Source organism: Oculina patagonica, chromosome 14, assembly GCF_052425735.1.
Source record: "Oculina patagonica isolate OP01 chromosome 14, crgOcupat, whole genome shotgun sequence".
NCBI classification, from domain to species: domain Eukaryota; kingdom Metazoa; phylum Cnidaria; class Anthozoa; order Scleractinia; family Oculinidae; genus Oculina; species Oculina patagonica.
In genome coordinates, this window is record NC_135771.1 from 16230834 (window position 1) to 16302922 (window position 72089).

The 72089-nt window shown below is 36.8% G+C and overlaps 4 protein-coding genes and 1 long non-coding RNA gene across 8 annotated transcripts in view; 3 read left to right on the top strand and 2 right to left on the bottom strand.

The window, feature by feature from the left end:
• Positions 1 to 11750: 11750 nt before the first annotated feature.
• LOC144638994 (trace amine-associated receptor 2-like) lies at positions 11751 to 14153 on the bottom strand. The gene is made up of 2 exons (XM_078498263.1): positions 13539 to 14153; positions 11751 to 12461 (listed from the first exon to the last, which is right to left on the bottom strand). The coding sequence occupies exons 1-2, from the start codon at positions 14151 to 14153 to the stop codon at positions 11751 to 11753; spliced, it is 1326 nt and encodes a 441-aa protein (XP_078354389.1).
• Positions 14154 to 17330: 3177 nt separating this feature from the next.
• Positions 17331 to 18970, top strand: LOC144639150 (uncharacterized). Its single transcript, XM_078498394.1, has one exon. It carries the CDS (start codon positions 17332 to 17334, stop codon positions 18190 to 18192), a length of 861 nt encoding a protein of 286 aa, XP_078354520.1. The 5' UTR covers position 17331; the 3' UTR covers positions 18193 to 18970.
• An 8246-nt stretch (positions 18971 to 27216) lies between these two features.
• LOC144638657 (uncharacterized) lies at positions 27217 to 41978 on the bottom strand. Its single transcript, XM_078497875.1, has 7 exons — positions 41842 to 41978; positions 41384 to 41440; positions 32765 to 32841; positions 30238 to 30511; positions 28354 to 28466; positions 27787 to 27851; positions 27217 to 27498 (listed from the first exon to the last, which is right to left on the bottom strand). Exons 1-7 carry the CDS (start codon positions 41930 to 41932, stop codon positions 27345 to 27347), a joined length of 831 nt encoding a protein of 276 aa, XP_078354001.1. The 5' UTR covers positions 41933 to 41978; the 3' UTR covers positions 27217 to 27344.
• On the top strand, positions 32988 to 39787 carry LOC144638696 (uncharacterized). Its single transcript, XR_013567986.1, has 3 exons — positions 32988 to 33774; positions 34379 to 34568; positions 39304 to 39787. It is a non-coding gene; the product is annotated as an uncharacterized LOC144638696 (long non-coding RNA).
• Positions 41979 to 57054: 15076 nt separating the features above from the next.
• LOC144638622 (uncharacterized) overlaps positions 57055 to 72089 on the top strand; it is a 26885-nt gene continuing 11850 nt past the window's right edge. Inside the window, exons 1-3 of one of the 4 annotated variants that reach the window (XM_078497822.1) lie at positions 59915 to 59991; positions 60446 to 60566; positions 61847 to 61919. The gene's annotated coding sequence lies outside the window, so the exon portion shown is untranslated. Of the gene's footprint in view, positions 57079 to 59914; positions 59992 to 60445; positions 60567 to 61846; positions 61975 to 72089 lie in introns of those variants that run through there. The other 3 variants (XM_078497826.1, XM_078497825.1, XM_078497824.1) reach the window with 3 other exon arrangements.

The following is a 72089-nucleotide window of genomic DNA, read 5'->3' on the forward strand; positions in this document are numbered from 1 at the left end:
GACTGTAATGGTTTTAAGTTTGATTAAAGCGATGTATTGTAAGAAAACTAGAGGAAGCTCTCGTAGCGTTTAATTGTTAAGTAAACATTCTAGCGATTTTCTGTAACGGAAGTAAATTTCCACCAATCAGTGTTTGCAAGCTCAAACAAAAACGGGATGACTTGTCGTGTTTGCTAGCACGGGGAGCTGCTATCCAATCACAAGAACGGTCGTAACCACAAAGTAAATTCGTATGACCGATGGCAATTAATTTCGTAAAAACATGTTCTTCAAATATCGGAAATATATTCCTCAGCATGACCAAAAATATTGAGATTCGTTGCAAACAGAAATATCTAACGACTGCAATGGTTTTAAGTTTGATTAAAGCGATGTATTGTAAGAAAACTATAGAAAGCTCTCGTAGCGTTTAATATTATTCTGAAACGGAAGTAAATTTCGACCAACCAGTGTTTGCAAGCGCAAAGAAAAACGGGATGACTTGGCGTATCTCGTGTTTGCTCGCACGGTAGAGCTTAAGTGCGCTACAAAGAGAAGTGCATATTTGCAGGTGAGTTACAAAGCTAATTTCATTTCATGTAACAGAGGAATGTATAAATGTGGGAGATTGCCCTATTCTATTTGTACAGGAAGATTCACGGCATCTTCGACGTCACAAACAGCGCGAATACACGCAAAATTGCGTGCGTTCTCGCGTGGATGTACCCGGAATTGCGTAATCAGTGTCACGTGCGTCGCAAAAACATTCGAGTCTACACGGAAAGTTGAGAATGAAAAAGAAGACAGTCAAGTTCTGTTCAAAGTTTAAATTTTGTATGGACAGTATCGTATAGCAAGGTGTGCAACTGCCGTGTCGAACTAAATTTGTCTCCGTAGTTGATGTAACGCTCAACATTAACTACCGTTGCAACTGCTGGAGCAGATTTCTGAGATTAAATTAATGATATAAACATTATTTGGATTATTCAAAGCCATCGCGGTCTGATCGAAACTCCACAGTATCGCCAAAAATGCAAATCGTTATTATCAGTGTTACCAATGCAAGGCTGTTACACTGACAACAGAAGCAACTTGGCTGTGTCTTATTCTGTGGAGATAATTTTGTATTTGCCGGGAGAGCGTGCAGCGCGGATCGAGCAAAATACAATCCTGGTATGACTATATACATGTATAACATATAACATAAAACTTTCTCTAAACTTGAATTTTGCTTAATTAAAAATCCCGGTTAAAAATCTGTGTATGGTAGCTTTTTACATTAATTTGCCCTGGTTGTTTACGTGTCTTTGTAAAGTGACAACAGCCATTTGATTCGGGGGTGGAAGCAGAATCATGAATCATGAATCATAGCTGTAAAATTGGTAGGAATCATGAATCTTTGTGTTTAAAATATTGGAATCATGAATAACGGAGATGGCTAAAAGAATCATGAATAACAAATGAATGTTTCCATCAATATTGGAGGCTTGTGAATATAGAATATAACAACAATAAAACTGATGGCTCATTTTACTAAATTCTTAACAACTATACTCCAGAAATGGCCTGAAATCGTATTTCTGAGCATCTAATTTTCAAAATTTTCTGGGGGACCATGCTCCCAGACCCCCCTATAGGAAAGCAGTGAAATCACGAATGTGCCCTTGGCGTCACATCTTCATCCCTTACTAACTTTACAGTGATCGAGAATGTTACACACAGTGAATATTTAGAAATAATTTGACAACTAAAAATACTTTACAACCGGGTTTCCGGCATAATTCTGTACCAGAAGAATCTTCATTCGGGAAATTCTGCTAGCAGGGAACCGGCAACCAGCTTGTAAGCGAAAAACAACAGAAACTGGTAACACGTTATTTTGAAAACTGGATGAAAAAAATGAAAAATGAATCATGAATATCGAATAAAATTTATAAATGAATCATGAATCATTGAGGTAAAATAAGACAGGAATCATGAATATCCAAAGTCCAATGATTCCGCTTCCTCCCCCGAATTTGATTTTGAAGAAATGGCTTCGAAGCAGTGTGCTTATCTCTGTTCTTTTCGACCAGGGTTTTGGTTTGTTTTGAATTTGGCATTTATTTGATTTGAGCATGTGATCAACTCAGAGAAGTATATACCTCAAGCTTTTTGTCAAAAGGTAATAATTTCATCTACGATTAAAGTGTTGTTTTTCATTTTATCAGAGATCAGTAGTCACAAAACACTTTATTTATGGAACTGATTTATTTTGGATTGTTTGTTTCAAAAAATAAACCATTTAAATCAGTTGCATTACTCTGATCGTGCATTTTACTCTTGTGATTTGATGTTTCCTCACATTGATAGGAATATATTTAAATATTTTCTGTAAGTTATTTTTCCATTCATGTTACATTCAAAGTTATGCTAAAAGGTGCCATTTTAAGCAAAAAAGTGTTCTGCAGAAATAAAAAATCATTTTAATTTTCACTGGATGATTAAAAACGACAAAGGCAAGCTCCCTTCACTTAACTTAATTTGGAGAGAAAGACACATGCTATTTCTATAAAGAGAAATATTTATGTGTTACTTGAACTCTTGAAAGCCAAACTGCAGCAGGACGTAGTTTATGTCTCCTTTACATAAAATGGACAGTAGGTGTTAAATGGGAATTTAAATTTCTACTGAATATGAAGTTCTTCTTTTCATTCTTCACTCGTGCATAAATTCGGCAAATTCAACATACACTAGGACCTTCTCCAAATTAAAGTAAACCACAAACCCATCCGCAATCTGGAAACGAAACACTATTTCTTTTTGAAATAGCTGCTTGTTGTAAATGAAAAAGGTAACGTCATTGATGTCACGCAGTGTTTTTTTTTTTAGCAAACTAGATGGTTTGCTGGTTTCTGACTATGAATGGGGGTGTGATCTTGCGGTATATTTTTTGAGCCTGACTCCGCCGTAAAACTTTTTTTTTATTTAGCAAGAACTGTGTCGATTTTCATTTCTGAACAATTGGTCGTCAAGTCGTTTGTCACAAAGAGTAGAATGTTTGTACAGCATGTTTTGGAATTATTTTAGATTTGGTTAGTAAGACGCTTCTGAAGACCTGAGCAAAACATTGGGAATGTACAGTATTAATAGGAACTTGAATGGAATTTTTCACAAGTTGGATAAAGGTATCAACTGAAAAAAATGGAATTCAAAATGAGAACTTGGATTTTGTTGTAATTAAATTTTATCGCGGATTGGATGCATAATATCACGGCTTTGAAAGTCTTCAAATAATTAGAAAGGTTCCTTTCTTCCTTTTGATCTTATTGTTATTTTCATGTATTGATTATTCGAAAGTGGTTTTCGTTGATACGAAAAAAAAAAACGGGTTTTCACTGAATTGCTTGAAGTATTTTTAGACGTGATAATATTGGCTTAATCAAATTACATTGTGCACGAAATATTTGTTATTCTTTTGTCTTGAAACTTTGAGGAAATTGAAATTTTTGTTTGACAGTAGTGTATGAAAGGCATTTTATAGAACTGAATAAAAAATTAGAAACTTTGATAAAGGTTATTTCAAAGATTTATTTTGCCTGATTTTGAAGGGTTTCAGGAGTTTTAAAGAGTGCTGGTAAACGGCTGTATGTTGTTTGTGATTACGGATCTTATTTAGTTTCGAACGCTCTAATTTTTGAAAGGTTAAAACAGGTTAAAACCGGGCGGTTTCATGAGTTTTTTGGGTAGAAAGGTACGGTGGTGGTCAAAAAAAAAATGTTTAGAAAGGAATGACTGTAGTAGCACGTAAGTCGGAGGTTTGCGTGAGTCACGGGGTATAGTATGCGTGAGCTGGATTTCCGGCGTCACAACGGCATGTTTTGTTTACTGAAAGATACACTCGACGTTTAGTTAGCTTAGTCGGCTTGGGAAACTATTTTAAAAATGAATGTTGTAATAGTTAATTAATAGTAATCTAGAATTAACCCACTCTCGATTGGAGTCTGTTCTGGATTCGCGCTACCTTTTCGCCGCGAAGGAATTTTGTAAAATTTCGCTAGTGGAAAGAGGTACTGTAAGAACAGTATCAATAACTCAAAAGGAGGAACTTCTTTGTAGCTCTGAATAAGACGTATGATAAAATTTTAGAATAAGAAACTTTCGATATATGGTTTTCATATTGTTTTTGTCAATTTCCTTTTGTGGCAGATTTTTTGAGAATCAGCTTTTCTTTCGTGTGATGACAGACACAGGACAGAACGAGAGGTGGATGAGAAAGATGCCGAAGATGAATATATAGGCACCGAAAAACGACAAGAACCGTCAAGGACTTATCTTTAGAGGGCGGGGAGTTTTGGCATACTGTATTTTGAGGACTGGACTGGACTAGTAAAACGCGGACTAGTAAAACGCGGAATTGTAAGACGCGGACTAGTATAACGCGGACTAGTAAAACGCGGACTTGTAAAAGGCGGACTAGTAAAACGCGGACTCAGGTAAAACGCGGACTTGTAAAAGGCGGACTAGTAAAACGCGGACTAGTAAAACGCGGACTTGTAAAACGCGGACTTGTAAAACGAGGGCTTGTTAAGCACGGACTTGTAGAGCGCGGACTTGTAAAACAAGCGCTTGTAAATCGGATAAAACTAAACGGTTTAGCGAGCGAAACAATTTGTGTTTGAAGCTCTTGTGTGTTTCTTCCACGGCATATTTCTAGCTTTTTTGAGCACTCTATGGTCTGTTTTAGCGTGGAGATGTTTTTGCAGTATAGCACATGTTCGTTCTGCAAACCCCTACTAAAACAACGGGATTGATGCTATGAGTTGTGTGCATATGTTTCTTTCTTTCCACTACTTGACGTCTGTTGAGTGCAGTCGTTTTTATTGCTCGCACGAGGTAGAACGGGGCCCGTCCAGAAATCAACAGTCAATCGTAAATAAAGGTGACGGGCCTACACGACTCCTACGTTCGTGACATTAGAATATTTGCCGTTAAATGTTTAAATTCGGTCTTTCGACCTTATTTGCTTCTGACTTCTTTCTGAGGGTACTGTTTTAATTTGGGGGCAGTATGTGGTTAAAGGTGACGGGCCTACACGACTCCTACGTTCGTGACATTAGAACATTTGCCGTTATATGTTCAAATTCGGTCTTTCGACCTTATTTGCTTCTGACTTCTTTCTGAGGTTACTGTTTTTTTGAGACATTATGTATTGAAGAGAGCCGTAAGATGATTGTGGCCAAGGAATTCGAAGTGTCTAGAGGCGTTTTACAAGTCCGCGTTTTACTAGTCCGCGTTTTACTAGTCCAGTCCAGTCTACAAGTTAAAGACACATCAAGACCACCCCACTGTGAATTGCCATAGCACAGACAAAATTATAGTCAATATCTTATGTGTTTTTAAGAGAATTACATAAGAACCAAGGCATGTCTTGTCTTGCCTTACATTGACATGCAATAATTTGGAAATACTAAGCTCGTAACAGTTTAAGACAGAATCCATCAGGAATTTGAGTAACATTAATTTTAGTTACGCAAAAATTGAGCACCAGAATAATTTAGATCCTTGTGTTCTTTCATACCTTGTTAAAGGCTTGACATGTGATAACACCAACATAACACCAACAACAGTTCTTTATCAGTGGGGATTGAAGAAAAAAATGGAAACATCATCACACAGTTGACCCCCATGCAAAAACACTCCAGGATGTCACGGGGCTGTTTGGTGTCCGTCTGCCAATTTCTAACTTCAAATTCCAATGTTAAATTCACATTAAATTTTCAATATTTCTTAGTTGTCTAAATTTTACTAATTCTTTTAAAAAAACTATCACCTGCCAAACATCCCCAAAAATCACTCAAAAAATTACAAAATACCGCAATACATAGATACATGGGATGAGTGAAGTTTCCTTGGATTCCTTGAAACACCAACAAGATATTTCCGTTTAAGGTGGCTGATAATGGGTTTCAGTATTTCCCAGTCCTTATACTTTGGTTCAGGACTAAAAGCCTTCATCAATTGCTATTACAGTAATGGTATGAAACAAATGTTCAATCATTCATCAACAAGTTGTGATCATTTTCTTGACAATAGTAGTTCCCCGGTAAACAGTTGTAGTACTGTCCCATCAAAGTGCAATGCCTGGAAAATACCGAAAAGCACACGACCTTCAGGTGAAACCGCACCTTACAGTATTACCAATACACTGCACTTTGCTAAGTCTTAAAACTTTACATTGTCTATTCGTCTACTTCAATCGTTTATTTGTATTGTGTGAGATACATTTATAAATTGAAACCATCATGTCTTTAAGTAATAATGCAATCTCGACAACGTTCTAGATATTATATTATGCACACTAATACAGCTCATGCAAGCCCTGTGACTTACACAAACACAGTCGGACTGAGTGCTTAACTTAAGTAACTGCTTCGTGGTTTCTGCTGTACTGAACCCTGCCTTTCAAGGCAAAGCGCCCGATTTTAAGCTTCTCAAGCTTCTCAATGTTCTTGTTTCGTAATTGACTTATGTTGCGTTTCAGGCTACGTCATTTTCATGGCCTATAGTCTCATCTACCATAACTCTCGAACAATGTCAGCGCAAAGATTTTCTCAGTTGTTGCATAAATGTGTTGTAGTTTAACCTCAGGACGTACAAGCAAATTCATACCCCACCGTCGGACAAAGAAAGTACAAACGGCTTTAAATAATTTTGATCTAAAAATAGAAATGGTGAGGAATCATTTTGATCTGAAATTCATTTTGAAACGCAAAATCCCTTCAGAAAATAAGCCTTTCCCTGTAAATAAGCTGACCAGAAATCATTTCAAGAGAAAAATAAGCCTAGCAGTCTTATTATATGAATTTTAACACACTTTAAAGTTATACTTGAAATCTTGTCTCCAATTTCCAACATTACCGTTCGTTTTTACGCTAAGACATATTTTAAAAGCAAACAAGAACATTGAGAAGCTTGAGAAGCTTAAAATCGGGCGCTTTGCCTTGAAAGGCAGGGTTCAGTACAGCAGAAACCACGAAGCAGTTACTTAAGTAGCACTCAGTCCGACTGTGTTTGTGTAAGTCACAGGGCTTGCATGAGCTGTATTAGTGTGCATAATATAATATCTAGAACGTTGTCGAGATTGCATTATTACTTAATGACATGATGGTTTCAATTTATAAATGTATCTCACACAATACAAATAAACGATTGAAGTAGACGACTAGACAATGTAAAGTTTTAAGACTTAGCAAAGTGCAGTGTATTGGTAATACTGTAAGGTGCGGTTTCACCTGAAGGTCGTGTGCTTTTCGGTATTTTCCAGGCATTGCACTTTGATGGGACAGTACTACAACTGTTTACCGGGGAACTACTATTGTCAAGAAAATGATCACAACTTGTTGATGAATGATTGAACATTTGTTTCATACCATTACTGTAATAGCAATTGATGAAGGCTTTTAGTTCTGAATCAAAGTATAAGGACTGGGAAATACTGAAACCCATTATCAGCCACCTTAAACGGAAATATCTTGTTGGTGTTTCAAGGAATCCAAGGAAACTTCACTCATCCCATGTATCTATGTATTGCGGTATTTTGTAATTTTTTGAGTGATTTTTGGGGATGTTTGACAGGTGATAGTTTTTTTAAAAGAATTAGTAAAATTTAGACAACTAAGAAATATTGAAAATTTAATGTGAATTTAACATTGGAATTTGAAGTTAGAAATTGGCAGACGGACACCAAACAGTCCCGTGACATCCTGGAGTGTTTTTGCATGGGGGTCAACTGTGTGATGATGTTTCCATTTTTTTCTTCAATCCCCACTGATAAAGAACTGTTGTTGGTGTTATGTTGGTGTTATCACATGTCAAGCCTTTAACAAGGTATGAAAGAACACAAGGATTTAAATTATTCTGGTGCTCAATTTTTGCGTAACTAAAATTAATGTTACTCAAATTCCTGATGGATTCTGTCTTAAACTGTTACGAGCTTAGTATTTCCAAATTATTGCATGTCAATGTAAGGCAAGACAAGACATGCCTTGGTTCTTATGTAATTCTCTTAAAAACACATAAGATATTGACTATAATTTTGTCTGTGCTATGGCAATTCACAGTGGGGTGGTCTTGATGTGTCTTTAACTTGTAGACTGGACTGGACTAGTAAAACGCGGACTAGTAAAACGCGGACTTGTAAAACGCCTCTAGACACTTCGAATTCCTTGGCCACAATCATCTTACGGCTCTCTTCAATACATAATGTCTCAAAAAAACAGTAACCTCAGAAAGAAGTCAGAAGCAAATAAGGACGAAAGACCGAATTTGAACATATAACGGCAAATGTTCTAATGTCACGAACGTAGGAGTCGTGTAGGCCCGTCACCTTTATTTACCACATACTGCCCCCAAATTAAAACAGTACCCTCAGAAAGAAGTCAGAAGCAAATAAGGTCGAAAGACCGAATTTAAACATTTAACGGCAAATATTCTAATGTCACGAACGTAGGAGTCGTGTAGGCCCGTCACCTTTATTTACGATTGACTGTTGATTTCTGGACGGGCCCCGTTCTACCTCGTGCGAGCAATACAAACGACTGCACTCAACAGACGTCAAGTAGTGGAAAGAAAGAAACATATGCACACAACTCATAGCATCAATCCCGTTGTTTTAGTAGGGGTTTGCAGAACGAACATGTGCTATACTGCAAAAACATCTCCACGCTAAAACAGACCATAGAGTGCTCAAAAAAGCTAGAAATATGCCGTGGAAGAAACACACAAGAGCTTCAAACACAAATTGTTTCGCTCGCTAAACCGTTTAGTTTTATCCGATTTACAAGCGCTTGTTTTACAAGTCCGCGTTCTACAAGTCCGTGCTTAACAAGCCCTCGTTTTACTAGTCCGCGTTTTACAAGTCCGCGTTTTACTAGTCCGCGTTATACTAGTCCGCGTTTTACAAGTCCGCGTTTTACTAGTCCGCGTTTTACTAGTCCAGTCCAGTCCTCGAAATACAGTATGCCAAAACTCCCCGCCCTCTAAAGATAAGTCCTTGACGGTTCTGACAAAAACAATATGAAAACCATATATCGAAAGTTTCTTATTCTAAAATTTTATCATACGTCTTATTCAGAGCTACAAAGAAGTTCCTCCTTTTGAGTTATTGATACTGTTCTTACAGTACCTCTTTCCACTAGCGAAATTTTACAAAATTCCTTCGCGGCGAAAAGGTAGCGCGAATCCAGAACAGACTCCAATCGAGAGTGGGTTAATTCTAGATTACTATTAATTAACTATTACAACATTCATTTTTAAAATAGTTTCCCAAGCCGACTAAGCTAACTAAACGTCGAGTGTATCTTTCAGTAAACAAAACATGCCGTTGTGACGCCGGAAATCCAGCTCACGCATACTATACCCCGTGACTCACGCAAACCTCCGACTTACGTGCTACTACAGTCATTCCTTTCTAAACATTTTTTTTTTGACCACCACCGTACCTTTCTACCCAAAAAACTCATGAAACCGCCCGGTTTTAACCTGTTTTAACCTTTCAAAAATTAGAGCGTTCGAAACTAAATAAGATCCGTAATCACAAACAACATACAGCCGTTTACCAGCACTCTTTAAAACTCCTGAAACCCTTCAAAATCAGGCAAAATAAATCTTTGAAATAACCTTTATCAAAGTTTCTAATTTTTTATTCAGTTCTATAAAATGCCTTTCATACACTACTGTCAAACAAAAATTTCAATTTCCTCAAAGTTTCAAGACAAAAGAATAACAAATATTTCGTGCACAATGTAATTTGATTAAGCCAATATTATCACGTCTAAAAATACTTCAAGCAATTCAGTGAAAACCCGTTTTTTTTTTTCGTATCAACGAAAACCACTTTCGAATAATCAATACATGAAAATAACAATAAGATCAAAAGGAAGAAAGGAACCTTTCTAATTATTTGAAGACTTTCAAAGCCGTGATATTATGCATCCAATCCGCGATAAAATTTAATTACAACAAAATCCAAGTTCTCATTTTGAATTCCATTTTTTTCAGTTGATACCTTTATCCAACTTGTGAAAAATTCCATTCAAGTTCCTATTAATACTGTACATTCCCAATGTTTTGCTCAGGTCTTCAGAAGCGTCTTACTAACCAAATCTAAAATAATTCCAAAACATGCTGTACAAACATTCTACTCTTTGTGACAAACGACTTGACGACCAATTGTTCAGAAATGAAAATCGACACAGTTCTTGCTAAATAAAAAAAAAGTTTTACGGCGGAGTCAGGCTCAAAAAATATACCGCAAGATCACACCCCCATTCATAGTCAGAAACCAGCAAACCATCTAGTTTGCTAAAAAAACACTGCGTGACATCAATGACGTTACCTTTTTCATTTACAAAAATAACTTTAACTTGTCAAAGTAAGTGCAATTTCACAATGGTGAATATCAGTACAGTATGGGGCCCAGTTCTCGGCCGGGTCCAGTTCTCGGCCACTTTGTGTTTAACGCGTTTTTTCACACTCCAGTTGAATCAAAAGAAAAAGGTATTTCCTTCAAACGATAGACTGATTCATGTGCTTTAAGTATCTTGAGTTTGATCGTTCAATTCGATATAGAAAGCTCACACGTCGAGTTTACGCGGAGGTAGGTGAATTTGCATTCCCGAAAAAGTTGTTTGTTTACGGCTCCAAATTCATGGATGTAGTTAAATTCGTATTTTATCCAAAAGCCCCCACCATACGAGCTAATTTTTGGCATGTGAAACGTAGAATAATTCAGCTTTCTGCTTTAGTTAACTTTTCGTTGAAGCGTTGTATTTTTTGGTCTTAATTTACTTCGAAATTTTTTCTTGCGACGTTTGCGTATTTGCCAGTTCTCGGCCACCCTGCTCGCTATCACAGCTTAGCGCTTGGTTTTTAATATAATTTCATCTGCTGCTGCCAGAATGAAAGAAATAAATGTTTTAAAAATAAAGTTCAATCTTATTATCTCTAAGTTTTGAGCTGACTCTTGTCTTGTCTATTATTTCTACAACACCTAAATCTTTCAAGACCTTTTCACTGCAAAATAAACCATCTAAATGCACGGGTCACACAATGCGGTTTTGCCAGAACCTGCACATAGGCAACTAGGCGCGTTAAAATCCTTCTTTTCTAAAGTAAAACAAAGCATCATAAAAATAATTTGGGATCGATATAGTATAAATAGGTTTACAGAGTGATTTTATGACTGTGAAAATTAATTGAGCATTTTTTTACAGATAATTACGCACAAGCTTTTTAGTGGCCGAGAACTGGGCCAAGGTGGCCGAGAACTGGGCCCACAAATGGAGCTTTTATTTTTATTATTGCTCGGGCAAATTAATTTTTGACCGGTCGATAGCTTTACACCAAAAAGCTGAATAATGTAGCTAGCTCTGGGAGAAATTTCAAGTTCCTGCGGTTTTTCTGAGGTAAGAAATACAAGTTTACGTCAAAAGTGGCCGAGAACTGGGCCCCATACTGTACTTTGCCCCGTAAGCTTTTTTCTCTGTCCTTCCGCCGAAGCAAAAAAACACAACCTGATTACACATTAACCCAAAAGTCGACCAAGTGTGCCTGCAACGATTTCCTGTCAAAACTAAAATGAAAACCATTGCGGTATGCGTCACCCGTAGCGGTTTTGTAGCAACCCCAAGCTATCCCCGTCTTTTTGGCCGCGCCAGGAGACTACGCTCTAGGACGACCAAAGGGTAAACTATAAATCGGCCACGCCCGATTAATAATACTTATCGCCATCAAAGTACTGATGTACGTCGAGGTCTGGCCTTCACTCCAGAAGAAGTTCCTATTTCTTTTCCTCCTGCTGCATTCACAGTTTTGCTCCTTTCTTTCATGGAACCAGAAGACCTGACATCTTGATCTTGTACTTTCTCGCCATCCCGTCTGGGCTGCCCAGCAACGGCAACTTGTTCATCCAGCCTGCCACTGTCCTTTTCATTTTCCTCCCATGCTACTTTTACGACGCCGCGCGACTGGTAAATCTGGTGTTTGGCTGAAGTCGGTGGTCTTGTGTCGGTCCCAGGATTTGGGCCAGGTCTTTCAGATGCTGCGGAGTCTCTGCCATCCTTTAACTCTTCTCCCTCAATCTGCGGTTTCTTCTCTCGTTGCCTCGCTTCTTTTTTATTTCTGACAGGATCCTCTCGATATGCGCTCGTTCCACAAGGATCTTTAAGAAACTGTCTGAAGGCCGACCGAGTTCTTTGGTATCGTAATACATAGATGATTGGGTTGAGGGCGCTTGACAGAAACCCGAGAAAAGAAACCATGAAAACGAACCACGCGTTGATGATTTTTGTCTCGTTGTTGCGTCGCCAAATGGAGAAGACAATTGTTGGAATGTAGCAGATGTAGTACAGTCCAGTCGTCATGGCTACGGTTTTAGTTGCTTCGATATCCATCTTAAGCCTTGCCTCGGCACGAAGGGGAGGCAAATTGAGCAGCATTCTCTAAGAAAAAACAAAAGAATCACCTGGTTGGTTTTGACGTCAGCGTACGCCCTCTGTGTTTTCCTCCGTACAAACTCTGTGGGGGTGGGTGTGTGTGTGTGTGTGTGGGGGGGGGGGGTGCGGAGTGTTGAGAGGAGTCCCAAGACAAACTTTAATGCACGGTATTCACTCTGTGAGTCGAATGCATTGCGAAGAAAGCGAGCGAGAAAGAATTTCGCACAATCTCCTCTAAAGTCGTCTATTTTCTGCGAAGTTGTGACAAACAAGAAACGTTTAGAGGAATATCCGAAATCATTGCGCTGTTAAAAGTTGTATTCCTTATAATTATGCAAGCCAACGTAAGTAGCTAGGAGAATTTCTTCCCCCCCCCCCCTTTAACCCCCCGACGTACATGGGGTGTGTGTGTGTGTGTGTGTGTGGGAGGGGGGGGTGGGGGTTCGATGCCACCTGCCCATAAGGTTTTTTCGAAATTTTGAAAAGGGGTTTTAATCTGCAATGCTTAAACTTTCAGTAGCTGTTCATTCATCCCTTGCAGAAATTTTGATATGTCAACCATGCTCACATATGGGTTCATGTACACTCTTTCCAATATTCTGCGTTTCTAAGTAAGAATTTGTTTATAAGATATCGATGCGGAAATTTGTAAATTTTTAAGAATATTTAAAAAATAAGTTGCACGCTGAGAGTTTGAAACGAATATATTTTTTTGTGTCCTGAAAATTTGTAAATACAATACAATCACTTGTTTTTTTACTAAACCACCGTATGAAATTCTCTTTTTCTCTAAACGGCAAAACAAGCCAACAAAACGAAAAAAAACTGCCCAGCAAATTTTGCCTAGCAAATTTTGCCTAGCAAAATGTTCGATGCTAGTGACATTGGATGAACGGTACATGTAATACATATGTATGGTATACAGCACAAACGGAAATGTCATACGCTTTAATCTAAAAATATATTCACAAAAATATTTTCAGCCTAACATTAGCAGAAAAGAGGGAATATTCAGCTTGGGCTTGAAAAACATTATTTCTTTATAAAAAAGAGTGTAATAAATAGGATTTAAAGTCCTCTTACCTCTTTTTTCGTCTGGTAAATCGAATAGCTCGTCAAGATTCCAAGCACAGTTGAAGCAATCGTGAATAAAACTACAATTAGTCCCACAATCAGTTTCTCTTTCTCGAATATCACTTTTCGGGATATACCTACTGGCACACCGTCAAGGTCCATGTTAAACAAGGGAACAGCAAGTAACACCACCACTTTGGTACATACCAGCCACATAAGGAATACAGCTATTTTGGCTTTCTTGGTTGTCTTCCATGTGAAGTACTTCAAGGGAAGGCGCACTGCAAAGAACCTGTCTGCTATTAGCGCAGTCATGGACACCAGGTTGAGAAAACCAAATTCTAATCGTAGCGAATAAGATAGTATGGCCCAAGCTTTTCCTTTCAGCCAGCTTGGTTCTACGACAAAAAATAAGGTAAACAGCGGGACGTTGAAAAGTACATTGAGGCAATCGACCACAGCAAGACTGGCAATGAGTATGTTTGTGAAATTACGCCGAAACACTTTAAAGCGGGCAAAGATAGCGAGATAGAATCCGTTACCAAGAATTGTTACAAATGCTAACAGCACTGCGAGAAACACCATTACAACTTCGGTAGCAAAAGATTTTTCTTGAATTTTCATTTTGCCGTGTGAGTCGAAGAAAAGAGATTGCAGCGACGAGAAGGGATCTGACCATCTGCTTGTTCTCAAACAAATTTTGAATTTTAAATTCCAACCACGCTTATTTCCTGAAAGATTCAAGTTATGAAAAGAAAGAGCAACACCACAAGGCGCTCGAAGACCGTTTTCTTTGTGAGAAAAAATCTTCTTCTTTATTATCACAATTCTTGGGCAATTAGCAAAGGGAAACGACTATCAAGCAGAAGCTTAAAATTGTTTTGTTTTACTTTTTCGAACGCAAATGGAGCAGAATATCACAATGAGTTAACGAAAGTCATGAATCACCTCGTTACAAAACGGCCTCAACTAAAAAGCGTACGACTCATAAACAGCCTGCGTATTTTCCATAACAGTTACTGATAAAGTGTGTTTCATTTTTGCCTAAAATATTCTGTTAAAACATTAGCAAACTGTATCATATAGTTTTAGTCAATGTTTCTTTTGTTTTCATGAGATTTTGGAGCATGTTCAGTTTTTAGATTTGACACACACCGTGCTGTGAATGCGAAAGTACAAATTTGCATTTCGCGTCCGAAAGGTGTGAAGTAGGAGGCACAATCCGGCTTAATATATTTGAGCAGACCTTCTTGTTAAGATAATATATTTTTTCGATTCCTTTTGCAAATCACCTCAAGTTGTATACTCCACTTTACATGTCGTTAAGTTATACATGGTGTTGTTCGTCCGTGAACTTTACTTGGTACTCCGCCGCATTTATTGAGCCGATCCGTTCCTACAATGAAACCATAACTCGATAGTGCACAGCTAAAAGCATGAACCACTTGTTTTATAACATTGTCGGTGGAATTGTGCATCAAAACCGGCGCAAAACTGAAAAAAAAAATTAACTGGGTTTATCGTGTGCCGAGTGAGAAAATAAACATAGCGAGTAATCGATTACAGAGAGAACGGCGCCAACATCTTTGCCGGCAGTATGTCTGTAAACTTCAGGATGTAAATAGCCCTCTTCATTTTCTTTTGCCTCTACGTGAGGAGATGGTACATAACTACGATTTAAGATCCGGCACAAGTCGTAGCACCATCAAGTCTTGCAGAACGAAGCGTTCTCAGGACTTCTTCACTTCTCGCTATTAATCTCGAACTAGCTTGTTTATAATAGAACCTTATATTGTATATATATTGTAATTAATAGTTCATATTTATACCTTGTATTTTACTCTGTAATTCAGTTATTACTGCAATGAGTTTCCATTTAACATTATATTATTATTATTATTATTATTATTATTATTATTATTATTATTATTATTATTATTATTATTATTATTACACATAAACAAGTATGCACGAGTGGCGCTGATAATTGTGTCAAATGGCGAATAAATCAAATCAGAAGTATGAGTTTATATGATTGCATAACGAAGGAAAAAACCTGACGAACAGCAAATGCTCCTGTCGATTAGGTTAGTTTTCGTTGAATAAAATAAAAACTCCCGAGCGGTAGAAAATCTAAACCAAACAGAGAGCACATTCGAAGGGTAAAGAGTCAAAAAGTTTAGTTTCAGGTTAGTTTTTAATATTTTTCTGGATCGATTACATTTGTGGTCGTGGAAGGGCTGTGATGAAAAAAAAAATCTTTTGAAAACGGTGGTTGAATGAATCGCCTGCTGAATTATATCTTTCCAGAGGGAAAGATAGAAAACAGAGCCGTTGACACTTTGGTGTAAGGCCTAAAACGTGAAAACTTTCGTTGGGTGGCTAGTTTTAATTACTGTTGAAATTCATGGTTGGCCGTTTCTTCGGTGTTAGAGCAGTGAAAATATTGCTTTTAGTCCTTCGCGACTCGCGCGTTATTTGTTGTTTGAATGAAGAAAAGCACACACACACAAGATTGACTGCGAAATCGAATTTATATTCTCCTTGAAGCTCGTATCCTTAAAAAAAAAAGATTGAAAGAGTTCGCTTTCTATAAACTAAAGATTAGATCTCATGGCTTTCGACAAAACACAGTCTGTGAGTTTTTCTCAGTGAGATTTTCACTCGTCGCGGATTACGTCATGAGCGTGCATTTTTTTGGCGCCAAACTGAACATAACGAAACAAGTTACAAATAATCCCCTCGACTTCGTCTCGGAGATTATTCAACAATAATTACTTCGCCTTCGGCGAATAATTGTTAAATGTTCTTGAAAGTGAAAAAATGTAGAAGTAAGGTATCACGGAAGGAAAATTGGCGTTTTAGTTGCAAGTGAAATTGTGTGCAAACCATCAATGATAACCCCAATAAAGTATATATTTTCTGAAAGCTTATTGAATAAAGATTATTTGAGAACACATCTACGTGAGAGCCTAAACTTTTATGTGGAATTTGATCTACATATATTGGTCTAAAAAACGGTGTCTCAGATTTTTCATTTCTTGCCCGTTTAATTTTTTTTATAAATTTTTAAACTTCAAAGTGGCGTTCTAGGGTTTTTTCAAGATTAAAAATTCATAACTTTTCCGATTATAAGCCTCTATGGTAAAGCTTGCTTTGTATCTTACGTTGTTTGAGCATGCTCGGAGCGACTGTAGGACTAGAGTTTAATTAAGTATGTGGTATTCTTGAATGCACCAAAAAATTTCAGTCACTGAGTAGCCCGTCCAAATAGAATCCAAATAGAAGCATAAATGTAATCCAAAACAAGCGCCCCTTGTATATAAGCCCTCCCCGAAAATAAGCCCATCTGAAGAGGCGTTGAGCAAATATAATCCAGGGCTTAAGTCCGAAATTTTAAGTATAATGACTCTATAATGTCTCATCGAAGTTGAAATTGGTTTGTATATAAGAACGGTGATGACGCCATATCGCAAAGGTCATTAATTATAACAGATCAAAGTGAAATGCACGAGTCTGCTTTGATTGGCGTGGTTCCACCAATACGAACGTCCAAAAAACTAATAAAAAAGAATCAGCAGAAAGATCTCAAAAACGATCAACGAGTAGTAATTAGTCTGGCGATGATAAGTCTGATGTTACTCTAATCATTTTCCTAATTATTCATAAATTGGAATTTTGAGAGCATGCGCGGACTGGCCGAAGACGGCCACGTTTTTCTGTGAAGGGAGACCTCTTCCCTCGAATTACTCAATTTCAGACGAAAAAAACCTATCTACAGCATGAAAATTGTTCAAAAAATATGCCTCCTGTAAAGTCAGGCCGTAAGAACAAACGTGGTGAAAGAGGATCCACGGACGACGAAACTGCAGAACCAAAACGTGTTAACATGGCGTCCGCCGATTTCGAGCCTGAAGACTCAGAGGAGCGCGAGGACGTCCAACCAGACCTAGCGGACATCCACGCATTACTAAAAGATATCCAGAAGTCAATGAACAACCTTTCTAGGGAAGTTGCAGAATTAAAAACCTCTTTCAAGCAACAGGAATCGGAACTAAAAACTGCTAAGGAATCATTGAACGCAGCACTCAAGTACAACGCACAGCTCAAAACCGAATTGCAAGCGACTAAGAATCGAGTCAAAGAACTTGAAGTCGAAAATGACGATCTTTATGAAAATATGGACGCGTTAGAACAGTACACAAGGAAAAACTCTCTAGAGATAGAAGGTATTCCAGAAAATATTTGTGACGACGAGGAAGCGGTTTTGAAGGTCGCACAGGTCTTGAACGTCGACGTGAAGCGAGAAGATATCGACATCTGTCACAGGATTAAACGGAAAAAGTCGAATCCTATCATAGTGAGATTTATAAGCCATAAGGTGAAGAGGGCACTCTACAAGCAACGAGTTAAACTAAAGAATATCAGCGGTTCGCAGCTGTTCCCAAGTGCTCCGGCAACGGCAAGATCATCCTCGAACCGAATCTTCATCAATGAAAATTTGACGGCGCATCGCCGAAACCTGGTGCGAATGGCGAACGACATGAAGCAAGATGGAATTTTGAAAGGAGTGTGGACTGTAGACGGGAAAATCTTTGTCAAGACTTCACCTGAGGGTAGGCCGTTACGAATTAATACAGAAGATGATTTAGATGAACTTTAAGTAGATAAGCGTTGCTGGCAGGTTGAATTACATTTATTATATACATAGTCTAAACATGAGGGAAGTCTCTAAGAGGACTGAGAAGGCGAAGCGAAAGCTTTATCTCCGTTTATTTTTTCGTTAGTTTACTTTTTGTATTCATAAGTGTTTGTTTTTGGTTTTATTTTTGCGTGATTTCTTTTTCTACAATTACATTCAAATGCAAAACAATTCAAGGTGTAAAGTAATTTCACTAAACGTAAGGGGAATACGCGATCAAACTAAAAGAAGGAGCATCTTTACATATTTAAAAGATCAGAAAGCAAGTATTTATTTTCTCCAAGAAACGTATTCTGAACTAAATGATGAAACAACTTGGCAAAACGAATGGGGAGGCAAAATGTATTTTTCCCATGGGTCCCGACATAGCAAAGGCACTTGCATATTAATAGATCCATCGACTAATTATAGGGTAGACTGCTCATTTAGTGACAAAACAGGAAGAATTACTCTCATTACAGTCAATATCAATGGTTTAAAAATGTCATTCTGTAATATTTACGCACCAAATAATCCATCCGAACAACTAGAATTTATACAAGAGCTTAATAATTGTATTATCGACAAATCGGAATTGACAAACCTTGTTGTTGGAGGTGACTGGAATTGCACGCTATCAAAAAAAGACAAAAAAAGGCGGAACACCATGGAAACCATCACATTTCAGTCAGCTTCTTCTTATGACAATGGAAATTTTTGATCTAATAGATATACAAAGAGTTCATCACCCCAATTTGAATATATATTCATATGTATCCAAAGCATTAAACATCAAATCTAGATTGGATTTTATTTTAATTGCAAAGAACTTGACAAAACATGTTAAAAGCATCGGAATTAATAATTCAATAGCACCAGATCATAAAACAGTTTTTTTTTGTTTTTCATTACCAAACAATTCTCCAAGGGGACCAGGATTCTGGAAGTTCAGTAACACCTTACTGAAAGATGACAGTTATATATTTAAAATCCGTGATCTTGTCCCTCGATTACGTGAGAAGTATGCATCTTTGAAAGACAAAAGACTAGTATGGGAATTAATTAAAATGGAAATTCGTGACAACACCATCTCTTTTGCTAAAAGAAAAGCGAGAGCTGCTTTAAAACGGGAAGTACAAATCTCCAAGCGACTGGAAGAGCTAGACCATGAAATATGTAACAGCGATAATTTATCAGATATAGAGAATACGTTAAATGAGTACGACAACCTTAAAACAGAGTTTCAATCAATATACGAAGAAAAAGGGCGCGCTGCAATTTTCCGATTGAAATGCAGGTGGGTAGAGAAAGGAGAGCGGCCGACTAAATATTTCTTTAATCTAGAAAAGCGAAACTATAATAGGAAGACAATAACCGAACTTCAAACTAGCGATAACGTAACAATAAAAGAAGAGGTTAAAATCTTACAACAAATAGAGAAATTCTATGAGGACCTTTACAGCTCTAAAACAACTGTGACCCAAGAAGCTTTTGATGAATTTATTCGGGGAATTGAAATCCCAGAACTTAGTAACGAAGAACAGGAACAAATGGAAGGGATTTTTACCTTGGAGGAGTGTAAAAGGATACTAGAATCTTTTGAAGATAATAAATCTCCAGGTGAAGACGGATTCACCGCTGAGTTCTATAAACATTTCTTTGACTTAATAGGACTTGATCTGATCCAAAGCCTTAATCAAGCCTTTGAAGATGGAGAACTCTCCATTTCACAGCGAAGAGGTGTAATTACTTTGATACCTAAAGAAGACTCTGACCTACTAGACATTCAGAATTGGAGACCTATAACCTTACTCAACATTGATTATAAGATTGCATCTAAAGCGTTAGCCAAAAGAATAGAATCAGTACTTCCAAAATTAGTTCACTCCGATCAAACCGGATTCATGAAAGGTCGTTATATTGGAGAAAATATACGCCTGATAAATGATGTAATGGAGTACACCATGTCGGAAAAGAAAGGGGGCATTCTGGTATCACTGGACTTTAAGAAAGCCTTTGACACCTTGGAATGGCAATTCATAATGAAGGTATTAGATCTCTTCAACTTTGGCGATAATGTCAAAAGATGGATTAGAATTTTTTATACAAATATCGAAAGTACGGTATTGAATAATGGCTTTACCACCAATTGGATTAAACCAACAAGAGGGGTTAGGCAAGGCTGCCCGCTTTCCCCATATCTTTTCATATTGAGCGCAGAAATATTATTAACCGGGCGGGGAGACTGGGCCGGCCCGGTTCATAAATCGCCCGGAATTTTTTCGTCGTCGTAGTAGTAGTAGTCTTGTCGGTAAATCGTTCCAGACCCGCTCGGCCACTTTCTTGGCCAGGATTCAAATCACGCACCCTTGATGTTTACTCGGCAGAAGCTATTAAATCACTCTCCTATTTTAAATTTTATCTAATACCCTCAATTCTCTTAAGCGTGAAATATATATTTTTGTGTTATTCAAGTGTTTGAGTACTGGTTTGCGAAACCGGTGATTTTTTTTGACACGTCCAAGCAATTATTATTATTTTTTTTTTTTGAAAACTGCTACGTCAGTCACGCAATGATTTTGCAGCAAGCTTCACGCATAACTGCTTTTAAAAAAAGGGCTTGTAGCCAGAGAATTTTTGAGCCGGATTACTTTGAAGATGCTCTTCATTTAATAGAAAAAATTGTGTCCATTTTCATCCGTGTACAGTTGAGCCGGCAAAGTCGCGTATCAGAGACGATTGAATATTTGCACAGCGAAATAATCTTATTTTTGTTCTTGATGTAAAAGCTTTACTTACACACTTCCCAAGACTTCAGTCAACAAAATGGTAATGTATAGTATTTCTACGAACTATGATGGTATTTGTGAAGGGATCCGCAAAGCCACCAAGTAAAACAAATGGTCTGCAAAATGAAAATGAAATCTTGGCGCGGGTAACGGCATGCAAAATTTCACGTTTTTGAAATTTTCTAAATCTTTTTGCCTTTTAAAATGTTTCTTGACCCCATCTTGAATTAAAATTCATCTAAAACGTTTTCATGTTTCTTTTTTATTTTTTCACGTTTGTATTTAAAGCTGATTTCCAGTCCGTACTGCGCAGACTCGGGGTTTGTTTTCATTTTTGTTTTGAATTCGTTGAAACGTTACACTTCGGTGACAGCATACATGAAGTTTTTTAGTCCGCCATTACAGTTCGTTTCGTTCAAGAATTTCCGATGAGCTGAAACGTCGGTTTGAAATAGCGTCAAGGTTCCTCTACTCGTTATTATTTGTTCTGCAAGGATATCTGGCGTTAATTATGAAGAAAAAGGTAAGTTTGTCGCGGAATTTTTAGTTTTGCTTGTAAACATTCCTTCGTGTGGGCTCACATAAACATTGCAGCCGAGATTGCGCAGTACGGACTGGAATTCATCTTTAATAGTTGCCTTTTTAGGCTTTTGAAACGAACACGGCATCTATTTATAGATTGAGGCACCATGTTGATGTTTACATATTTGCGTTATTTGTCGTAGTAGTTCACTCGGCCGCTTTCTTGGCCAGGATTTAGATCCCGCACTTTTGATATTTACTCAGCAGGAGCAATTAAAATTTTATCTAATACCCCGATTTCTGTTAAACGTGAAAGATATATTTTTGTGTTTTTATTCAAGCGTTCGACTCAAGCGAGTTCTGGAGTCCGAAACCGGTGATTGTTTCGACAGGTCGCTGAGGTCGAAGCTTTTTTTACATCAGTCACGCAATGTTTTTGCAGCAAGCTCCTGCATTTAAAAACGGCTCCAGACTCTACTTTGAAGATGCTTTTCATTTAGCAAGAATTGTGTCCATTTTGTCTATTTCCATCCGTGTACAGTTGGGCCGACAAAGTCGTGTGTCACAGACGAATTGAATGTTTACACAACAAAAGAACCTTATTTTGTTCTTGATGTAAAAACTTTACTTGCACACTTTTCAAGAACTCATAAAACAAAATGGAAATGCAAAGTAATAATATAATAATTTCTTCAAACTAGAATGGAATGTAAATCGGTAAAGCCATCGTGTGAAATAATAGACGGCAAAAATGAAAACTTGCCCTTCGGCGCGTATAATTAATTAAATTTTATCACGGCATCAGTATTTTCACGGCTTTTAAGGATTCAAAATTTTTAATGCAATTCAAATGTTTCTTCGCCTCATCTTGAATCTTTTTTTCACATTTAGTTGAGATTTTTAACAGTATCTGTTATCTAATACATGTGGTCTAATGCATGCCCTTTTTTAGTCTTTTTATTTTCTTTTGTAATTTTGTTTAGAAATTTTTCTGTTATTCTTGATATTTGACTCGTTTTATTCGATTTTTTTATTATTTATGTTACTCGTTTTATTCGAGCAGGAGCCAATACTGTAATTTTCTGGTTACTCCGCTCTTTTTAGCGAGGAATATAAAATATATATTTTTTGTTTTTCATTCAAGGGTTTTGAGTTTCAGTCGGAACCGAACGGCGATGGAGAAATGACCTGCAATGAATCACGCAATCAAGAACTTGCGTTTGCGTGACTGCTTCCCAAAATTGACGTAAAGAGCTTGCATGTTTGAAAGCTGAAAAGCTTTCTTATCTTGTTCTTATTCCCATTTTTTTGGTGTGGTACCTTTTTAAAAATGTTTACATGTAAAAACACGTCTTAGTTTTTAACGAAATTGTTTGTTTGTTTTGGTCGGAGATCATTTGTACTGCCATTTAACTGGTTTGAGTTCTTTTAGTCAAGATTGCACACAAAACGTTTTCAATACCTACGTTATTCAGTATTCGGAAGAAAAATAAAAATTTGAAAGCCTAAGCAGGAATTTGTCCAAGCATGGACAAGCAATCCACAGACTTGCGTGTTACTCAATATAAATTAAATGGTATTTTAAAAGTTTTTGCTGTACTTGTCTAATAAAGTAGTTAAACATCAACCGCCCGGTTTTAAGCATTAAGCTTTAGGCGTCTTGTCTAACAAGCTTCGCCAGACAACGGAAATCAATGGGATTAATTTATTTGGAAATGAAGTTAAAATTAGTCAATTTGCAGATGATACTAACTTATTTTGTGCAGATATTATTTCAGTAGAAAAGTCTCTTAACATAGTCAATAACTTTGGAGTCATTTCAGGCTTAAAATTAAATGTAAAAAAGACTAAGGCGATATGGTTGGGAAAGTGGTCAAAGAACAAAACTACACCGTTACAATTACAGTGGGTAAACAAACCTGTCAAAATTCTAGGGCTATATTTCTCATATGAGGATAATAAGAACAAACATTTTAATTTCGATTTAAAAGTCAAAAAACTACAAACAAAACTGGATTTATGGAAAGCAAGAAACTTGACCTTATTTGGAAAGGCTTTGATTATTAAATCTCTTGGGCTATCCCAAATAGTCTATGCAGCTTCCAATTTAAACACTCCAACCGAAGTCCAATCCACCATCAAAAGTAAGCTTTTCAGTTTCTTATGGAACCAAAAAAAGGACAAAATTAAAAGAGAAAGCATTTATCAGGATTATGATCTAGGTGGAATCCGTATGACGGATATTGACCTTATGATAAATGGGTTAAGACTAGCTTGGATCTCAAGACTACTTAACCCTGAAAGACGCAATTGGAAATCAGTACCAAATTATTTTTTTACAAAGCTTGGAGGTTTAAATTTCCTCCTTAGGTGTAATTACGATGCAAAATACTTCGATCCTAAGTTGCCAATCTTTTACAAAGACATTTTATCTTTTTTTTCGGAACTAAAGTCTAAGTACAACTACCAACAAGTACAGGAAACAATTCTTTTTAACAACAAAGCTATCCTTATAGGAGAAAAGCCATTCTTTCTTCAAGAATGGTTTTCCAAAGGAATCATATCTATTCAGGACCTTTTAAATGAAAACGGACAGTTAATTTCTTTTCAACAGTTCCAAAGGAAATATGACTGTAAAACCAATTTTTTAAAATTTTATCAAGTTAGAAATGCCATTCCAAAAACGCTCCTAACAAGGGCACGTAATTTTGGAAAACTTCCAAAAGAAAGTTATTTGGGAGATCAATCCAAGTTCCAACTAGAGGAAAACATCGAAATTGACTTAGAGAAAGCAAAGGCAAAAGATTTCTACTGGCTACTAAATAATAAGGTACACCATTCTTTTCCTACCGGCCCAACGAAATGGAGCAAAAACTTGAATTTAAACTCCACTGATTGGGGGCACTTTTTTAAGTTGACAAAACGAATTTGTAAAGAAAATAAATTGAAAGAATTCCACTTCAAGTTCTTACATAGAATTGTAGTCACTAAGAAGGAGCTACACCGTTTTGGTATTAAAGATGACGAGGATTGTTTATATTGTGGAAATGAAGACTCTATTGAGCATACGTTCATTCACTGCCAATTTTCAAAAGCTTTTCAAAGGAGAGTTATTCAATGGTTTAATAGCGTGAACAACTCCAGTCACCATCCATCTGTTAAAGAAACGTTATTCGGTATTTCTCCCGCCTCTTCACTTGAAAACAAAACTTTGATAAGAAAACTTAATTATACCTTGCTGTATATGCGTTATTACATTTATACCAACAAACTGCATAACAGACCAATTACTCTCTCCGATTATGTTAATAAATTACACAACAAGTATATAATAGAGAAGATAGATTAAAGTATTATACCTTATTTATTAAATACCTAATTGTTTAAGATGCTCCTTCTCCTGATTCTTATCTTTTATTTTGTTTTTTCGCATTTTTTTTTCTAAACTTAATAGTGCATCTAATTTATTGTAATTGTGATTTATTGTAATTTAGTGTAACTAGTGTGATACCGATAATTGTAATGTATAATGTTCTGTAAAAACAAATGAATGTAATTGTATTATGTGTATAATAGCAATAAAAAAAAAAAAAAAAAATAAATTGGAATTTTAAATAGAAGTGATACAAGATTCTAACTCAATTTTCATACAAATGTTATAAACTTTTTTACTGGTAATGAAGTAAGTACAGACTGTGAGCATTGTTAATAATTGTTTTCATCAGTAACCACCTCTGCCAATCCAGGAAAGACACCCGGTGTAACATCTACAGCGATTCCAAGGACATATCCAACAAAAGGGATTTTCAGCAGGCCCCAAATACCATGTGAGCTTCTTTAAATTATAGATTTCTATCTGCTATTATATAAAGACTTGTCGTTAAAAAAAGATTACAGGCAACAACAACAATGACAACGAGAACAACAAAAACAATATAAATAACAAAATAATGTACAACTTCTAAAATGATAGTGGATGCAAATGCTTTTTGAGAGACTTGTTGACTTTATTGTGATTGCGGCGCGGACGCATATAAAAATTAAAAATAGAAAGCAGGTTTGAATATTTTCCACGATCATCTATGCGAAGTCCCTTTTATACATCTATTAGGACTCAGTCCCCTCTCATCCAGGTGAAGATTCAGACAGGGTATCGGCATGGGTTTGAACTCCGCTGCTAAGGCTTCTAAGGGTTTCGTTGCAGAAATCACTTCATTAAATACGTACTGATATTTACTCACTTAAAGCTGCAAAGTAAATTTTCGTTCGCAAGCCGACGTAAACCAATCAAATGGCGCGTATCGCTGTTTTCACGTGTGAGAAAAACGATACGTCCAATCGGCACCGGAGGTAAAATTAGAAAGAAAATGACCTGGAGTAGAATCGAAAAAAGGTTTATAGTTAGCACTGAGGTTCGAGATATCGGGGCTCAAGTGTTCTTTTACTGATCTGAATGAATACTTGCTAAATAATACTAAAAACACTTTTTTCCTAGTCTTGCTTTATTAAATTCTGTCAATCAGTTAAATTAATTCCAAACGACTATGTAATAACAACAACTTTCCAAACCAAGTTTAGCACCGATTTGTTAATAACAAGCACTAACAACTCTTTAAAAAGCTCTAAAAAGCCAAAAACAAAACTCCCAAAAGCTTCTAAGCTCAGAGAAACTTCTCAAAATCGCTAACTAGCTCAAAAAGCCTAAAAAACGCAAAGCTCTACAAAGATCTTCAAACCAATTAAAAACCCTTTCCTCCGTACCTTGTTAATCTTAGCAACAACTCTGGCGAAACGTAAAGTATTTAGAGGCTTGTATCAGAAAAGGAAAAGGAAATGAAACAAGGAGCGAGTAATATGTGGATAAATCGAGTTAAAAGTCAGAGGTATCTCTAAAATTCTGATGGCGTTAAACTCTTCTTTGCGTTCCTCTTTTTGTGGAACCAAGGGGAAGAGGCATTGTCAAAAACATGTGTGTCGTTTTGTTACCAACAAAAACAAGAAATAAAAATGTCAAACAATAACACAGTTCTTTAAAAAAAAACCCAGCAATAACCAAAAAACTAAAAACAAAGACAAGACTGAAAGATACATACTAACAAGCCATGAAGCAATCGTTCTGTACCAATTAAACAATTTGTTGCTTAGATTAAAGCCAGTATCCTGTTCTTATCATTATTAAAGAAACTACTTCGCAGTTGATTTAATGTCGATCTGATTTCAAACTAATCCAAGCAAGACCTAAACTACTAGTACAAAATCCAAGTCCTTGGTCAAGTATCCAGTCCGGTCAGCGGCTTTGAAGAGCTTCGATTAAAACTGTTCATCAACAAAAGAAAAAGAGAAATGAAAATAACTTTCTCTACTCCCAACTAAAAATAAAACGTCTATTACATCTATCGCGACAGTTAATTACATCACTTGCACGTTGTGCCGATCTAGGACATAAACGAAAATAATTCACTTTTCCTAATATTTTTCCTTCATCCAATCAAACAGGACCAAAACTATTTTTATTTTATTCAACTTGTTTTGCTTAGCTCGCAATGATTAAAACTTTTAATCGAGAAAAAAAAAAACCCTTAAGTAAATAAAGAACCTACTCAGTCTGCCAATCAAGTTGTCTTTCACTCTCCAGAAATGTCTACACTCACACTAAAGATCCAGTAATATGGCAACAAGAAGTTGTTGCCAAGTTACAAGAAAATGTGCTCCGTGTACGTTCTTATCTCTAAACATTCTAATAAAACAGACATCGGTCACATTTCCATCCTGGAAATAACATGGTATGGATTTCCGGTCACCCAAAGTGTTTTCCCCAGACTTTTACCAGGAGTTGCATCTGCATTCTTTGATAATATGAATCTTCTTGCTTTTGAAATCCCCGGTGTATACAGCCTCTGTAGTGTAGTTGGTGGCAATACAGGCACCAGCTTTATAGGACATACAGTATTTACACCCGGAATCGGCCGTCTTATTCCTATTGAAAAAAAAAAGAAGTTCTATATTTAGTATTTGTTTTATTAATATGTTGCTTGACCAGTTGGCAGCTGTAGACATCGTCATGCGTGACTGGGTAACGCAATCATCAGTGAATTACTATTTCTAAGAATATGGTAGTTCAACAAGACAATATCTTGCACCTGCAATCCGCTATAATCTTTTCTTAATCCAGGTAATCTGTTCTTAGGACGTGTTTTATTCAAATTTGAGAACACTTTGTGTAGTTACGTAGCCCATTTCATTTTAAGCAGATAAAATGACACACCGATCAAAACAGTATCCACAGAAATCGGGGCAGCCGGTTCCAACGCACATCCCAACATCTTTTTCCTGAAAATATATCAATAAGAGATTCTTAACACAAGTTTTAGCTAATACAACCTACAGTTGCATCTTAATAACTCGAACCTCCCGTGAACTCGAACCGCTTCTTCTTTTAACAGCCATTAAAAAGCTTTCGCCTGATTATGCGCTTGAAATCCGTCACGGATGGACTAAGTTTGAGTACAGGCTGCAACTCATTCCACAGATGTCGCGTTATATCGAAACGTCCTTTGACAGCTGGCAGTTCGGAAGAGTGGCATGCTCACGAATGTTTTTTACAGGGAAGTATAACAACGAAACCTTTGTGAAAGGAAAAAGAAAAAAAAAGGCCATAATTATATCTAAACTAAATCAGTTAACATACTTTAGTGCATTGGGCGCATACAATATAGATATCACAATTTTGGTACGCCATTTTACGTCAGATTGGCCACTGGTCATTTTCCCGATTGAATGCTGAACAGAGTTGAGCGCTATTTTGCGAATGCCCAACTGTTCAGGTATATACCTCTTGGATCCAGCCCTTCTCCGTCTTCCGCTTGTAAACTTCGCGAAATGCAACACGCTGGCATTCGGGACGCACGCATCCACACTTCTTGATGACAGAAACACTCAGGTCACCTATTGCAAAACAAGTAAAACTCGTTATAGCCTCTCTGCGCAGTGAAGAAATGGAAATATTGGCATGTTTGTGTTGTAGGGTTGCTTTTTCCGTCCTTAAGAGGTGATATAATAAGTTCGATTGTGTTTGCATGAAATGTTGCTGATTAGAGAATTGACATCATCTCTTATATTTAAGAAATAGAAAACATGTTCCGTGTTTCTATCGAGTTATAGAAACACGAGTGGAAGTTTGGGAGAACGAGAAATGCTGTGGGAACACGAGTCGATAGACGAGTGTTTCCACAGCTTTTTCGAGTTCTCCCAAACTTTCACGAGTGTTTCTATAACTCGATAGAAACACAGAAAACATGTTTTCTATTTCTTTTAGAAAACAGCACAAAGAAAATAACGCACATCAAAGTAATATTTAGCGCTTTCTTTACCATCGAAACGTAGATTCTCTTCACCTCGCAGTTTTACGTCATGAACATAATTAACCAATCATAGTAAGGGAGTCAATGAACAGAAATAAATCAACTGTTCAACATTCGCTTCAAGGCTAAAATTCACCGTTTTTTGGCCAAACAAACAAAGAAAACAGGCCTCAAAGTTAATGTAATTATGAGAAATAACTAAGCCGATGGTTTAACTGAAGTCAAGCACTGGAAGGAGTCAAGAATTTGACAAGAATTGTGGTTTTATTTCGCTTCATCGACGTAACCGAATGGTTTGACGACTGACGCTGCCTATCGAGCGACTCGAACCTTGGAGGTGAAAGTGCATTATTTTTCTGTCAAAAGAAGTTTGACTCGGCATTTTGGACGAATATCTTGTCCTGTTAAGGAGCTGTGAATAGTTCTGAAGTGCTGCAAAGCCTAGAATGGAGTGAAGTTGCGCCAATTGAATTCATATACTTCTTTGGAAGGTCAGCCGCTTCGATCATTTCTTTCACAGACTATTTTTGAATGTGTAGCGGGCTCTGTAAACATCCTACTCGCTTGTTTTCAAGTGTGCAAATATTTGTTTAGTCTTAACCTGGTTTTTGTCAGCTGTGATATTAAAATTTGGCACAATTCTTAGTTGTTATTTTTGCATTGCTTATTTCAGCGCCGTGAATATTGATTGCCGTGTCTACGACAACTGTCTGTGTCTCCATCGAGTTATAGAAACACAATTTTTAACCAATCAGCGCACGTATTTTCTTTGTGCTATTTTCTAATTAAAAATAATAGAAAAAAGAAATAAAATGGATATTTAGCTTTCACTTTGAAATAAGTAAGAAACAAAAAGTATCCCGTTTTTACTTATTTTTTTTGTTATAACGCTTATTGTCCGGCGTGGAGATACTGGGAAAAAATTGTGGCCGAGGCAATGAGTTACTGGGTGACAAAGCACTACAGCTGTGTATTACGTCGCCGAAGGGGAGGTGGAAGGGTAGAAAATTCGCCGGACTTCCCGGCTTGCGTATCTCTTTCAAAATGCGGTTGTTCACGTGCTGATTAAGCATTACACAACGCAACTATATATCTATAAACAAACAGGATTATGTAATCCACGCACTTCTAAATTCCTCGCCATAATTAAGAATGAGACTAGCGAGTTAAATTTCGGCACTTTTTTGGTAACCTGTTCCAACGCCTTTTTTCTAGTTGCCGTTCTTTGCGCTGATCTCGTTTTTCGTGCTGCTTCCAAACTTACTGAACGCCTGAAACTGGCTATACTTTCGGATACAATCCAGCGACATTTACAGAGGAGCAACTGCAGTATTTTTCTTGGCATTTAAACCTACCGTTTGGCCCTGTGACGACTTTCTTTTGGCTATCAATAGCTTTGCACTCATGTCCATCAATTCCACAAACACCAACGCAGAAACCAACATCGTGACGGCGACTGTACGTCGTTCCATTAAAGAAGGTTTTGTAGAGAGACAGGCGACGGCAGGCACTGGATGTATGCTGGTAGCCACACTTTTGAATGACAGACTTGTAATTTGTATCACCTTTCAGTTGATAACTCTTGCTTACCATCTCCGTCGGAATGCAGGAATAACCTTTGGTATTTTCCTGCGATTAAAATGTTTGGAAAAGGTCGACTTTGGAAGCCATGATTGCAGTGTATTTAGACTTCTTGCAAGGGGAGCCAGTTAAAACATCGATTAAGCTTATGCTTGAGTACAGTTTCAACTTTGCTTAATCAGGTTGAATAACATGCGAGACAAGCCTGACCATGAATGAGAAAACCCGCTTTAAGGACGTTCGCGCGAAAATTTTCTACTCGATAGATTTCTTTAATTTTTTTGCTGCGGTCAGATGATAAGTTACTTGTGTCAGAAATACAAAAAAAAGTTGGGGTCACCGAATTCGTTTCATAAAAAAAGCGTGTGGAAAACTACCCTGATTTCGAAAAATTGGCGAACGTAATTCAGCATGGTTTACAGGGTTTATAGATAAAAATATCGAAGTTGAGTGAACGGAGGATAACGATATTAGTCACATTTTGTAGAAATGCGTCTGTTGCGTAAATAATTCCTAGTTTTGCCATCTTTTTTTGGAAAACTTAACCCAGGTAAAACACATTTGAAACTGTCGTACGGCAAAAAGGAAAGCTCAAAAAGTTGAATTCAAACCGTCAGTTTTTATACCTAATCGTCCCTTTTTGGTACGCTTCGGCTGCATATCAGGCGAGTTTGGTCGAGTCATGGTTCGTATTTTGGCGAGACGCAGTCGAGCCAAAATACCCATGGCGAGACCAAACGAGCCTGATATGCAGCCGAAGCGTACCAAAAAGGTACGATTAGGTATTTACCGTACCCAAATTCAGCAAAAAATCCGGTTATATTTATCGCTCTGTTGAAGCCATGCTTGCAAGGTACGTACTGTAAATTGTGATGACTTGGTCTTCGACACTTTTACCAAGTTCCTTTTCTGCCTTTTCCACTCGTTTGTTTAGAGTTTCATTCTCTACATTTTCAAAATTAAAATTTAGCGAAAAACTTGGAAATTCCGACTCCAATTTTTTCACTCTGAATGTCTCAGTACTCGTCGGCAAACATCGCGCAATTGGCGAGCGCGCTCAAGTTTAGTTTTGGCGGGAAAGTTTTTCTCTTTTTACGACCGCTTAACACCTCTAAATTTAAATTACGAAGTTCTGTTCTATTGGTAAAACGTCTTTTCAATTCATCACACAGTAACACTACTTTACTTCAAAGTGACCGTGATATGGGGGCATATCAGGTCAGTGACTTGATATCGTAGGATATCAGGACAGTAGATCGCGCTTCTGATTGGCTACTTGCGAATTTGGGTACGGTAAGACAAAAAATCAAACTTCCACTCGATAGTTTTTTTTTTCATTTTCTCGCAAAACGTAGATATTAATTAACAAAAGTGATCCGTTAAGAAAAATGTAGGGGTCACCGACCATTTAAGAGAGCAAATTGCAAGCGAAGCTAGTGGAACTAGGCTTTTATAGATTGTGCTAGCATAATTTTTGGCATAATTGGAGCTAAAAAGCATAATTTGTGAAACGAGCACTGCCACGGCATAATTAGCAATTTTTAGCACTTTTTGGAGCATAAATTCATAAAATGTAGTAAATATGGTGTACTTTCTACAGAAATAAATGAAATTTAGGTAGTTTGTTCTTGCAATGCGTGTTTTAGCTATACAATTGTGATTGTTAAGTCGTTGGAGGCATTTTACAAACGGTTTAGAGATGCGATCAGCTAATTTGGACAGCTGACGGCCGTGATAAACTGCCATAAACACAAATAAATTTACAACAACAGTTTATTTAAAAAATATCATAATTTGGTGTCGTTATTGCGCACCTCTATGTATAGAATCTACGTCATTTTGTGAGCATAATTTCGGAAATCAGAAGCATAATTTGGGAATTCTGGCATAATTTTTGCATAATTTGGCAAAATTTTGAGCACTGCTAGTAGCATAATATGCCACTTTTAGGAGCACAATCTATAAAAGCCTAAGTGGAACAGCAACTCACCCTATATGTTCTTAGAAATTTTACTCAGCGCGCGCGCTCAAAGTATGGCGTGGCATGGCGTTGCGACATGAATTACGTGCGCAGTAGGGATGCGCATGAACAATTAGCGCGAACGTCCTTAAAGCAATCAAGATTATTTTCGAAATACATTAGAAAACCCTCTCTTATTTTAGCCATAATAGTAGGACACGAATCGGGAGGAAAAATTCAGACAAATTACTAAAAAAATACTTTAAAAGTCAACCAGCTAATTTGTCATAATTCACAGATATTTAAGCTTTAACTCTCTAAAAACGATAAGCCTGGCATACCTCAGTGGGAACATTGTTCTTGTGGCAAATTTCCTCGCAGCGTCCGACGTCTTCTGTAACATGCCAGTAAGTGATGTCTAAACAAAGAGATAAAAAAGGTAAACGACAGAAGCTGTTATTTAATGTATTATCAACTCTATTGCACGCCACTGAGGATGCAAGAACTAAAACTCCCAACATTTAAATTCTACCATGCTGTATTGTGTAAACTTTTCACCGATTCGATCAAAAAGGTTAACTTCATGTGGATAAAACTGACCCTAGTCCCTCAAGAGAGTAAAAAAAGAAGAAAAAACAAAGCGTTATACGTGTACACGTTTTTTAAATTCACGTGGCGCAGTGCTATACGCGCACATTGCCCAGGGGCCTCGTTCCGTGCTTTGACTCGTTTACTTCCTGATTGGATCGCGCAATCCAGAGCAAGGAACGTAAACTTAAATTGAAACTTATTTCTTGATAGTGTTTTATCGTTAGTGTAAGACTAAAGTATCAGTTCCAATGCAGTATTTGTACTGTAGGTATATGTGAAAGAGGTACCATTTTCCATGGAAGGTATAAAAAAGGCAACCCACCCCACGAGGGGTCAGCTTAACGGTTCTCTTTTCTCTCGGGCTATACCGGTATTCCAAAGGACAGATACTTCTGAAGCCTTTCGAGCCATCAATTTAAAGACAAAATTCATTGTTACTACTGTAAAGAGCAAATGCCGGTTGTAAATTGTTGTTTTCCCTCATCAATCTTTCTTCATTTCAGCTACACGTGCAGACTACCGGCACGTGGAGTTTTAGTTATTATGGGGTTCAGAGGTCAACACCGCAGCTAGAAAGCCGGTTTAGATTTACACTGGTTCTTCGTCAGTTCTATGTCTAAATCGATTTTTGTGCATTTCGTAGGAGAAAGGTAATATTTCTCCTGACACATCTTTTACATTAGGGTTCCAAAGGACTAATACTTGACATACTTCGAAAGGCGGCCGTGGATAAGCCATCATTTTTAAAAGACGATAAAAGGTAACACAAGCTCAAAGTATTTAGTACAAATGCGCAAATTGCAATGAGTTTTCTGTAAATAATTTCTATCTGTCGTGAATCTTGAACTCGCACAAGCTGTAAGCAATATTAATATCGAAATGTAATTCTAGCTTTCGGTGGAAATTCGTCACCTCTTTGGTGTTCAGGTTCACTGCCTTTCAGGAAGCATAAAATTAGAAATGCCAAGGCATAAATTTAAGAGAGAGACCGAGAAAGGCTGATTCGTCAATTCGTCAGTGCCACTTACAGTCACACGGCAGTCATTCTTAGTTCTTGTGTTACTTTTTTATAATTTTAACTTGAGCTTAGCTATAAAATTCCCAGTGTAGGGTGTTTGGCGAAAAAATCTTGAGTAGTCGGCAAGTCAGTAGCCTAGAAATTCAATGCTTAGTTCAGCTTCGTTCCAAGCCTCCATTTGTAATATTTACAGCCGAATTGAGGCTGATACATTGCTTGTTTTTTTTTTTTTCAGCCTTATGTGCCTCTTAGGCGCGACGAGCATTATATATACAATATATTGCCTGTTTTTAAAATTCGGTTGCCTGCTTAATTGTCTCATATTTTCGTATATTTTGTTTTAAAGGTAGGCTCTTCTGTAAGGCTTCCGTGTCCCTACTGCTATAAGACCTATAAGCCGAGCAACTAAGAAACTTCCAGTCCGGCAAGATGTCATGTGCTGGTGCTTTCTGATCCCTCAGCCTTGTCGCTCTGGGAACACGAAGTTGTAGTCCGGAGAAATTGATGGTAGCGATATTATCATCAATATATTGAAGGTAATCAATGTATGTTTAGACACGTTGTAGCTAGAAGCACGGAACAAAAGTGAAACTGAAAAAGGAATAAACTGCCTGTGCAGCTATTTCTACCAAATTATTCCAATATACCTTTTAAGAGGACCATGTGATCAAGCGACATATGTTAAGCGAAAAAATGAGATTGCTTCCAAAATACCTGACTTAGCTGCTTTGAGCTGTACGCACAAAATGGCCGGGTTATCACTATCCCTTTTGATGAAGTGGAACACCAGTTTCTCACAAAACCTCCTACCTTATGTTAAAGAAGTCAAAAATTTGCATATGTTTTTCGACTTTGACAGTTTGAATATAAGCTGTGTTTGCGTTCTGATCCACGGAGTAACGTCGAGCGAAACGACCTTGACTTCTAAACTTTTCACGTAGCCGATAAAGCCCTGATTGCAATTTTCTTTCCCGTGCGAGCGAAACGCTTATAGATGTTTAAAGACAGCCGAGAACAAATACAATATTTTCTAGTAATCGAACCAGTCGACCAAAGTAATTTGATTCCTGGTAAAAACATATCTTATTTAAGATGTTTAGTGTTCGAACCAAGGTATCTAATAAGGGGTACCCAAAAGCAGTTTTAAGTTCGGAATTAACTGGTATTATGATAAAATCCACTCTTACAATCAAAGGTTACTGATTTCCTATTAGGCGTTTTACAGTATTTTCGATAAGTCAAAAGCAATCAGGCGCTCGGTTAATCTCATGATCAATCTCAAGCTGAGAATTTTTGGAGCGAATTATTCATTGACTTAGTCCCTGTTTGAAATGGCAAGGCTGTTTTTGAAAGCATTGACGATTTTCCCAGTTGAACGATATGAAATGTTGATCGTATCAACTTTTGGAATCAAGCCGAATGTGTCATTTTTAAGAACGTGTACGAATAAAGGTTCTTAAAGTCATTAACAATTCACAAAGGACGGTGGTTTGGAAATCTGATCTTTATAATCAGCATATATTTTTACGATTTCATTTCTTCGTTTTCTCCGTAGTTTAAGTTTCGATTGAGATGATATATCAAACACTTGAGAGAGTGTTTCATCAAATTTCCAAACACCTCGAAGTTTGTCAAAAATACTCCGTTGTGCGTCGTTTTCAACTCCCTTTTTGATGTTTGGAAATGTGTGAAACACTCTCTCTCTCGTGTGTGTGATATATTACTTTACAATTTACAAAATCACGCGGGTACCTTTAAATCAGTAAGCTAGATTTCACCATAAATCAGTTGGCTATTTGTGAAGATATGAATATGAACCAAACTGGCAAACGTCATGATTGCTTACGTATAGCAGACTAGATAAGGCATTAACTTCTGGACTTCATATATTTGACACGTATGCAACTTGAGTCGACGCACGTGTTTAAAATAAAGTTTAAAGTTTTGATTTCATCTTTGATGATATTTATGTTGCATGGACCATCAAAGTTGCATGTCTATAAGTTAGATGGCATGGACGAATTGGCCTGTTATAAACTTAAATGCAGCTTTAAAATGAGATTGGATAGCGTGTTTTTATGCACGCTATAATAATCCTAAGAGTAAGATATGTTCTAATATATGACGACATTTCTTACAGTATATTTCGAATGGAAAACAATAAAACATGTGGAGAAGCATGCTGTAAATTTGCTCACCAAATGATAGCTGAAATCGAGTTGTCCGTCTTTGACACTAAATGTTAGTCTAGATCTAGACAGTATACGATTGAACGTACCGATGGTAAACAAGTTGTAAACATGTTGTAAATAGACGTAAGTTCTGTCGAATTCGAATGACTGATGGCATAAACACATTGTTCCACCTGCTGTACTTTGTTGTGGTGGGATTACATATAAAACTTTCGGAATGAGGGGAATGACAATGAGTTGTCTCACTAAAAATCGGGATATTCAATTCTCACTTACAACTCTGATTACGGTTTGCGCAATGACATGTAGAAAGGCAGTGACATGTATTACTACACTTGCAAAACTGCGATATCTCGAGACATCAGTGCTCTCTGAATCGAATGCTGCCTGAAAAGGTTCTTCTGAGATAATGCGATCGCAAATAATAGGTTTTTGTGTTAGTTTCTATCGAGTTAAATGTTTTATCCGGAACTAGTTGCGATCGATGGCCTCCTAATTATACCCTGTGCAGGTCTGTAAATTTAGCGACTCAGATCGGGCAAATTTTAATGAATCTTGGTAAACTATAAATTGCCAGATAATTATTTGTATAAAAATAAAGAAAACATTAAGTTTATTTTTGCATTTTTCTCATGAAAAAGGAGAGAATTGGTAAACAGTTTTTCAAATTGCACTTGACAAATATCGCATTGAAATTCCTGGCATAGAACATCCTGAGACTGACATTGAACTAAAATCGTATTTATCAACATTTTGGCTCCTCGAACTGCAGTATTTTTACAAGTTAATTAACCAAGTTAACTTTTATCTTGCTATATTTTGAGTTTCTTTGTATCAGGATTCGCAAGGAAAGGCGACTGAAAGTTGGTTCGATCAAACGAGTTTCCATGTTTGTCAGTTGTATTACCTCGGTTTTCAGGTTAAGCACATGTTTAAGCAGGCCGTTGTTAAAGGCATAGTAAGAATGCCTCAACAATAACGGATGCTTGATTATTTTGATTCTTGACTATTTAAGGGGTTACCATGTAGTCATGCATCCATGCATGCCGTGCTATCGTTTGCTTCATTTAGCGAAGTCGCAAGGTTCTACGCAGTAAGAAACTGCGCAGTACACATGTAATATTATTACTGCGCTTTCTTTGTTGAAGAATATACCTTTTAGGATTGTTGTTTTGTCGGAAATGTTAGATAGAATGATATCGCGAGGTCATGGCCGTCGGAAAGGACTCGTTGTTTTATGAGTGTGTACAGTGCATGCATGTAAGCAAAAAGGCAAAATTTATCACCCCATGCCAGCAGAGCCAAGGAATGGGCTCAACAGTTAAAACCTTCACTCTTCGACTATCGAGTTAAATGCTTTGTCCGGAACTAGTTGCGATCGATGGCCTCCTCATTATACCTATGTAGGTCTGTAAATTCAGTGACTTAGCTCGGGCAAATTTTAATGAATCTTGATAAACTAGAAATTGCAAGCTAATTATTTGTATGGAATTGAAGATGAAGTTGAGTTTATTTTTGCATTTTTCTTATTAAAAAGGGGAGTATTGGTTATCAGTTTTTTTTTTAAATTGCACTTAACAAATATCGCATTGAAACTTCTGGCACAAAAAATCCTCTGACATTGAAAAAAAGATCGTATTTATCAACATTTTGGGCTCCTCAAACTGCATTATTTTTACAATTTATTTATCCATTTTTTTTTTTCTTTTTTTCATTTTTTTTTTTTTTTCAAGGGTTTTTTTTTTTTTTGTTATGCATGCATGCTATCCTTTGCTTCATTTAGCGAAGTTAGCAAAAGATGTGAGGTTCAGGGGTTCTTTTGTAATCTTTTTTAAACAGTAATATTACTACTCCTTATTACTGCGCTTTCTTTGTTGAAGAATATTCTTTTTAGGATTCTTGTTTTGTCGGAAATGTTTTGTTTCTGTCTCAGATAGAATGACATCGCGAGGTCATGGTCGTCGGGAAGGAATCGTTGTTTCATGAGTGTGTATAGTGCATGTCAGCAGAAAAGCAAAATTTGTCACCCCAGCGGAGTCAAGAAATGGCTAAACAGTTTAAAAATTCACAACTCCCTTTTACTAGTAAATTGGACGATTTAGAACCAGTTTTGAAGCGAAAGACGTTTCGATCTGTGCCACCCTAAGTCATGAAATCCTCTATTAATTGCATTGCCAAAGTACAATATGAAGGCCAGTTTGGCCAGAAGTGGTTCATTTATGCACGACAATTGCAACCATCACTGGAAGGAGTAAAAGTATGTATCTGACAGTTTAATCTCGTAGGGGATCTCTAAAGTTCCCTGAATGTGGTTTGCCTTTCAATGAGATAGGAGAAACGTGGATGCGGATAACCGTAAAAATGTAAAATGATCTTGCAAAGTTACAAAGATTATGTTTGCGTTCCGGGTTTAGCCATGTTTATACTTGATTGGGAAAGCAACTTGTAGATATAAAAGGCTTTCGGCATATTTTATAAATATAAGCTAAGGAGTAGCTTTATTGAACTAAAAAAACTGAGACATTTGAAATTAAAGGCTTTGCTCACCATTATTTATATCTGCGAAAGTAGCTAAGAGTGTTACACGCCATCTGTAAGCATTGGGTAGTACATATCAAGGTTGACTCTACATACGCTATGATAATTAACAATGAAATCCCAAGATGTAAAATCGATTAATTTCAGTTTTGTCGACTGTCAGGTCATCCCAGTAGTAGCTAGGAATAGCTTAAGCCGTTCTCGCCTCCCCTTGCACCGCATAAGTCTCTTTTTCTTTCCCTTTATTTCACTGAGACATTATGCTCTTTACTTTATTATGTGTCTCGGATAGAATAAGAAAGAGGAGGGCATTAAAAAAGTTGGCGTTTGCGATGTAAAACGTTTGTACGAAAATTGAATGTATTCCTGAAGAGCTTTGTATTTGTTTTATGAGTTATTGCAAAAGAAGTTCCAACAAGTCGAAGGAAGCAAAACTGCTAAAACTGCTATGAGTGAAGCCAAAAGTACGTATTGTAAATCTCACATGAGAATTTAATGGCATGGGAAATTAAGTCTATTATCTACTTTTATTATTTTGCAGAATAATCCATGACCGACGCAGCTACAGATTCAAAGGCGATGGTAGACCGGACTAACAAACTCGTTTAACAGGCGATGGTAGACCGAAGGGCCAAACTCGTTTAACAGGCGATGGTAGACCGAAGTGCCAAACTCGTTAACTAGGAAATGTATCCACGAACTCAGTGACATGTCGTGTTGCTCCTCGAGGTTCAAGACTAATGCGATTCGAAGATACTCGCTAAAAGACTTTCCTACACCAGTCAAGACAAAAGAGAAGAAACTGTTTGCGACTACGGACGATTTCAGTAGGCAAATCGTAACAATCGCAGTCCAATTGAACTTAAACTACAAGCTTGCAATGAGCCTTCGATCTGTCTCAGATCCGAGCATACGTACGCTACGCTACAATTTAAGATATCTTGCCTACGTGAAAGCATTAACCTTGTATTTCAAGACCACGAACGTACCTTTGTTTCCATATAATAACCGTGAATCACATTAAAACCCTCTTAAAAATAATTAATTCGTTGTTGTATTATTGAGAATTGCTTGTATTGGAGCAAGTAGTTCTTCTGATGTAGTAAGGTGCAAAGACTGCTTGTCTCCAGTGAATGCATGTAAGCTCATTTTGCCCCTGTCAGTGTTTTAACCATAAATGAACGCAAGATGAAGCAGCTTTGCTAGCAAAGAGCGATGGGTGCGCAACCTTCCTGATCACATTTATTTATACTGCGTCATGTCTGCATAAGTAATAAATCATTATTCAAAGGATGAAACAGCCATCCAGTTAGCTCAGCCACGTAGGGCCAGCTGTGGTACCACAGTTTGAAACGTGGTTTAGAGAGATTTACCCTGATTTGGCTTTTAGTTTATCGATACGTTACAATACGGATAAAAGATCAATGTAACGTCTTCCCGCGCGCGCTTACCCCCTTTTTTTTCTAGCTTACTCTTCGCGAAATAAATATCTCTCTAAGGGGTCTGTCACTGTGCCCCTGACGAGAATGGCAGACTTTCTGAGCTTTCATGACAATCTACTCCGATCCAGGAAAACTTATTAGTGAGCTCACTATTATAATTTCTTCAATATAACTAACAATGGTAATTTACCTAAGCGATAAAATTAAATGGGGACAACAGATCACTACTAAGTAAATCAGCATAGCCACTCATTGCGTCGGTTACTTGCACAAACATAACTATTAGGACTTTTTTCTTTACCATCTAGTCAGTAAACCCTCTAGTCAGTCAGTCTTATGGATGGTTTTCTGCACTTTCGACCTTCGTCTGCTCAGTCTGTTTGTTCAGACCTTTCACGTGCTTATGCACATGTTTGGCTGTTCACTCGGCAGTTCATTCGAATCGTTGTTTCTGCAGTCTTCATATCCGTTACTTACATGAACAGTAAAAGCCGAAATATTAAAACCTATAGAGTTCCGAAACTTTTTGGTCTTAATATCATAAATGGCATGCCACAGCGTTGGAACTATTCCTTCGCTTAGGAAAATCAAAATAACAAAATGAAATTTTATTACCATCAATAATGTTAACAATAATTTAATAATTACAAGACTAGATGTTACCGAGGGCGCTGAGAAAGTGTTCTTCTATAGGAATTCCCTTTATGCAGTGTTTCAGATCAGATAACGAGATGACAACTTCAAATTGCTCCAATGCTTCCCAATTTTTGCAGAGAAAAGTGAGTCCGTGCCGCGTTGCAGGGCCCAATAAGGCTTCTTTGCCAACATATTGAGAGTTCAGGTTCGTGGAATGGCGGACGGGTCGGAAAGACAGTAGGAGTTACATACATGGTAAAATAAGCAAAAATAATCTAATGCTCTTGAATGCAGCAGTGTAACAACAAAATGCGTATTTTAACTCTAAATATAACTTGCTAAATTAAATGCCCTTTCCTTGCAATCAAGGTAGCTAACAGATAGCACTTTAAGTATTATACTCTGAGATCTTGCAATGACTGTGATTGTGATTTCTTAACTGGTTCGTAATATTTTGTTTGTCTCCAACGAAATCGGTATTCTGTTACAACAAGTCCACGCATGCAGTAAAGAAATCGAGTCAGAGCTAAGTAAGACATTTACCAATTCCGATAGATTTGTTGTTAGCTACTCTGGTGCACCGACAAGTGGTCTTTTCCCCTATGAAAGAAAAAATATGCATCTTGGTTTTTTAGAGCAGTAAGAATTATTCTACATTTCATTATACAGTACTGCTTAAGCCTGGTTTTCACTAGCGACGCAAGCACAAGCTCAAGGATAACAGCTCTTATTTTACCGTGAAAACGGCTTCGACTCAAGCAAAAGCATTAAAGCGCATTACATTTTGATGTTTGTGCTTGTGCTTGCGGCAAGCAAAATTTCTCCTTTTTGCGTGATTGCGCTTGTGCTTGCGTCGCTAGTATTGTCTTCTCATTAATAAAGAACAATTCTCAGCAACCGTTACAACAAATATATCAGATCGTTATTTTACTAGAAGCTGTCTCTGCGATTATTCGTGTAATGGCCAGTTAAACTAATTTAAAGCCGCTATCTATACTCACCGGGATACATTTTTAAAAAATTACCAGCAATTGTGCCTTGAATGTACACAATGACCAGAAAAAGAACAATGTGCGATTTTCCAGTGACCATTTTTAACAATCAGCAGGGAAGGATCTGCAATTGTACCAGCTTCTGAGAGTGTTAAGCGAAATGGGTTGAAAACAGTGTAGGCCGCGCCTTTGTAGACTTTAGACGTCTGTCACGTGCACCGCCCAACAAAGAAAGAGCCAATCACAAGACAATACGTCTGAATTTTTATGACAGAAACTCCTTACCACGACTCTTTGCGAATATAGATAAAAGCTGTAGTAAATCGTGCAGTAAATTGGTCCTCATAAGAACTTTTTTAAGGCTTAAGTACTTTCACAATAGAAACTCATGTCAGTGAAAGAAGACTGGATTTCGTTAGTCTGTAATCACTGAGAAGTTTTCTTATCTTGTTATTTGTTTCAAATTACATCTCGCTTTGTTCATCCTTTTACGTTCTCACTGTTTCTTTAAAGATGAACCACTAATGCAGGGTTTTATACTTTAAGTATGTTTTGACGTTCTTCGGAATCGAATCGCGCTTGCGCAGGTTTTTTCATCGGGTTTACTCAACATGACACTATAAACTTTTTGTTTGGTACACGTGGCTCTTGCGCATCCACGAAAAGAGTTTTTTTTTAAATAAAATTATCAATATATATAACTCTTTATTGATTTAAACTGAACGTTAATCCCAATGTATAAATCCTATTTTCAATCCACAGCCTTGAGAACTGTAAGTGGAGTCTTGCGTTTTCCATTCATAATAATATAAAAAGTGTGAGCATGAACACGACTCCCGCTTGTCGCTAAACAAATGTAAGCCTTCATACTGTTTAACGGAAGATTTCACGCACTCTAGAGCTATTTCAGTTATAATCTTAATGCCAACGTGTTTGTTAGCTCTGTGGCGCGCTGACACTTTTATTTGTCGCAATATAGAAGATATATGCATAGTCGTTAGATACTTGCAGTTTAATTTATTGCTAAAAGTAAGTGTTTAATAATAAAAGCAGTTTCTACGCATTTGGAATAACGAGCTTGTGTCCTTAAAGTAAATTCCAATTTCACTACATTGACATCCTATCAACTATATATAGCAACCGAGATGGAGTAAGGCCAACTTTAGCCGTTAAAAGGCTTTCTTTTTGTTTTAGAATTATCCAAAAAACTTAAGCATCACATCCTTTCTTAACACCATAAGCTGTCACCCCGAATGTAAGCCCCCCCCCCCCCCCACCGGAAAATAAGCCCGGCCAAAAGTCCTTTTAACAAATGTAAGCCTAGGACTTATTGCAGTGGAACTTCGATATAACGAAGGGCCAAGGGACTGACAAAATATGTTTGCTATAACAAGGTTGCGTTATATCGGGGATTTTTTTTTCACACTTTGCTAAAATTAAAAGAGGTTCGTTAAATCGAGGTATCGCTGTATTAAAAATTTGTGTTGTACTATGTAGCGCGTGCAATGCTACACGTCTTCTTTCAGAAGTTGGTAGATAGAAAAACGTGACCTATTCAACTAAAAACGTGAGCTAAAAGTTGCATAACAACTGTGGTAAAGTTCATCAGCTCTGCTATTGTTTAATGTGCCCTGGTTGGACGACCAAGGTTGTTTTGATTCATTTCAAAATAACAAACCACATGCGACGCTCCGGTTATAACTGTTAGTGTTTCTTCCTGTACCATTACTCATATTGTTGACTGCCAGCTATTTTCCGGGTATTTTTTTGAGGTTTGACGAATAGGAAGAGCTCAAATATTCCAGAAAATTAGCACAGATTATTCTTCTTACGTAATTTGAACACCTTAGAAACAGCGCTATCACAGTGAGAGTCCCAAGGCTAGATTTGATAAAATTTGTTTTGTCTCTCCAGATGAAGATAAGGGCGTCCGATAACTTTCAAAACAACAAGAACAATCAACTATTTGAAAAGCTTCGCAATGAATTTCTGTTTTTTTTTTTGCCGAAATAAGAAGAGCTAATTAAACTTGCTGTATGAAAATTAAGATTGTTGGAGCGTTTTTTTTTTTTCATTCGCGGAATTTAAAGTATGGTGAGCTGTCGATATTATATCTTCAACCTTTTGGTAAACAAAAAAAAAAAACAAGGCAAAAGCAGAATCGTCAGCTGAAACGGTTTCTTTTGTTTAATTTTTGGCCTATTCTTCACATTTCTAAACAGTTTTGAAGTTGATCTAATTCGACCTGGATAGAGGACATGAAAACCAGTTAGAGCTGATGTGGCTTCCTCTCTAGCAATTTTTATATGAAGCAAGGTTTTCAGTCCCGTGATGAACCTATAACATTCGCCATCAGCGACACTATGTCGTGTTTACAGCAACTAAAATGTTTTTTTTTTATTTTTTTTTTATCAGCGACTAAACTCATTTCTTAGCCTAAGCCTGTAAACACGCAAATATCTCGCTTTTTATTTTGTGGCCCCTAAACTCATAAAAAAGAATAAACCGATGGTGCGAAAATACAGAAGCTTCTCTTTTATAAGCGAGTACATTGTTCAGCTTGCATGCCAAAGTTCTTTTTTTAATGGAGCTTTAACCATAAATTGTGTGAGCCAAAATAAACACCACGAATAAACTCAGGTCATAAGGCATTTCATCTTCAGTTATCGAAACCTTGGTAAACACTTGAGCATAAAAAGTTTCTGTATTTTTTTTTCATTCATTCTTGAATCATACGAATTCCTGACTCCTTTTTGCACGTGTAAATATGTTTACGAGACCAGTAGTCAAGTGCTTTATTGACTGACGACCATCAAAAGGAAAGAAATCTTCAGTACGTGCAATTAAACTAAATGGGGGGGGGGGGGGGGGGTGGGAGGGAAGGGCAATATTAACCTCTATGAGTTTGCGTGCCGCAAGACATTGCCGAATTGTTGGCGTTATGTGTAAGCTTTGCCCACAAAGCTTAACTGTGACGCGGTAAACCCGTTTCTGTTTAATTTAATAATTGTATTCATTTTAGAAAATGGAAATTGCTCGCGACTTATTAATCGGGGGGGCAAGACCGATTCGTGTTTACCCTTTGGTATCCGTGGCGAAAACTAAATGGGTGGTCTATCTTCTGAGGCTTTAGCCACGTCAGCCTGAAACTTTGGCAAAGACATACGTTTGGAAATTTTGTTCAATTTATGTTGATAACGTATGCAAATTGGATCACGTGGCTTTTTGCGGCCAATGATTTCCAGAATTTCTTTGAGTAAAATGGCACCAGTTCAAAACATCAGTCTTGTAACTAGGCAAGTACTTAGGAAAGCAACAATAGAACTGCGCCCAGACTTTGTTAAATATGTTAATAATTTCGAGAATAAACGGTATTTTGTACTGGTACCCAGTACTCCAGAAATAGTCTTTTTATATTTCAGACCGTTATTTTGAATTTTGTCACAAGGTCCGGGCACAAAAGTGATGTACTTAATAGCCTTAAGCCCATAAAGTTTACAGCAGCATACAGAAGCTTATATAAAGTGGTGCAATTTTCTTTAAATGAATTGGAAGCTAAAAATAGCCCTGACGGGTCATGTGATCTAATTTGCAGAAGTCACCCACATAAACTTTGGCAAAATTTGCAAACTTATTACTTTGCCAAAGTTTTACATTGTTATGGCTAAAGGCTTAGAAGATTGACCACCTCTTAGTTTTAGGTGAAATGATGGGAGGCCCATGCCTTAATTTTCTTGAGTGCTACAAAACCGCTACGGGTGACGAATATCGCAATCGGTTTCATTTCAGTTTTGACAGTAAATCATTGCAGGCACACTCGGTTGACTTTTGGGCTAATCGGCAATTAGGCCCTGTTCTTTGCTGCGGCAGGAGGACAGAGAAAAAAGTTTAAGGGTAAAGTACCAATATTCACCTTTGTGAAACTGGAATCGTTGTGAAGAAGTTGAAGCCATTTTTGTAAATAAAAAAGGTAACGTGATTCATGACACGCAATGTTTTGTCGCAAACTACACGGTTTGCTGCTTTCTACAAATAGCCGTGTGATCTGCCGATACAGTTTTTGAGCCGGACTTTAAAACTGTTAGTTTAGCAAGAACTGTGTCGATTTTCATTCCTGCACAGTTGGCCGTCGAAGTCGCCTGTCGCAAAGAGTAGAATGTTTGCACAGTATGTATGTTTTAGAAATATTTAAGATTTGGTTAGTAAGACACTTCTCAAGACCTTAGCAAAACATTGGCAATGTACAGTATTGGTACGAACTTGAATGGACTTTTTGACAAGATCGGTAACAAAACGCTTTTTCATTCACCTGCTTGAAGTACTTATAGACGTAAAATTATTGACTTAATCAAATTATATTCTGCACGAAATATTTATATCCTTTTGTCTCGAAACTTTTGGACATTACCGTACCCAAATTCGCAAGTAGCCAATCAGAAGCGCGATCTACTGTCCTGATATCCTACGATATCAAGTCACTGACCTGATATGCCACCATATCATGGTCACTTTGAAGTAAAGTAGTGTTACTGTACGATGAATTGAAATGAGGTTTTACCAATAAAACAGAAACTAGTATTTTTAATTATCTGGTGTTTACCGGTGGTAAAATGAGAAAAACTTTCCCGCCAAAACTAAACTTGAGCGCGCTCGCCAATTGCGCGATGTTTGCCGACGAGTACTGAAACATTCACACTGAAACAATGGAGTCGGAGTTTCCAAATTTTTTCGCTAAATTTGGATTTTGAAAATTTAGGGAATGAAACTCCAAACAAACGAGTAAAAAAATGTAAGAAGAGGACTTGATAAAAGTGTTGAAGACCAAAAAAGTATCAATACAAGCAGGTCAACACATTTTGTACTACGTGTCTGGCAAGCATGGCTTCAACAGATCGAATAATATCACCGGATTTTTGGCTGAATTTGGGTACGGTAAATACCTAACAGTACCTTTTTGGTACGCTTCGGCGGCATATCAGGCTCGTTTGGTCTCACCATGGGTATTTTGGCTCGACTGCGTCTCGCCAAAATACGAACCATGGCTCGACCTAACTCGCCTGATATGCCGCCGAAGCGTACCAAAAAGGTACGATTAGGTATAAGTACTGCATAAAAGGCAGTTATAGAACTGAATCATTGATAAAGTAAATTTTAAAACTTTATTTTACCATATTTTGACGGGATTCAGGCCGCTTTTCAAAGACTGCCGGTAAAAGGCTGTATCTATCTTGTCTGCGGGCTAGAAATCTCAGCCCGGGCAAACGGGCTGAAAACCTCATGTAATCGCATTTAAATCTCAGCCGGGGCTGAAAGTGAGCTTACGAATGCGCAGTGATGGTTTTCAACGAAAGAAAATGGCTGCCCCGATTAGTTTTTAGTTTTAAAAATGTTCAATTCGGGCCTCAATTCTCCATGTTATCGCAACAAAATTCCAGCCCGACAAACCTGGCTGAAATTCGCCACGGTTTCAAAAACCGGGCTGGAAATCTCTGCCCGGCCTGTAATTCGGCCCGGAATACTTTCTTCGTGTAATCGCAAACTTCTTTTTAAGAAAATTTGTTTTGGAAGCCGAGCTGAAATCTCAGCCCGGCAAACCGGGTTAAAGTTTCAGCCCGGGCTGAAATTCGCCATGTATTTAAATCAGACACTTATTGTTCAACATGAACAAGTGCTGTGCTTTGATATAGTAGCGAGCAGACGTCGGTTCGTTATGAATTGGTCAATATACAAGCTACAGATCAATAAACAGACCCTTTGTACAGTAAAAAAAAAAAAACATTTTGGGAACAGACCGTTGTGAAATTATTTTCTATGCTGATTATAGCGGAGCTCCCGCGAGCGTAGCCCCATTCCTTAGAATTTTTGGTAAACCATCGAGCCGAAAAAATTTGGTTATGACGTCAGCGTACGAGCGAACGTTCGTACAGACTCTCGGGGAGGGAGAGGGGAGTGCCAATGCAATCCGACCAGAGGGGTAACAATTCGCTGTTTTCACCGTTCCCATAATACATCTTGTTTACCCCCCAAAATTTTTGCATAAGCATTGTTTTCAATTTCTCTTGGGATTTACAATGACGTACAATCGTCCCAAGAGAAATTGAAAACAATGCTTATGCAAAAATTTTGGGGGGTAAACAAGATGTATTATGGGATCGTGAAAAAAGCGAATGCATGCCATCCTCTTGTGATGTCAACGGTTTGATATTGGGCATCCATGTTATGGTCAATTGACAGTTAGTCAAAACAAGGTCTCCGCTGACCAGTATCACATGACCATATCGCGGGCTCAGATATAGATCTCATCAAGGATGAATGTTTTTTTTTAAGTGACCGCTGACCAAGAAACATTTTCACCATTGAATCGCGGGCGAAAGTACTTTTCTGTAGTCATTTGCTCTGGAATTCCATGTAGGGGAAAGTGAAATTGGGGAAGTGCGCTGGTTGCTGTCGGCTCGGATTAAAAAAATTAGGGTTTACCTTAGTGTAAGAACCTGTGATATTTTTCTTTTTCTTTGTTTTTGAGCTTTTGTTTTTCTGCTTTATATTGTTTCGAGGTTCTTTGTTGTCTTGGTCGCGCTTTGTTTTACGACACCGGTGAGTTTCACAGGTTCTTACACCGAGGATGAGCCAAAATTTATAAGCTTATTTTGATTTTTAATATGGCCATTCTGGTTTATACCTAAACTTTTGTGAAACGGCAAGGTCAACGGCAAAATTTTGGATATGGTTCAGAGTCAAAAGTCAGGAAACAAACTCACAGCATGCCGATTTACCAAGCGTACGCATGAGTTTACCAAGAGGACTCCGCGATTGAAAAGTACACGATAGTTTATTACAGATAAATTATTTCTGGATGTATTGCTCGTTTATCCCGGGATAGCAGCCAAAGTAAAACGGATTGTGACCGATGGAAATGGACGTTAATCTTCCAAGCTACTACTCCTTTTTTAACAGATTAGAAAAGTTTCTGCTATTTAGATTACCAGCATTCAATATAATACATCATTTTTATACGAAGCTGGGTACTAGCACTCGTTCGTGTAACCGGTATGTCATAACAAGGACGTACAGCCTCATTGAAATTAATTTTGTCTTAAACACAAGTTGTATTCAAAGCAGATGGCATCTACTGAGCATTCCTTACTACTGGTATTTCTTATCCGCGACAAATTTGTTCATCCTGTAATTAAATCACCGAAGTAGGAGGAACACAGCACTTTAAAACGTTGGAAAGAGCAAATTTCCAGTTACACTACAAGAACAAAATTTACATGTGCATTTGCAAATTTGTAAGAATGCGGTCGAGTCCAGACACAATAGGGGACATTGCTAGCTGACAGCCTTAACGAAATATAGTTTTCTCAATGACCTATGTTATTTTTTACTGAGAACTTTGCTTAGTTTTCCTTATTTTAATGAGTGAAAAAGTTTTCTGAAAGTTTTGTATTTATAATCTGATAACAGCCTTTCTGGGAATAAATTGATAATTTTATTCATATTTTTCCAGGGGTAGACAATCGATAAACCGATAATCGATAATAATCCATAGCAATCGATATCAATCTTCGTATTGTTTTATTGTGTGTGATCGCTCCTGCGAACCATCCATGGTGCCAAAAACCAATACTCCTCTAAAACAACGAAACACGTAGGTGTTTTCAACATACTAATAGTACGGATCCTGTTATCTTAAAAGCGGTTTTACCTTAATAAAACGTTGATAAAAGTGGTTATTATGGTGCGAAAGCAAAATTGGCGCCATCTTCGCGGTAGTTTTGATTACATAATTTGATACCTTCGCCTCGCATTTTGGCGGACAAACGGTACAAAAAATACCTTATTTCATAACGGTCAAACCGATCGAAATCGCGAGGTCAAAAGAGGTCAGAGCCGTGATCTAACTTTGACATTCCTTTACTACGTGCATGAGTAGTTTTTGAATAAAGAACCCATGTATACCGAAGACACTCACTTGATTGTTTGAGTCCAGTGATTTTCATTTGCAAGTCAAAACAGACCATTACGTCATAGGGCGGCATTAAATTCGCTATCTGGGAATTTTTGCATCGTGGATTTTTTGCATCATGGATGAGAAAGTTAAAGAACAAAACTGATACAAAATCATGACAAAATGCTAAATAAATGCAAAAATGTACTAATTCTGCAATTTTGCTCAAGAAAACTTTAAAATTTGAAGAATTATGACAAAAGTTGAACTTGGCTAACTGTAGATGCCAAAATGCTAAATAGTAAATGCTTAATCTACATTTAGATACGCAATTGACATATCAAAATAAATTTGTGTGAACAATGGATGAGCTGCTACTGAAATTTTTTATCATCACGGTGTAATAATTAAGCAATAGAGGACTTTTTCCGTGTTTACAGAGCCTCATCTAAACACGAGGGGGGTTGGGAGAATTCGAGACAGTTATGCAAACCCGAGACGCAGTCGAGGGTTTGCATAACTTTCGAGAATTCTCCCAACCACCCGAGTGTTTAGATGAGGCTATGTAAACACGGAAAAAGTCCTTTATTGCTTTTATAAAATATTTTTTCAAAACAATTCGGCAAATGAAGGGGATTTGATTTATTTTCCTCTCAAAACGCGCATTTGACAACACATGAACCAATCAAAATTCGTGTTCGTGTGGCAAGTAGCGCCGTGTCGAAGAAAGCGATTCCACGTAAATCTTGCAGAAAAATACGGAAAGTTTGGCAAAAACTAAAAGAAATGCTAAAAAATACGGCTCTGTAAGGAAAGAACTTCGAGATGAGGAGTTTATTTAAGCTGGAAATGAATGTCACTGTGCTTGATCGCTCTTGAAAGTGAAGTGAACTTGCCTGAATGATTTGGCAGCCCGATAACACGGTTGAAAAGTCTCATCATGCCTTGTGAAGTTTTGCAGGATAATTAGGAATCATAGCACAAGCAGCGGATCTAGCGAGGTCGGTAGCAATGTTATGCATTTATTGTACGGTAAATTGTTAAGATAGCGATCTAAACGAGTCCGGTTTCTTCCGCTGTCGTTTCCTCCGTCTTTGTAATGTGCTTCAAGCGTAGAATAAACGTCAAATTGACATCAAATTCTGCTTTGGGTTTTCTTACAAATATCTCCATTCTTGCATCTTCCCCAAGCCCATTTTGAATGAAAGAAGTTCACGACTATTATTGCCAATGTAACAGTAGAATTTTTACGCTGAGAAGATTTGACGGCAAAAAGACGGCAACCGATCGGCCGTGCAAAGTTTAAATTTAAGATTAGTTTGTAGCATATAGCTTCGTTTGCTTTGACCTATAATTTTTCTCTACTAAAGAATGTCTTATAGGGAATTTTATTGTAGTACTTAAATGCAAAAATGTATTTGAAAAATGTTTACTGCGTATTTTGTTGCATATTCTGTCGTTCGCTTGAGCTCCCTCCACGAGCTCGTCTAGCGCTCACGATCATCGAAGCAGGCAAAGCGCTCTGGTTTTTCTTCCTTTTGCTTTTTTTCCTCGGGCTAACGTAGGAAGAGAAAGCGGGAACACATATCAAAATTTGGCATTGTTTCCCACTTCTTTAATATTTATACTTGACATTACTTTACAAGTCTTTTTGGCAGGTTTATAATGTTTTTAAATTGTGCCGGGAAACACAGAAACCGTGACGTCACAACTGTGTTTACATACTCTCATCTAAACTCACATATCGAGCAATGAGAGCGCGCGTAGTATTTTAATTATTTTATAAAATCCCGTATTAAAGCCGCTGAAAAACTTCGACATTCAAACCTTCGTGCCCGTTGATTTCCCATTATGAAAATGTGAAATCAAGTTTGCATCAACCTGGACTAATAGTATCAGCCACTAAGATGTTTGGAGTCTTTTCAGGCAACCACAGTTCTTTAGAATTGTAAGGCAAAGCGTAAATATCACTGATGCAAGAGAACATTGAAGGAAAAATAGTGAAAGTTGCATATCATTAATCAGCGGCAGTTATGGGTTTTTTTTCCAATCAAGACACAATCCTCATAACAGAGCGGAGTTTTTCTTGAAATGGAAGATCTTCGATTTTTCAAAGGAATGTTTCGATATGTCAGAGAAATCAACGTCCTATTTCTAATATCAATTTCTATATTCTTAATAGCGATTTGTTTTTAATTAGCTGGCCGTTTATACATGCAGCACTCCAAATTATACCTTAAAATAATAATAAGGCACTGACAAATATTAATATCCTTGTTCGTGTAGACTGCCTGCAGTTTTCAAATTTCTCGCCATCTCGCCCCCTGCAGATTTTTTTTCTGAATTTTATGCATAAACAATCCTAATCCTATGATACGCAATCATTATCCTATGATTGCCGCAATTTTTAGTAATTTCTGTTTAATGATTGCTTAAAAGGTGCTCAGAGATCGCACGATTATATAATGTGATCTCACAATAAGTCAGTATTTTTTTATTTAACACAACGATTATTGTTCACTCTTCTTTTGCCACCATCATAATTGCAACCATAATATGAAACCATCTGGGTAAGTTAAATGATCAAAATAACAAACTTAGTTTCTCGGTGTTCGATTTTCATAGGGTTTATCCGTCTTGTGCTTTGTAAATCGACAGAAATTGGTGTTATTTTGCAACAAAAACAAATTAATTGAAAGAAAAACTGTGTGTCACAAAAGCTGTTTAAGGATCTTTAAGAAACCCGAAAGACGCAAATATAATCTTTTGGGATATCAAGGGCTAGAATGGTAGGTTTACACTCGATATGCTCTCAGGAAAAGCAGGAAAAACAGGATTGAAAGCTTTGGAACCCCAACGCCTCGAGAAAAACATCTCGAGTTGCATTATCTATGTTGCTGTGGCTGTCTATAAATGGAATTTACTTTTATTGCGACGATATCAGGTATTTAGTGCCTTTCAATCAAACATTACTCAGAATAGATTGAAATAGAAAAATATTATTGATTGACGATGCCGTGGACCGTATCTTTCAGTAACAGACAAACCGAAGTACTTGCCTCGCAAAAATCTGGTATTTATTGATTTTTTCATGTTCCCGTAAGAGATAGCATTACTTGTGAGTTGTAAATATGAACGAAGTTTTTCTTTTTTCTGATATTGGCTCGGTAATATTTTTCGTCTGGCTACAACCCTGCAGATTAATCTTTAACTTCATTTTGATTTCACAAAATTTTCTAAAAATGTTATTTTTAGGGAAACATTATTTTTTGCAACCGTTAAATGTGCAGACACATTGGAAAGAGGCAATTACCAAGATCTGTCCTCATTGCAAACATTTAATGAGCAGCTGGGTCTTGCAGCTGGGTCATGATGATTCTAACGCGAGTGAGATAAATACGACTGCTCAAAGGTGTAGCCGCTAAAACTGTAGAAAGCTATTTTTATGCAACTTGAGGCATCTTATTACCAAGGAAGTGTTACTAAAATTTGGATTTTAAGCAGCTGGTTCTTGTTTTGGTTCATGTAAATTTTAACATTATTTAGTAAATAAACCCTTTCAGGTGGTTGGTATATTGGAGGATTATGCCCGAGGCTGAAAGATTGTCGAAAAATGAACAGTTGGCCGAGAAGCGAAGCTTCGAGGGCAACTGTGAAATTTTCAGGACAATCTTTCAGCCAAGGGCATTATCCTCCAATATACCAGCAAGCCAGAAAGGGGTTTATTTATTTTATAACCCTCCGATTAATTTCTACAACGCGCTTTATCGCCAGTAAATTTATAAGAAAAAACCTGCGTAATAAACCCGGCGTAACTGTGGTTGAAACAAATGTAAGTTGATTGGTTTACGTGATTTTTTAACTCGGTGATTTCATTTAAAGTTGTTTTGTGCTGCCTACAAAATCGGGAGACGGAAATCAAATCGGACGGGTATATTCGCTGATACCCGACGTCCGATTTTGTACTACGTGCGGCGTAACTGTGGTTGAAACAAAAAATGTAAGTTGATTGGTTTACGTGAATGTTTAACTCTGTGATTTTATTTTAAGTTAGAATTGAGTATAAAGTGACTTCATTCGTTTGTTTTGTGCTGCCTACAAAATCGGGCGACGGATATCAAATCGGACGGGTATATTCGCTGATACCCGTCGTCCGATTTTGTACCACGTGATGCGTTTTGTCCAATGAGCGCGCGCAAAAATTAATGGGTGGATTATAATAAAATATATTCAACTGCTAAAAGGCGTACGTAGTCGCTAAAACTGTTAAATAAGTTATTTTTGTGCAACGTACGGCATCTTATCTCGAAGAAAGTGTCGCCGTGTGGGGAAGATCAGTTGAAAATACTGCCTCAGGCTTGATGAATAATTCAATTCAATTATATAAAATCTGAGATCCTCGCCGTTATGTAACAACTTAGATGCATTAAGCCATAAAAATGTCGGCGCGTTTAATTTATGAGAATCATTTGTCTGAAAAAAAAAAAACCTGTTCGCAATTTGCTTCTATCCGATATTTTTTTTATTGTCTGGCAGTTTTACGGCGCTCACTAATTAAAGTGAAGGGCATTAGTAAGTGACATTGAAGAAAGAGTGCGGTATTTTGTTAGTTGTACAAATAACGTTTAAGACTGTGTTTCAGAAGATACATTTCTTTCTTGTTATTTTTTGGCATCAATTCCGCTCTTAAGGTAAGATTTAAAAATTATGGACTCGTTATTTGTGGAATAGTAAGGCCCATTTTAGGAACAATAGAGTGCGGTATTGTATTAGTTTTGCATTGCGTTTAGACTACGATTAGGTAGATACATTTTTAAAGTTTCCAGTTTTATAAATTTTGGTATTGTCGCTCTTTCTACCAGAAATTAATGTGAAAGAGAATGAAATCTTCCAACCAAAACGGTTCTTGTCTTCCTCGTTACGTACTATCATTAATACTAACAAGACCGCTTCAATCTCTCTGTTGTTAATTGCTGATTTCTACATCGCTGGTGTCAGCACAAAAATGACTTATTGTATGCCAAATGACTTACTGAACAGAACCAAGACAAAAACTAATGTAATAAGTATGATGAAATCGACAAGGCAAACAAAGCAGAAATATTGACGTTGAAGATCCTAGTGAGGATATGTAAAATAATGCAAAAACAGTTCATTCAGTGAGAATTCTGATCAGTTAACGTCTCTCGTTTTGAGCATATTTATTTAGCTTAGAACCCAATAAAATATTATCCCAATTTTTTCCAGCTGAAATAAGGAAAACTCGGTCCGACTATTGCCCGTCCGAAATGAAACGTGTCCGCAATTTTGTCCGAAGTTTGTCCGAAATTAGTAAAACTCGATCCAAAAACTGATTCTCCGAAATAAAACCTGTCTGAATATTTTGGGGTTTAATGTAGAAGAGAATTTTTTTCGAATTTTGTCCAAAATTGGTATGATGCTGTTCAGAAATAAGTTGTCCGTCCAAAATATATAACCTGTCTGGATAATTTGGGTTTGAATGTTGTAACGAAATTGTTTTAGAAGTTTGTCCGAAATTTGTAAAACTTGGTCCGATTTTTATTTGTCCGAAATTTTTTGGGGTTTAATGTAGTAACCTTTTTAACCTTTAGGGTGCGGTTTTGGAAAATAAAATTTCAATCCGAATCTTTGAAAATTTTTTGTCTTTTTGTATGCTATACAATATGGCTACATGCAGCCTTTTTTCACTGATGCCCAAACATCTGCATTTTTAAAAGTTCTTATTTTAATTTCGATTTATATCAATCCAATTTTGTTAAAACTCGGTAACAACATGTATTTTTGATTGAAGAATGAGTGAAACGTTCGCAACTGTTATTTTTTAAACACTCGATTAAGCGATTTATTATTGCAACACAACTTTCTGCTCATTTATTTCCAAAATGGGGCACTTCAATGTACAGGAAACGTTATTACGTAACAGCAGAATAATAATAGGAATTTATGTCCTTTCATATTCACTGCTATCGCTGGAAAATTAAGTGGCAAGGAAATAAACAGGAGATTTGTGTCCAATGAACTTTTCATAGCGTTTTACTTTTATTAATGATACAACAATTTATTATGTCCTTAAATCTGCCGTTTTAATGTTGCTTTCAGAGAGTGACATTTACGAGTGCGATAAATACGACTGTTCAAAGGTGCAGTCGCTAAAACTTTTAATTTTTGTGCAACTAAAGGTATCTTCCCTCGAAGAAAGTGTCAAAGTTTAATGAAAATCAGTTGAAAATACTGCCTCAGGCTTAATCAAATAAGATTAAGTCCTTTGCCGTTATATCTCTTCAATGTGTGAATGACTTGCATAAGTGTGTACGCAAGTCGTTCATACAATCTCTTCAAATTTTCACACTCGTAAACGCACTTAAAAAATTACGCGTCAGCGGAAAACCATCTTTAGCCCAAACAATTTCGAACGCTTTTAATTTCGGAAAACTATCAGTATTTGCTTGAAAATAAATTACATCTCTGCAATTTGTTTCCATTCGATATTTTTAACATCCAAAAGGTTTTCCGCGCTTACTAATTAAGGTTTAGATTTGTGCACTTGTTATTGACATTTATTGAAGGGTGCGGTATTTTATTAGTTGTAGCTATTACGTTGAGACTGTGTTTAAGTAAAAACATTGGAAGTTTCTTATTTTATATTTTTGCCATTAAAAATTCATAAATTAATGTGGAAAGAGGAAGAAATATTCCAACCAAAACTGTCCTCAGTTTCCTCCGTACTCTTCCGTACTATCATAGAGCATAACGAAGTCCAATTCATTTTCACTGTTGAGCAAAGACCACTTCATCTTCGCTGTTGTTAATTGTGGCTGTCGGCACTACTATTACTACTATAAGTCAGTATTTTTTATTTAACAACAACGATTATTGTTCACTCTTCTCTTTCCGCAATCATAATTGCAGCTATAAAATGGAAACCATCTGGGCTAAGTTATATGGTCAAAATAACAATCTTAGTTTATCGACGTCCGATTGCATAGGGTTTATCCGGCTTGTGTTTTGTATATAACAGAGAAGTTGTTTTATTGTTTATTTAAAAAAAGATTGGTGTTAAATTCGCACCAACTTTGTGCGTCACAAAAGCCTGTTAAGGATCTTTTAGAAAGCCGAAAGACGTAAATACAATCCCTTGAGATTTCAAGGGTTACCATTTTAGGTTTAAAATGTTTTTCATTTATAGTTTTCGCAGTCACCTGTACACCTCGCTTGATGTACTCTCAGGAAAAACAGGGAAAACAGGATTGAAACCTTCGCAAGCCCGACGTCTGAAGGTGAGTATTACGAGAAAAACGTCTCCAGTTGCATCATCTGTGTTGATGTGGCTGTTTATAAATGACATTTATTTTAAATGCGTCCAAATCAGGTATTTTGCGCCTTTAAATCAAGCATTACCCAGAATAGATAGAAATAGAAAATATTATTGATTGACGATACCGTGGACCTAAAGAATTCAGGGGCGTAGCTTTTAAGTAACAGGCGAGCTTAGGCACTTGCTTAGGCAAACAAATCTTGAATTTTTTTTTTCATGTTCCGGTACGAGAGAGCATTACTTGTGAGTATGTTAATGTAAACGAAGTGTTTCTTTTTTTCTGATATTGCCTCGGTAATATTTTTCCTCTGGCTACAACCCTGCAGATAAATCTTTAACTTCATTTTGCAGTTAACACAGCTTTCTAAAAATGGTTTTTTAAGGCAACATAATCTTTTTGCAACTTATAAATGTGGCGACACATTGAAAAGTGGCAATTAGCAAGATCGGTCCTCAGTGCAAACAGTTAATGAGCAGCTGTTTCTTGTTGTGGGTCATATTGATTTTTACGCGAGTGAGATAAATACGACTGCTTAAAGGTGTAGCCGCTAAAACAGAAAAAGTGTTATTTTATGCAACTTTAGGCATCATGTTTCCAAGAAAGTGTTACTATAATTTGGATGCTAAGCAGCCGCTTCTTGCTTTGGTTCATGTAAATTTTTAACGTTTTTGAAATATGTTCAACTGCTTAGGCTGTAAACTAAGTTATTTTTGTGCAACGTGAGGCATCTTATCTCGAAGAAAGTGTCGCCGTTTGGGGAAGATCAGTTGAAAATACTGCCTCAGGCGTGAGGAATAAATTCAATTCACTTGTATCAATTCTGAGATCTTCGCCGTTACGTAACAGCTTAAATGCATTAAGCCATAAAGATTTCGGGTGCGTTTGATTTCTGAAAAACGATTGTCTGAAAATAAACCTGTTCGGAATGTGCTCCATTCCGAGATTTTTAACGTCTGGCTGTTTTTCGGCGCTCACTAATTAAAGTGAAGATTTCGAAATCGTGCACGTTTTAGTGACATTGAAGAGTGCGGTATTTTGTTAGTTGTACTAATAACGTTTTTAGACTGTGTTTCAGTACGGATACGTTTCTTTCTTGATATTTTTCGGCATTCACAATTCCGCTTTTACGTGTAAATCACCTGCCCGCAATTGTTTACCTTCCGAGACTTTTAATTTACGAAAGGTTTTCACCGCTCACTTAAGTTAACTTTTGATTATGGACTTGTTCGTTGTGCATTAGTAAGGCCCATTTGAGGTACAGAAGAGTGTGGTATTTTATTAGTTGTACATTGCGTTTAGACTACGATAAGAAAGATACTTTTTTAAAGTTTCTAATTTTATAATTTTTGGTATTCACAATTCCGCTTTTTCTACTTAACAATTAGACTACGAGCCCGAGTTTTCTATGAGCAAATAGTCAACGAGGCGCAGCCGAGTTGACTATCGCTCATAGAAAACGAGGGCGAGTAGTCTAATTGTTTTAGTAGAAACTCTAAAAGATTGCAGTCCAAAACCTACAATATTGTGCACTTTGAAGACAAAAATCAAGAAAATTTACCGCTAAGACAGCTACGCGCGCGCGACTGTTTTCTATCGGCGAATAGAAAACAGTGGTAGAACCAATCAGATTCGCGGATTCCCAATAGAACACAGCTGAGTTTCTACTTCCAGAAGTTAATGTGGAAAGAGAAAGGAAACTCCATTCAAAATTGTCAGCGTAAAGCTACCGTATGCCACGTAACTTATCCAACAGAACAGAGACAAAAACTAGTGTAATAAGTTTGATGAAATCGAGTAAGCAAATAATGAGAAATATTGACGTTGAAGATCCAAGTGTGGATATATAAAATAATGCAAAGACAATTCATTCAGTGAGAATTCTGATCAGTTAACGTCTGTCATTTTAAGCACCTTTATTTACCTCACTGAAAGCATAGAACCCATGAAATAGTGTCCGAAATGTTGTCCCAATTGAGTACAGCTCGATCCGAATACTGCCCGTCCGAAATAAAACGCCTCTGCAATTTTGTCCAATGTAGAAGCGAATTTTTTTTTCCGAAGTTTGTCCGAAATTAGTCAAACTCGATTCAAAAATTATCTTTCCCAAAAAAAACTCAATGAAAAATAGCTCTATGAAAATAAGACAATGGCAAAAATATTATTATCCTTGTACGTATAACCTGCCTGCGGTTTTCAAATTCCTAGCCATTTTCCCCATGCAGTTTGATGTTTTCTTGAAAAAATTAACAATTTTTTTGTCTGAATTTAATGCATAATCAATCTCACCTCTAGATTGCTTCATTTTTCAGTAAATTAGGTTTTATGATCTAAATGGTCGAGACAGCAGCAAAAATGTAGAAATTTTCAAAAGTAATACGACTTTTTTAATTTTCACAAACATGTTTCGACGGTACATCCGTCATCGTCAGTGTTACGGTTATGAAAGTTTACAGTGATTTAAAACGTGCCTGTTACAAATCATACGTTACAGTGCGTTGAAAAGCAATACGCTTTGTAGTGATCTCTAAAAAGTGGTTCTGCAATTGTAGGATTATGTAATGTGATGTCGCGATAAGTCAGTTTCTTTTCATATGTAGCGATTATATTGTTCACTTTTCTCTTACGATAACCATAATTGTAACCGCTATAATATGGAAACCATCTGGTTTAGTTAAGTGGTTGAAAAAACAATGTTAATTACCCGATGACCAGTAATTTGCATAGATTTTTCCGGTTTGTCATTCGTAAGTTACAGAAAATTGGATTCGCACCAAATAGCTAACTATTCGCGAAGAAGAAGATCTTTAAGGAGGAAGATCTTGAAACAGGAATACTTAAAAAATGTAATCCTTTGAGATTAGAAGGATTACTATGGTAAGTTGAAAATGGTTTTATTTAAAGTGTTCTTAGGCACCTGTCATCTCGCGCTTCGCTCGATGTGCTCTCAGGAAAAGCAAGGAAAACAGGATTGAAATCATTAGACTTGCAGGAATCCTATTACAAGGAAAACTTTCAGGTCTCCAAGTGCACGATCGTTATTGTTGTGCCTGTTTTTAAATTGTTTTTATGTTTTTTGGCGAAAGCAGATATTTATCGCCTTAAAAACAAAAAAAATATTGAGAATAGATTTCGAGTTCGAATGAAGTTTATCTACGTTTATGTATTTAATAGATAGATAGAAAGAAGAGGAAATTGTTATTTGAAGATGCCACAGACCTACGACTACCGGTAATTCTTTAAAATAATTTTGGATCCTAGAACAATTCTCTACAAATGTTATTTTTAAGCCAACATTATTTTTAATTGCAAAGGAAAAATGTCAGTAGAGACATATTGGAAAGTGGCAATAACCGAGATCAGTCCTCAGTTCAAACAGTTAAAGAGCAGCTGTTTCTTGTTGTGGTTCATGTTGATTCTAACACGAGTGAGATATGTTCGACTGCTCAAAGGTGCAGCCGCTTAAATTGTAAGTATGTTATTTTTGTGCAACTCGTGACATATTATTTATCTCGAAAAAGGTGTCGAAGTTTGAGGAAGATCAGTTAAAAATACTGCCTCAGGCCGTACGAATAATGTAAATACAATTATATTAAATCGGCTATTTTTGCCATTATGTACCTGCTAAAGTAATAGCTTTTTTAACTTTGGGGTGCAACTTATTTTAAGCATGAAATTAAGGTCAGAAGCTGAAAACGATATGCTTAAAGTTGAGCAACTGCAGTATTTTTTTAAAGTGCTTGTTTTAATTTCATTTTTTATCAGTCAGATTTTGTTAACAGAAGGTAAAACGAGTACTTTTTTGTCAAACAATAAATAAAATGACCGTAAATATGTTCGGAGTCTTTCCAGGCACTAGCGGAAATGTCGCTGATGCGAGAGAACATTGAGAGAAAAATAGTGAAAGTCGCATATCATTAATCAGCGGCAGTTATTTGGCTCTTTCAATCAAAACACAATCCTTGGAACAGAGCGCATTTTTCTTGAATCGGAACATCATCGATTTTTTCAAAGGAACTGTTTCGTTATGTCAGAAAAATGAACGTCCTATTTCTAATATCAATTTCTATATTCTTAATAGCGATTTGTTTTTAATTAGCTGGCGATTTATACATGCAGCATTCCAAATTATATATTAAAATAGTTTAAGAATAATGAGGCACTGGCAAATATTAATATCCTTGTCCGTATAGATTGCCTGCAGTTTTGAAATTTCTCGCCATTTCGTCCCCTGCAATTTTTTTTGGCTGAATTTAATGCATAAGCAATCCTAATACTGTGATAAGCAATCATTATCCTATAATTGCCTCAATTTTTAGAACATTCTGTTTTATGATTGCTTAAAAGGTGCTCAGCGATCGCACGATTATATAATGTGATCTCACAATAAGTCAGTATCTTTTCATTTGACACAACGATCATTGTTCACGACCACCATAATTGCAGCCATTTTATGGAAAACATCTGGCTTAGTTAAATGGTCAAAATAACAATGTTAGTTTCTCGAAGTCCGATTTGCATAGGGTTTATCCGGTATATAACAGAAAATTAGTGTTTTTTTAATTGGTGTTAAATTCGCATCACAAAAAAAATTGAACTAAAAAGAAAAACTTTGTGCGTCACTAAAGCTGTCTAATTATCTTAAAGCAGAAAGACTTTAATATAATATTCTTAGAGATTTCAAGTTCTACTGATGGTAGGTTGAAAATTATTTTCATTATAATGTTCTTAGACACCTGTCACCTTTGCTCGATGTGCTCTCAGGAAAAACAGGATTGAAACCCTCGGTAGCCCAACGCTTGAAGGTGCTTATGACAAGAATAACGTCTCCAGTTGCATCATCTAAAGCGTCGAAAGCAGGTATTTAGCGCCTTAAAATCAAACATTACTCAGATAAGATAGCAGAATTCAGGGCCGTAGCTTTCTAGTAAAAAGCAAACCGAAGTTCTTGCCTCGGTAAAAATCTTGTATTTATTAAATTTTTTCATGTTCCGGTAAGAGATAACATTACTTGTGAGTATGTTAATATTAACGAAGTGTTTCTTTTTTTCAGAAAATGGCCTCGGTAATATTTTTCGTCTGGCTACTGCCCTGCAGATAAATCTTTAACTTTATGTTGATTTTACAATTTTTTTCAAAAATGTCATGTTTAGGGCAACATTATTTTTTTGCAACTGTTAAATGTGCAGACACATTGGAAAGTGGCAATAACCGAGATCTAACTACAATGCAAACAGTTAATGAGCAGCTTGTTGGGGTTCATGTTGATTCTAACGCGAGTGAGATAAATACGACCGCTCAAAGGTGTAGCCGCTAAAGCTATTAAATATTAAGTTATTTTTGTGCAACTAAAGGCATCTTATCTCGAAGAGAGTGCCGAAGTTTGGGGACGATCAGTTGAAAATACTGCCTCAGGGGTGATGAATAAATTCAATTCAATTATATCAAATTTGAGATCTTCGCCGTTACGTAACAACTTAAATGCATTACGCCATAAAAATTACGGGCGCGTTTTTAAACGCGCCCGTAAATTTTATGAGAAACATTTGTCTGAAAAAAAAAACTGTTCACAATTTACTTTCATCCGTTTTATTGTCTGGCAGTTTTACGGCGCTCACTAATTAAAGTGAAGATTTTGAAATTGTGCACTTGTTAGTGACATCGAAAAACTTGTGCGGTATTTTGTTAGTTGTACTAATAACGTTTCAAGACCGCGTTTCAGTACGGATACGTTTCTTTCTTTATATCTTTTGGCTTTCACAATTCCGTTCTAACATGTGAATTACCTGTGCGCAATTTTTTGTTTTCCGAGACTTTTAACGTCCCAAAGGTTTTCAGCGCTCACTTACAGTGTAAGTTCAGATTTTTAAAATTATGGACTTGTTCGTTGTGCATTAGTAAGGCCCATTTGAGGTACAGAAGAGTGCGGTATTTTATTAGTTGTACATTGCGTTTAGACTACGATTAGAAAGACACTTTTTTAAAGTTTCTAATTTTATAATTTTTGGTTTTCACAATTCCGCTCTTTCTGCTAGAAGTTAATGTGAAAAGAGAAAGAAATCTTCCATTCAAAACTGTCCTCGGTTTTCTCCGTACTATCTTTAATGCTAACAAAGACCACTTCATCCTTACTGTTGTTAATTGTAAATTTCTAAATTGCTGGTGCCAGCACAAAACTGTCCGAGTAAAGCCACTATTTCCCAAATGACTCATTGAACAGAAAAGAGTAAAAAACTAATGTAATAAGTTTGATGAAATCGAGAAAGCAATTAACGCAGAAATATTGAAGTTGAATTTTCCAATGCGGATATGTAAATAATGTAAAGAAAGTTAATTCAATTAGGATTCTGATCAGTTAACGTCTCTCATTTTGAGCACCTTTATTAAGGCTATTGATAGCATAGAACCCGATTTTGTCCAAAATAAGTAAAAGTCGATCCGATGCCCGTCCGAAATAAAACGCGTCCGAAATTTTGTCCGAAATTTGTCCGAAATTAGTAAAACTCGATCCAAAAATTGTCTGTCCTAAAATAAAACTTGTCTGATTATTTTGGGGTTTAATTTTGAAGCGAAATCTTTTCCCGAAGTTTGTCCAAAATTAGTAAAATGCGGTTCAGAAATATATTGTTTATATAGCAGTAGTTTTTTACAACCTGTATTATTCTTGAATTTTTTGACTCAATAGTTTTGGATTTATTTTTTCGCGGCGTGACAGTGAAAACCACCTATAATATGGAAGCCATCTGGCTTAGTAAATAAAGTTGTTGAAAAAACAATGTTAATTTCCCAATGACCAATTATTTGCATAGATTTTTCCGGTTTGTCGTTTATTAGTTACAGAAAATTGGGATCGCAGCAAATAGCTAACTATTCGCAAAGAAGAAGATCTTAAAGGAGGAAGATCTTGAAACAGGAATACTTAAAAAATAAAATATAAAATATAAAATATTACTTTTAATTGCAACGGATAAATGTCAGTAGAGACATATTGGAAAGGGGCAATAACCAAGTTCGGTCCTCAGTGCAAACAGTTAATGAGCAGCTGTTTCTTGATGTGGTTCGGATTTTAAGGTGACTCCGTAGTTATTTCGGGCGTATTCATCAGTGACATACTTTGCGTCAGAACGTTTTCGGCTTTAAAGCAATGGCTTTGAAACTTTGGGAAAGCCTCCCCAATACTTGCTAAATAGAAGTGCCTAACCGATTGTCAATCGAGCTAACCGTTAAAAAGTATTCGCTAGTTCTGTAGGTCTCTGTAAACATTATACAATGATCAAAAATCCTCGCGGCCCTCCAAGGTTGCGTTCTGCATTTATTTTTGAAAATTATACCGCAGTTTTTTCTCAAACTCCTGTCACGTAAACTTCAGGGCACTACAAAAAATTTTGCATCGACTTTTGATGCTGTGCCGTGCTGTAATTTGAAAAATTGGCGTTGGGATTGTAAGCTACCCCGCAACTGTTCTTTGGCGAAGCGAACTAGCAGTTTTGTTTATATCAGTTATGAATACGAAATGAGCACGTGTGACATTCATGACAAGAATTCGCACTTTTGAAAGGGGGGTGTCATTTATATGCACGCCGACCATCATACGAGGGGAGGGAAGATATTTGTCGCATTCGGGAGTAACATAAGGTGCGTTAGGCTTGACTATGCTACCGCTCAAAAAACGTACACCTAAGATATACTCTCTTTACAATGTCACACAGCTCCTCGATATCATCAGGTTGAGGGGTGTCTGCGTCACTGATGATATTGTTTGAGCAGATTATAACGGTGCAACAGTTGTAAAATCTGTTATAAAAATGTAAATTTGAACGTTTGAGAAATTGTAAATCCACTTCGATTATTAATATAAAAAAGCTGGAATCACAGAGTTGACTAGTCCCCACGTTTAATACTAACGCACTTCATGTTACTCCAATGCGACAAATATCTTCCCACCCCTCTTTGGATGGTCGGCGTGCATACAAATGACACCCACCTTTCAAAAGTGCGTATTCTTGTCATGAATGTCACACGTGCTCATTTTGTATTCATATGATATAAACAAAACTGCTCGTTCGCTTCGCCAAAGAACAGTTGCGGAGTAGCTTACAATCCCAACGCCAATTTTCCAAATTACAGCACGGCACAGCATCAAAAGTCGATGCAAAATTTTTTGTAGTGCCCTGAAGTTTACGTGACAGAAGTTTGAGAGAAAACTGCGGTATAACTTTCGAGAATAAATGCAGAACGCAACCTTGGAGGTCCGCGAGGATTTTCGATCATTTTATAATGTTTACAGAGACCTACAGAACTAGCGAATACTTTTTAACGGTTAGCTCGATCAACAATCGGTTAGGCACTTCTAGTAAGCAAGTATTGGGAAGGCTTTTCGCAAAATATTGGGTTTGTAGATTATTTCGTGAAGAAGCGGCAAGTGTATAAAATAACAGTAAATTTTAAGAGTTTTATTTAGATGAGTTTAATATTTCCCAGTATTTCTTCATTTCTACTCCAACGATTTTCTTGAAACTTGGCTATCTCACATGTTAAGTCAATATTAGCTTATTCCAGAAATTTAGCAAAAATATATCGGCAAAATTTTTTTTCGGATTCAATTTTGTTCAAAAACATGGGTCTAGTTAAACGCCAATAGAATTTAAAATATATTTCTCCATTGCAATCAAACTTTATCATGTTATTGCTAAATGATACATGAAAGTTTTCCTAAAGTTTCAGAGCCATTGCTTTAAAGCCGAAAAAGTTTTGACGCAAAGTTTGTCACTGATGAATACGCCCGAAATAACTACGGAGCCACCTTAACACGAGTGAGATAAATACGACTGCTCAAAGGTGCAGCCGCTTAAACTGTAAATATGTTATTTTTGTGCAACTGGAGACATATTATTTATCTCGAAAAAGGTGTCGCAGTTTAAGGAGGATCAGTTGAAAATACTTCCTCAGGCCGTATGAATTATGTAAATACAATTATATTAAATCGACGATTTCGCCGTTAAGTACCTGCTTAAGTGCGACTTTCTAGTAAGAATTATTAACCAGACAGCGGCAACAATGGAATAAACGATTTCGCTCATATTTTGCCCATAGATAGGTCCTGGTTTGAAACCAAACGGACCGTAGTTAGTTTTTCCTAATACAGCTTCCTTTCGTAGAATATGTCAAAAAAAAAGGTTTCGTCCCAATTGGGCTCAAAATCCACTTGACGTTTGACTGATATTTTCGACTTTTTTGCTTGTTTACAAGCAAAAGGAAGGAGAATAACGGTTAAGTTGGGTAATCTGGAACCACATTTTTGTTAACTCTCAAGGGACTGTTTTAATTTCTCAAGGGAATACTTTCCTCTGTGGGTGATCAAAGCGCGTGACTTGTGAAGTGTCACTCTATAGTTGTGCTTCAACACTTCTATTTTTTTAGAAGAAACGTGACTTGTCAAATTTACAAACGTTATATCACAATTAAAAACGTGAGTAGCCCGTGACATAACCAATTAAGCGAACGAAGGCAACGAAGTTTAAAACGATTAAGAACGCAATTTGTACTGATACAAGTCTTTAGGCGCTAATATTAATTTAACCTAAAACGATTAACAACGCAAATTTATACTGGTACAAGTCTTTCACCCACTAAAACGTTGCTAATAGTTAACCAAAGGGAACTCATTTCGTGACAATTGATTATTTCTGCTGAGTTGCACAATTTAGAATTGCAACATCATTAAATGCAGGTGTGAAGTGATACTTACAAGTGTTTCTGTAGCCTGTTGTGAAATTACTTCCGGTGGAAGCAGTAAACGCTAAACGTTTTTGCTTCTGTTCAGAAGTTAATGCATCGCCATTAGAAAAAAACAGCAACTGTTTTACTGGAAATGTAGTCGTTAAAATGGCATGTGTAGCCGTAAGGTAAAGAATAACGCGAGGAGAAGCGGCTTTTGATAATATCCAAACGAAAATTTACTTCTCAATGTGGGGTTAAGATTGCGTGACGAGACAAAAGGTAACTCTGTCGTGCGTAGCCTTTATCGGGAACCCTGCATTAAGCCGAGTAGAAATCTTCTAACTCGTAAGGAAACAACTATTTTGATTAAAGGCAAACGTCAAAGTTTACCATTTTAAACCAAGCCAAAGTATATGAGTCGCAAAGCACCTAGCCGTCGCGACTGGCAAATACAGCATTTCCTCCGCGAAAATAAAAAAATGCTTGAACTGAAAGACGTTTGAATTCTTCCATGAATGTTCGAACAACAATGCCCAGGATAAACCTTCTACTCATACTAACTTCATGCAAAAAAGTCGATATCTCGAAGAGATCTTTGATTTTGAAAATTTGATCGCCTCGCGCGTTATAAAGCAGCTGTTTATTGATAATTTAGTCAAATTTATAATGTCTTTAGGTCTTTATTGTATGACTGAGGGAAAAATAAAACAAATCGAGATTAATTTTGAGCCTGAAATGGGAATAAATCGATAGGCAAAATTGGCAAATGGGTCGTGTGCAAAATTATGCAGTAAGACACTGCCATTTTTTTCTATGTGCGATAACTTAAAATATCGTAAAAATACTTTTTATGGTTTAACTAGTCACGTATCTAATAGAATATCCAAAAAAATATGGGGAAACTGTTTTAAGCGGCCCGTTTTGACCTGTATTTATCACTAATTTTGCTGATAATCTACCGTTTTGGCGTGACAGCAATTGCGTGACACAGGTAGTAAACAGCGAATAAAATTATCGTTTTCAATGCATGTTTAACGCTCTTGTGAGAATACCGTCAAACGACCCATGCAAAGAAACAGGTCATATGGTGAACTATTTAGAAACGTAAAGGCAATGTTAGATTTTCCCTTTGCCATTTCTGGAACTTTTGCGTGATTTTTGCGTGATCTCTACACGCTCTTGATCACAACATGCTAGATGGTACGTCAGTTTACGAAGTTCTGTGTTAATAGTTGTTTTTTGTTTTTCGTTTTCGATCAATATTGTTTGGTTTATTTCTTTGCGTGATCTGAAGGAAACACGTAATAATTAAATTATAAGTATTTGTCGAGTGCGATGATGTTGTCGTTGTTGTTCGTTGATGTGTTGTTGTTTCCTTTTTGTCTCAAATTGCCGATATTTTTCCCAATTCATGTCCTTTAAAGGAGAAAAATATAAAGCAGAAGAGATTATTGGGGAGAATTGTATACCAATAGATATCAACATTGAAGGTATTAATTTTATGATATAAGACAGATAAAATATAGCATTGCCTTTCTAAGTTAGGTACAAAGTTCTATGTATTTTGTGCCCGAACAGTACGTTTCAAGAAACTGAAGCTTCGAATATGATTAGCGTCAGATTTTAACGCAATATTTGCATCAGTCCTGAATCCAGTTTTTTTGCGACCTGCTAATTGTATAATTAAATTATTTTTATTTTGATAACAAGTCCTTATCCAATTCCACACTTCGATCGGTAAATACGACTTTTCGCTTTTTGTGGATAAAACAAGATGAATGCTTGTTGTTCTTTTAAGGCCAGTGCTCCTTTGATCGCAGCGATAGAAATCAGCTTACGGAGAAAGTATCATTATTATAATGCACTAACGATATAGCACAGCACAAGTCACTCTGGAAATTTCAAGATATGGAGAGTGTAGTAGAGTTGATTCTTGCTCGAGCAACGATTTTTTACACTCCTCAAAATGTCGACGTAATGACTGTTAGACCCATGGTCTCGGCTGGACAAGAGAAATGCAGGCATTTCGACATACAAGTCGTCTGACTGTTTTTCTTTTGTTTCCATAAGTTATGTGCAGATCACGCAGGGAAATTTTGAGTTCAATTTCCAAGGAAGAGAAGCTGTCAAAATAAGCAGCAGAGAACCTGCCACCACTTGTCGTCGTAAATAACGAGGAGGAAGTAGTTGTGAGTCAAATGAAAGAGTTGAAATTCAGGATAAGAAAAAATGCAAATAATAGGCCTTTTTTAAAAGTAATTCCATAATGGTCTAAGCAAGTGTAAAGCTGCTTTATTTTGGACAATGGAAACATACCTTAAGGGTTACTATTTTTAGCGGCTACTAATTTTAGCGATTTTTTCAGAGCAAGATTTAGCGATTATTTAATTTAGCGATTTTCCGAAAAATTTAAAAAGTTAGCGATATTGTGAAAACCATAAGATGGAAAGAACAAACTCACTTGAAATTGAACGAACATTTGTATTGCCAAAAAGAACAAGGTTATCGGCATCTATTTTTAAAAGAATTTTTCAAGTCGACTATGTTTAATTTGTTCCCCTTTGGGGTGGGAGGGGAGGTATTTAAAATTAACGAGTATTAAATTTGACCAAGACAAATTGTAGGGAGCACTAAATTTAGCGATTTTTGACCAACTCACTAAAATCGCTAAAATTAGTAGCCGTTAACAATAGTAACCTTAAGGTAACAGACATGCACAGCACCTCGAGGGGGTGGGAGGGGGTACTTGGGATTTTAAGTAACGGAGATAATGGAATGGTGACCACTATCAAGACCCCCCAAAACCCGAGGGCTTCCAAAAAAAACTCTTAAAAAATACCTGGACAAAAAGTTTTCCCCAAAAATATCCCATGCCGAATTTCTGTCCATTAGATTTCCAGAAAGGGGCAATGATGGTAACACAAAGAAAAAACAAAGGAAATTCAAGGGGAACGCTCGAGTTTATATGCAAAGCAAAGGACTGGAACACCATCGTTCAAGATTAATCATCTGTAAAACGTTTGTTTGTACTTTATTCGCGAAACTATACAAGTAATGCACCACCACGAATGATTAGATTGTTTTTATTCCCCTAAAATCCCTTCTTTATTCAAAACACCAAAAAAATACTTTTAAAAATCTTCCCAGAGAAACAATTCCCAGAATTAAAAATTTCAAACCCCAAGAAAATCCTTCCATTATTTCTGTCACTTGAAATCCCGAGTATCTCCCTTGGGCACAGCGCAGGGATCATTTGACAGATTTCTAAGAAATGCTCCAGCAACACTTGATATAAAATGTTATTGTCAGTCCTCGTTATGGGCTCAGCGATAAGCCCGCTCCTCTCCCTACTCCTTTCAGTTTTCTTATCTTCCACAGTTGTTTCCTTAACCCCATACATGTACGTTGTTGAAAAATTTTAAAATTCCACCCTGCAAGCTCCCCTCCCTCGCCCCCTCCCCTGGTGTTTGCATTAAAAACAATTGCCCTTATGCAACTGAAACCGCCATCAGTGGACAGCAGGAGGGGAGGCCGGTGGGCATTCGCTCTTCGTTTCCTTAAAATGGAGTGGGAGGTGAAGTCTAGTTGGCACAGATTTTAGTATAAAATAGTCAGTTTTGTGACAAAAGATGAAGAACTGGTCATCTCCGCTGGATTCACCAGTAGACCGAGTTACATGTCTACCGATTTAACCTTATTATATTTGAAAATACTAACTTTCAGCGAACTGTGCAAGAACAGAAATAACACTAGATCTAAAAACTAATACCTTACAATGATCATGAATGAACGAACGTTGTGAAAGTAGGGGCAATTTTTCAATGTGAACCTAGTATGCCTATTCGTTGTTTTGAAGATTATCTTATGAATTATAAAACAAAAGACAATTATTTCCCGTGTAGCAGAGCGCCCAGTCACAATCTCCGTCATGATGGGTGCATGAAAAATAAAGATCTTATAACTGAGCCCGTTTGAGTTCTTCTGAATTGTCTTATTTAAGGTAGATACACTTTCAAACATGGTACATTTGCCTTGTTTTTAATTTTAGCTGAAGAGTAGTAAACAGCACCGCCAGCTGGCGGGAAAAGCAACACCTCAATGATAGGTTAAACATATATTCATTATAGGGTATTATAGCAAGTAAAGGTTTTAATTTAAGTATCCATTTACAATCGGCATGTGACATCTACTCCCTTTTCGTGTATTTTAAATGATTAGATTATTTACAATACAGAAATTGTGAATCTGTCTTCGGGTATTGTGACAAGCTGTGTCACGCAATTGTTTACATTTACGGCAAAATTAGTAATAAACAAAGGCCAAAGCGGGCCACTAAAAACGTACCTTTTTCCCAGAGATTTTTTTGGATATCCTATTAGATACGTGTCTAGTTTACCCATAAAAATTGTTTTCACGATATTTTAAGTTATCGCACATAGAAAAGAAGGACATAGTTTTACTGCATAATTTCGCTCGCTACTCATTTGCAAATTTTTCCTTTCGATTTATCCCCGTTCCAGGCTAAAAATTAATCTTGATTTGTTTGATTTTTCGCTCAGTCATACAATAATATTACTGAAATATCAATACACAGCTTCAGTATAACGCGCCAGGTGATCAAACTTTCGATAAAATAAGTCAAACCGGAAGTGGATTTTGAGCCCAATTGGGGCAAAATCTTTTTTTGCATATTTCTACGAAAGGAAGCTGTATTAGGAAAAACTAACTGCAGTCCGTTTGGTTTCTCACTAGGACCTATCTATGGGCAAAATATGAGCCAAATCGATTTTTCAATTTGTGCCATCGAAAGGCGATATTAGTTGACTTTTGGAGAAAGTCGCACTTAAGTAGTAGCACTTTTAACTTTGGGTTGCGGCTTTTTTAACACGAAATTACGCTTGGAAGCTGGAAACCATAATTATGCCAAACAAAATTGGTAACATGCCTTTATTTTTTTACTGGTACCTGAAAATCTTAACGTCGAGCAGTTGCAGAATTTTTTAAAACTTCTTATTCTTATTCTAAAATTGTATCTACAGGCAAAAATTTCATTTTACTCAAAAAGGGGTAAATCTTTATGCAAATTCCAAAGGTCAAAGTATCGTGCAGTGCTAACAATTTCAATGAATAAATATATGTCACTTTCAGCGAAGGTAAAATTTATAGTGAATAATAAATGAATAAAGACAACGGAGCATCTATTTTCAGCTGGAGGGTATAACAAAACACTAAAGATAACGCAGTTTTTGATGACC

What these genes read in the sequence shown, in the direction of transcription:
- LOC144639150 (XM_078498394.1), top strand. Translation starts at nt 17,332, where the DNA reads ATGCCTCCTGTAAAGTCAGGCCGTAAGAACAAACGTGGTGAAAGAGGA.
- LOC144638657 (XM_078497875.1), bottom strand. Translation starts at nt 41,932, where the DNA reads ATGGTCACTGGAAAATCGCACATTGTTCTTTTTCTGGTCATTGTGTAC. An exon ending in TTTTTTAAAAATGTATCCCG is followed by an intron (nt 41,441 to 41,841) that starts GTGAGTATAGAT and finishes TTTCTTTCATAG; the next exon opens with GGGAAAAGACCACTTGTCGG. An exon ending in TGTGGATACTGTTTTGATCG is followed by an intron (nt 27,499 to 27,786) that starts GTGTGTCATTTT and finishes TTTTTTCAATAG; the next exon opens with GAATAAGACGGCCGATTCCG.
- LOC144638994 (XM_078498263.1), bottom strand. Translation starts at nt 14,153, where the DNA reads ATGAAAATTCAAGAAAAATCTTTTGCTACCGAAGTTGTAATGGTGTTT. An exon ending in TTTACCAGACGAAAAAAGAG is followed by an intron (nt 12,462 to 13,538) that starts GTAAGAGGACTT and finishes GTTTTTTCTTAG; the next exon opens with AGAATGCTGCTCAATTTGCC.